Source organism: Homalodisca vitripennis, chromosome 1, assembly GCF_021130785.1.
Source record: "Homalodisca vitripennis isolate AUS2020 chromosome 1, UT_GWSS_2.1, whole genome shotgun sequence".
Lineage (NCBI taxonomy): Eukaryota > Metazoa > Arthropoda > Insecta > Hemiptera > Cicadellidae > Homalodisca > Homalodisca vitripennis.
In genome coordinates this window covers 117,020,963-117,080,839 of record NC_060207.1, presented here as the reverse complement: position 1 = coordinate 117,080,839, position 59,877 = coordinate 117,020,963, and the positions used below count along the sequence as shown (strand labels likewise).

The window sequence follows — 59,877 nt, the reverse complement described above, 5'->3', positions numbered from 1 at the left end:
ATTTCTTGTAGAAACCCTCATATTACAATCTAGACCCATTTATTAGGTGATATTAATGTAACATTTCGTTTTGTTTTCTAATGTATAAACTGCAGCTAACTACTATGTTTACAAGTATCAATTACTTCTAACTAGTTTTAGCTCTATTAAACTATTACGTTAAATACTACACTTCATTGATTTAATCGACTGTTACGTTTCCAGTTCTGCCGTCCATAATTAACTTTTACGTTTTATTCTATCAACTATACGACTATTAATTACTGTGTTATAGCAAACAACTGTGATATTTTAATTTATCTTCGACTGAACATCACTTTTTGTTTACTGTAACAGAAAATAAAAAAATAATACATTTGTAAATTACTAATTCTTTGAAGAACTTAAAGAGATTATATTATGTTTACAATGTACTACAATATCTTTTCCATATTGTTATCAAAACTTCATTGCACATTTAGGTGCTGTAAGATTGCTAAATTATTAATTTTCCAGGCCATTGTTTAGTTTGCACATATCAAACTCCTGGAATGCTCAACGCAAGTCTTGACCGTGTTTGACATTGGACATTTTGTATTGCGTTTGTAATGCTGATAAATAACTTACAATAATTAGTCTATAAACTAATGCTCTGTTGCCCAGCTTTATAATATTACTATGCCTCTGATTATAGTATGATAAAGTGAAGAGATTTAGCACCCTTGTATGTTATTGATGGGTAAGGCACAGCTGAAGTTAGGATTTTTCTACCCCCTTATACCCGAAATGGAATACAAGCGTTGGAAGTAGACGATTTTTGAGTACAGTAGGCTTTTCTGACGAACGTATTATGTGTATATACTGGAAAAAACTTGTCCCAAGATTGTATAGGCAAAAAAAAAAACTTTTTGAATAACAATAATTGGTTTGATGTTTACAAAAATGCTGAGTGATCATTCTTTGCACATGCAATTCAGTATGAGCAAATCATTTCGAAAATCATCCAGAAACAAACTCTAAACCTAATTTGAATCGTATCTAGAAAATATGAAATCACACATCAATCTATTTTAAAATCTAGCAACCAAACGGTCTAGATATAAGATGAATCTCGTTTCTCCCTTAACAATGTTTTATTTTTGCAAAACTTAGAAAGTTACTATTCTTCATACAATTGGATGACATGTTTGTTTATTTGCTGAGCGTTAGCAAAGCTTATCACTCGAGGGGCTGGACAAATTCTATTTCTGTCTGTCTGTCTATCTTTCAATCTGTCCGCGCGATATCTTGAAAATAAACTGACCTACTCGTACGACCTAAAATTGAAAAAAAATTCCAACCATGGAATTGGGCAAGGCACCATTGAAAACTACTGTTTCACTAATGAGGCTGGCACGATTTCTCTTTGTTTGCCGGAGAGTGTACAAATTTATTTACTGTATGAGCTATTGCATGCAAACTGAGCAAAGCCTGTTAAGCTACTGGTCGTGCTATGAGTACTCCTAACTAGTTATTATAATTTGTTTGTTAACCAATGTGTCAAGTTTGAGTTCTTTTTAATTTGTTATTCCTCATGAGATTGCGTACGAATCCGCGGATAAGTGTGTTATTATCCATCTAGCCCATATATTACTACATATATGTTAAATTACTTGATTGCTTTACAAGTTTAAAAGAGGCTATAAATATTATAAAATCATAAATAAAATACTTCAACAGTTTTCATAATATTGTGTATGATTTTCCTTAGGGCAGACATTTTGAGTATAATGTAATACATTTGATATGGAGTAATTTCACCGTGTCTTTCATTATGCATATCCCACAATCAATAAGCATTTAAAAAACAATAGTTTCTTAGTTCAACAGTTTTCAATTCACGCTTGGAGATAAAATCATTACGCTTCTGATTCACAATACTGGGATACGTTCAGGCACGGCAATAAACGCTGACTTAATACGCTTTGAATTATGTATAGCCGGGGCTATGCTTTGTCCAAAGGAGTATTCGCACTGTGTTGATGAAAGAGTTTTATTTAGTCAGAAGGAGAATAGTAGACATGCCGATCCCCCATAAAGATCCTTGAACTTTCTTCCTAATATTGAACCTATTGGTGTCGTACTCAATATGTTCAAGAGGTGGTTGTGGAAAGTTGTTCCTGTTTATGTGACATTTCACACGTTATGGGTACTCGTATATCTCGACAGGTATATAGTGACGAAAAACTTACCGTTCAAGTTGCTCAAACTTGTCGTTTTTAAGGCAGCTGTTCTTGGGATTGTGCGACGAGGTTAGGCTGGTTCGAGTTGTTCGATCTGTCAACTTCCACAAGGTTAGACAAGATTCATCATCTTTTTTTAAGAACAGACTTTTGGATTTTCTCCTGACCTTATTCGCCTGACGAAATCTTATCTCTTAAGAAAGACATCGAAAGTAAAGATTAGTATTGAGTACGGACAGCATAATCCAAACACGTTGAAGCTAATTAGAGTGAGCTAGAGAGACTCCATATCGATACATTTTGTTTATATTGTAGTTTATTACTTTCGGAACATCTACCTTGAATTGTGAGATATATCTTTTTGGTGCGATGTTAAGATATCTCTACCTATCACGGTATTGTTGATCTTTAATTATAGATGCAACTCTTTAATCAGCCTTTGATTCCACGAGAGGATGGGCTGAAGTAAACTCAAGTCCCCAAAACTCAGCAACAACTATAATAGCTTCTTATCCTAATCCTAATACTTATTTTGTAGACACAACAGTGACTGCACGATCAACATTCAATAAGCATCCGTATGTATATAATGGCAGCAATATCACGCATTAGGGAACTAAAGTCTGAAATTTTAAGGTTTTTCATAACTTTATGAAACTTAGTTAATGATTTTACTGTTCAGTAAATGTAACTTTACTTATTCTATAACGTCGCAAAATTCATAGCGTTAACATTTGATGTATCGGTTAGTCAGGTATTATAATCTTTATATACACTATATATATATATATATATATATATATATATATATATATTATATATATATATATATATAGTATAATAAATTTATAATTATATATATAATAAAAGTGAAGTTTTTAGTCACCGTTACAGCTTTGCCCGTTTTCCCAAAATGGGATTTGAGGGGGGGGGGGGGCTCAACATTTGTAGACCCATTGAATGTAAACCAAACAAGTTGAATGTGACCTATTAAGTGACATTTGAAAGGTCTTGATAAAAGAAGAAGAACAGTGAAAACTAGAGCTTTCTATCTCAACCCAGTACAAATCGCCAGCTCATCGACATTAGTAATGTTAAAAGCAAGGATGTATCCTGCTCAACCTTAAAAGGAAAAAGATAGAACAATAAAGATAAGAAAAAAAACTCTGGACACTCCTTTAGGAAACAAAAGGCAACTATTCCCAAGCATGGGCTTTTTGGGGGGCAGTTTATAATTTGTAAATGTAAAGTTACAGTAGCTATAGGTAATTAAATTACGTGAAGCAATAAAAGAGCTAAAACTTACTAACATGTGTTTTGTATATCAGATGTTCAAACTGCTGTTCCAGGACAGTTTGACAATGTCCAATCCTGTTGTAGAAACTTGAAATGACATGCTGTATGGATTCACGCAGGATTTTTTTGAATTGCCGCCACTATTCTGTGTTAAGGTCATTAATGCACTGGGGTTTTGTTTTATAGACGTTGTTTTAATGTGACCCCACACAAAGTAGTCACGTGGATATAGACCCGGCGATCTTGGTGGCCACTCAATACTTTATCTTCTGCCTATCCAGCGATTTGAAAAAATATTGTTTAGATCTCCGCGGACATGCAGACCTTAGTGTGAATATGCTCAATCCTACTGGAACCAAACTTTAAGTTGGTTGCTACTTGGATAGCTGGATAAACCTGATTTTGGTAACATTTCCTGGTATACCTCGGAATTAAGGTTTCCATCGATAAAAAAGGGCCCAAAAAACTCACCCATCACAATGTCAGGTCAAACGTTAAATTTTTCAGGGTGCTGGGTATGTTGCTCTCTCATCCAATGTGAGTTAACATCGTACGCTTTATAACCACTGCCATGTTAAACTTTACAAACTGGTATTTGAGATATACCTAATATTTGATAAACATTTCTTGTTAAGACATGAGGATCTTCTATAACAGAGTGTAAAAAGTCAAGTGACAATGCTTTGTTTGTTGCCGATTTTCGTCGTACAGATTTGTGGCGGTCTTTAATGCTGCCTGTTTCCTAGAAACATTGTATTGTTTTTTGAACTTCTGCTTTATATACAGGGTTTCGATTGGGATAAGTTTCATTAAATAAATTCCTTACTTCATCATAAGATCTCATCCGGTCTCCGAAGCCTCGCATCATCAGGATCATAATGCGCTCTTGTTTACTTAAACACTCCATTTCAACGTAAAATATCAGGAAACACGTATTAACTTTGTTAGTTCCAACCAGAAACTGTACATGATACTCGACTTCCTCAAACTGACAAGATAAGAGAGGCCTGCCCTGCAGCAGGTAATAACTATAAAACAGGTTTGAGTTTGTAAGGAAAGTGGCTGTCTATTGAATTTATTTACCTTCTGAATGTGGATGTTCATGTTTTGCCCCAATCAATTAGAATTATCTGCCATTTCGTACTTAAGGATTCCTCCACACTGACCTAAAATAGTAAAATTGTAACTGAAATTGTCGGAAAAATTTCAATAAATTGTCATGAAATGTTGGAGGGAAATTAGTTTCTTTATAAAAATGTGTTTCACTCTACGACTTCAGGGGTCCAAAACCCTGTTCTTTAAAATTAAATCTAAAATGGATCAGGAGATTGGAATAGCTTTGAGTGACTATCAACTATATCAGGAGTGTTTAGAATGTCATAGAAAAAGAATACGTGAATATAGTGTCCTGTTTTTCAACAGGAGATTGCGTGCGAAGGCGAGGGTAACTGCTAGTATACGAATAAATAAATTCATACAAACGAATCAGGAATTTAGTTGTTTGCTAATTCAGTTAAAATGGTATATATATATATATATATATATATATATATATATATATATATATATATATATATATATACTTCATGCCTTAGATAGATAAACTAAAGCATTTTCATAAAGAACAATGGGGTAGCAACCTCTAGAAGAAGTATATTTTTGTTTGACAACTTCTTGATGGCATAGAACAATTAAATTTGAAAAACCATGCCTTGTGCTCTTAGCAGATAAATAGAAATATTCATGAAAATCAACCACCAATAGCGATTGGGATTGGGTTGCATCCCATATAAGAACTATATTTTTGTTTTCACAACTTTCTAATGTCCTATACAGACAAAATATCACACATATTGTCGCATCCCTTACATAGTTACACATCAGCATTTTCAAGAAGATCAACCACTCCTAGGGATAGCTAGAATCAGTCGTTTTTGACTGAAATATAATTTTTACACCAACTTATATATATATAACGTATGTATATAGTTTCTTGATCAAGGCACCAAATCAAATGCTACTACGGCACTGAAAATACCTAAGACCATAAGTAAATGCCAATTGGAAAAAGTAGACCCCTTTTGACCGAAGAACACATTTCAGACCTACGTATTATATACGAGGGTCGTCCAGAAGTAAAGAACGTTTTGTTATAAGTCAATAAAAACGAAAGATAAGAGCATGAAAATTTATTTATAAATACTTATAAACTTACTCTATTTTTCTACAAAATCGCCGGAACTGTCAAGGCACTTGTTGTAGCGTGGCACCAGTTTTTCTATACCGACGTTATACTGTTCTGCCGCCAAGGAATGAAGCCACGTTTTTACTCCTTCTTTGAGGTCTTCGTCACCCAAAAAGTTTTTTCCGCCTAAAAACACTTTCAACCTTGGAAACAAGTGATAGTCACTCGGAGCCAGATCTGGACTAAACGGAGGGTGTCCGAAGATTTGCCATTTGAAAGAATTGAGTTCTGCTTTGGTTCGTGCACTGCAATGAGGCAGAGCATTGTCGTGGATCAGCACCACTTTCGACGACAGCATTCCGCGTCGTTTGTTCTGAATAGCGCGGCGAAGCCGATGCAAGGTCTCGATGTAGGCCTCTGAGTTGATTGTTTCGCCTCTCGGCATGAACTCCACATGGATTAGGCCTTTTCGGTCCCAAAAAACTGTTGCCATCAATTTCCTGGTGTTCAAATTTGGTTTTTTCTTTCCTGTTTTTTGTTGGTGAATTCGAGTGATGCCATTCCATTGACTGGAGCTTTGTCACCGTAAACTGCCTTAATTTGCCTATAAATTTCAATAGGTCGAACATTCTGTGCATTCAGAAACCGTATCACACTACGCAGTTCACACTTGGCGGGATTTTCAATTAACGCCGCCATTTTAAACTTTCACAGGAGACGCAAACGTGACCTCACGGTACCGCTACTCAGCTCACACTGAGGCAGATGGTGTGGCTAACGAACAAGCTATCTACCGCGGTGGTGGGTGAACTGCGCCGCCCGTGATGCGCAATCGTTCTTTACTTTCTGGACGACCCTCGTATTTTCTTGATGGCGGCTCATATGTGTTAACCAATCAACTATCAATTAGACTATCGGTATGATCCTATTATATAAATGTAATTTTTTCAAAATTAGAAATCTTTGACTTTGTTTTACTGTTTTATGATTTTAGTTGTTTGTTTGTTTTTTTTCTTGTTATAAGGACCCATTTCCCAAAGCTTGTTTAATTTGATATGTTTTAAAATCCTGAAACTAATTCACTGCGATGTACAGCATGAGTACACCTGTATAAAGATGTGCGATGTACATGAGTATAAATACAAATAAAAACATTGTCCAATAAAAACAAATTGGACTGCTATGAGACCTTCTGTTCTAATCAAATACACGTGCGTGCGTCAGTGAAATGACAAAGCTACATGACGGTAGGTCGGCGATATTCATTTGTTTAGACGTCAGAAATTGTCATACATCATTGTTGGTAGGTGTGAGTCACGAAGACGGTAATGATATGGGGAATAATTTACCATACTCGAACATACTCCCGGATTTAATTTGAGTTGAAAGTAATAGTTGTAGTTTTAACTGTGAATATATTTTTTTTAAATATAAATGAATATTTCTAATAGACTATTTACAAGGATACATTTATTTATTTTAATCCTTTAGAGGGCAGAGCTTTAAGTATTACAACCGAATTAAAATACAAATATTCTGCAATCGTTAACAAGTAAACAGAGATTAAACCAACGTCCATTATGTAAAGTGTTCAGTCATTCATACAGAACGAACTCGGACAGAAATTAACGTTTCACACCGTTGCTACAGCGCTTGTAAAAAGCTCCCTAGCTGGTTAATTTTCTCCATTAAGTTTAATTTTTTCATTAGTTTACATTTCAAATATGATCAGGCAGTTTGGATATGTTGCAATGATATCAAAAATGAACAAAATGACCTAAAATGTTTACATTAGACGTATGCGAGCTATTCACGAAATTAGAAATTAATATCTATCAGGAATTCAGATTCAACGATTCAATTTGTGTTAAATTTACGCCGCGTCCTTGTTGCAAAAGTCAGAACCACATTAAATGGCTAATATCACAACAGATAGGCAGGGGCGGCGTCTGTCGGTGGCCGACTCGCGATGTGCACATCGGCTTGCTGATATCACAACAGGTAGGCAGGAGTGACGTCTGTCGGTGGCAGACTCGCGATGTGCACATCGGCTTGCTGATATCACAACAGGTAGGCAGGAGTGACGTCTGTCGGTGGCCGACTCGCGATGTGCACATCGGTTTGCTGATATCACAACAGGTAGGCAGGAGTGGTGTCTGTCGGTGGCCGACTAGCGATGTGCACATCGGCTTGCTGATATCACAACAGGAAGGCCGGTGTGACGTCTGTCGGTGGCAGACTCGCGATGTGCACATCGGCTTGCTGATATCACAACAGGTAGGCAGGAGTGGTGTCTGTCGGTGGCCGACTTGCGATGTGCACATCGGCTTGCTGATATCACAACAGGTAGGCAGGAGTGGTGTCTGTCGGTGGCCGACTCGCGATGTGCACATCGGCTTGCTGATATCACAACAGGTAGGCAGGAGTGACGTCTGTCGGTGGCAGACTCGCGATGTGCACATCGGCTTGCTGATATCACAACAGGTAGGCAGGAGTGACGTCTGTCGGTGGCCGACTCGCGATGTGCACATCGGCTTGCTGATATCACAACAGGTAGGCAGGAGTGACGTCTGTCGGTGGCAGACTCGCGATGTTCACATCGGCTTGCTGATATCACAACAGGTAGGCAGGAGTGACGTCTGTCGGTGGCCGACTCGCGATTTGCATATCGGCTTGCTGATATCATACAGATAGGCAGGAGTGGCGTCTGTCGGTGGCCGACCAGAACCCAAACAGTTTTCAAATTCCCTGAGCACTATTTATTGATTACTGTAACATGGTTCTTATAGGCACGGAATACTTCCCAGCACAAAAGACGCCAAAAGATGCGCTGCGCCACCCAGGGGTAGTTCCAACAACATTTACAGTTTTTGAATCATTCGTTTTAATACGCTTATATTTAAATTATTAGGATAAAATAAATACAATTGATTAAATAAAATTCAGTTTTGTTTTGATTACAAATTAATCTCTCAATTTGTTACCAATCGTTAAAGGCACATGGCAGCTAGAAGAGCAATAACACGATTTAACGGCGCAGTAAACAGCATTGCAGCCAAACAACCCAAGCGTCTGTGAGGTTATGCTGTAGACAACATATTTGATCATAGGGATAATAAAATATATGCATTCTTGAAGTAGTTACTGCATGATAATGAATATTTTAAACTGGCCCGTTTCTTCAAAACACATTCAAACTGTAGATTTATTCTGAAAATAATTCCATAATTGTGTAATTAAATCAGAATAATGATATTTTTAAAATATAAATGTAGAAAGAATCACATTATCTTTTGCAGGATATGAAAATAGAATTCACACTTCTTTAACATCTAGGTTCATGTATGATTGTTTGAATTTTTATGAGTATCTGGTATTAAGGAAGAAAGCACTCCGAGCGTTGATACCCCTTTTTTATACCCAGTTTTTATCCTGAGTATGGATTTCTTAAGTTCTTATTTATATCATAAAGAGAGGGTTAGTTTATAATCACAAATTTCGATCTTTAATTTGTCTTGTTCTGAAAAATGTAGAAGAAATATTTTATCTAACAATAATTACAATAAACAAAATTAACATCTAGGTCTTCCTTTTCAATCTACCTCGAAGCATTAAATTCTTTTGACAATGTTCCGACGCGTTGTGCACCAGAAAACTTAAATGGCACTTGGCAAGGAGCTCTCCGTAGTAAGTGGTCCACAGAGAAAAATCCCCGTATAATTTTGGAAGATGGTTTGGATAAATGACTTGCTCGTGAAGAATCCGATGATGGGTATGTTTTACATGATACCTGGATGCTGGAAGATGATGTCTGGTGCTGGTCTTCTTTAGACTATACGTCTAAAACGTATAGCTTACGAGCTTAACTGTATCTACCTATAGATCAATTGTCTTTGGTGATATGGATCAGGAATGCGGTATTGAATTGAAGGATGTTTCGGATGACTCCCTGGTCTTCTATCTGAACACGACATCTTCTCCAGACTGTTAGACTATTGCCTATTGCTATTTGTGCGGCGGTATATAAAAACCATTTTGTATTGCTCACGTAATGATTATCCTGTCACGTTGTAACAAAAGCACTTTCAGTTACGTATCGCATGTCCATGCACTAAAATAGAAATTTTGAAAACAGAGCGATTTTAAATTTAATGTAAAAATATCTCTCAGCCAACACAGTTATCAAGCGCTAAGCGTCGTCTTATTTGTATAACAGAAACACTATACACAACCATTTTAAATGGAGCCCTGAAGATTTATAAAATTATTTATGACCATTAGAAGATTTGTCAAAATTACAAGAACATCTTCCTAATCAATGAACGTCCAAATTTTAAAAGACCGGAGGCGCGGATCCTGAGTTGGAGAGCAAACGATTTGTCAATGAGTTCGTACAATGAACTCGCTATAATAAGTTCTTAGTGATAACTAGAACTTTTAACATAATATCAGTACTTTCCTAAATGATAAGCAAATTAAATATCGATTTCGGTTATGAAATACTTTATAATATAAGATATGATGGCATAAAATCCAATTACTGTGATGATCATATTCGTTTAGCCTCTCGAAGTAATACAACTTTCAGGAAACCCGTTATTATTGCGAAAATTACAAATGTGGCCTAAGAACAGGTAAATAAAACTTTATTAGTGTGCTACAATTTTTAATTACAGTACAGCAATTCTGGATGTGAGGGTTATTATAGATACACAATTAATTAGCCCCTGAGTAATTTGTATTTAATAGCAGGTATTGTAACATCCACGAGGGCGCAATAAGCCATTGGGTTTATGGTAATCTTGAGGAAAACAACAAAACATGATCTCTCCACCAAGGTCAACAGGACCGATTATAATCAGCAGTTTATGCTTGTTAGTTTCAGTTTATTTATTGTGCCAACGGGCAATTCAGCGCTTCAGGTGATTGCAAAACGTACGTGTGGCGTCCACGTGAAGGCAGTCTCTGTTTACATGGAACAGACTCAAACTTTGGTAACTATATAGTATCCCACACCCGCTGTGTTACATTCAAATGTGTGTTGCGTAATTACCGCTAATAATTAATTAACTTATCTTTCCGATCAGCTGTATACCAGCAATGAAGCATGCCAAATTTGCTGACTCATGGCATAAATAACTTAGCACATTATGTTTTATGTCAACGATTCAATCTAAAATAATAATGTTTTGTATGCAGATGGTTTTTGGAACATTAGTTGCGCCGTACATGAAATAGTAGCATTATGTACCAAAATATGCTTTGGAACCTCGACCATAATATATTAAATATGCAGCAGTTGCGTAAAACATTTAATTTTCCATAATATTCTTAAAAATATGTCCTTAGGATAGCTATGTCGATATATTCTATCGCACATACTTTGTTGTGACGCAATAGAAATTGGCAACTTTAGACATGACCTAGCGTTGTAGAGATATCTCTAGTGTTTGCTACTTTCCTAGATTGGCAAGAGAGATCGGATGAAGTTTTTTGTACTTTGGCCTTGCAATGTACAACTTCCTCCTTGCATGTCTCAAACAGGACATATATTCTCAACTTATAAAAAAGGATTAAGTGTAGTTGCTGACGTTCAGCCCTAATAAGTAGAAATTAGGGGTTTAAACGTGTCTTCATATATTTCTATTTATTGTCATTTATTTATTTATTCTCTAGTATAGTTTTAGTTGAAAGTATTTTACAACAGTATTTTGGTTGTAGAATATATTTTAATATAGAATTTGTATTACTTATAAACGTTAATCCTACAAATCAGTTTTATAAGTTTATCAGTTTTTTTTCTATCAGTCTATTTGAGAAACGTTTGAATGAATGATGCACATTTTGTTTAAATGTTTTTTTATTGCAGAGAGAAAACATACCTACCCACGAGTCTACCTAAAACTATGAAGAGGGTTGGCATGAAGAATGCTACGGAACCAAATATAGACACGGCCATCACGTAACATGATGGTTTACACAGCTTTATAAACAGGTTCACCACCTACTAAGTTTTGAATAATTTTAGTTAAATTTAAAATAAATTTGGGTGAATTTTTTATGTTTATAAAAACTACATTTTTATATTTTCAAATGTTGAAGAGATGATTCTAAAGTCAAATTGCCCTAAACTCAAAATGTTAAAATCTAACCGTTATACACATTAAAAAGAGGAATAAATGATTTGTCACAAACTCTAGATTATTATGTAAGCGTTTCTAGATGTTGAAGGTCTTCATATAATTTGATGTACTGACAACTTTAACCCCTAGTACATTCGACGCTGTACGCATTTGATGCGGAAACAGGATAACCACATTTAAGAGTATATATTACCCATATAGAAACTTAATAAACCTGATAATTGGTTATATTCATGACAGTACAGTCGTAAAAAGCTTCCTTATTTTTTATTTGGCTGAACTAAACTACCCTCACTTCCGGTGTGAATGAGGATATCCGTTGGACATAAAATTTGCCTTCTTAGTCACACGTTTATTCCCACGAGATTGTCTGTAAGTATTTAGTTTTGCGTATTTGGCTGAGCTCCAGCAAAGAAAAGATTCCTATGCGTTTGTAAGAGAATTTTTTCTTAATTTTGATTCTCAAGATATTTCGAGAACAATTTAAGTTTTAGAAGAAGGCAAGATTGAGTTCGATGATTGCGTATGTCCATTAAAACGTCCATAATTCTATTCATAGTGTAACCTGACAGTCATTCGTGCTCTATACTCCTGGCTTTAACATTCTTAATGGTGGTTAATCCTTTTTTATTTTTATTTTCTTGTATGACTAAATTTAATTTCGTCCATGGATTTATGTTTCTAAAAGTTTTATATGAGAGTTTTGAAATACTGATGTCTAAAAATGACAGTTTTACCACAAACATATATAAAAAACTTATAGATTAACGGTAAAATCTTTAGGCCAGGCCAAAAATTTTTGGTTTTTTTTTTCGTATATTCAATGATGTACAACAAGGAGTAGATATAACTTATTGGATTGCTAACCATTTTGAGGGGGGCGCATTACATAGACTAGAAGCCTTCCATAGAAGCTAGAGGAAGAAAGCACTATAAAGTCTGGGAAACCAGATAGGGTTATACCTTGCCAAATTTCCTAGAGGTTGGTTTCAATATTAGTTCGAACTAATTCAGAAATAAGCTATACAGTAGAACCCCTCATATCCGGCCACCACGGGACCGAGCCCCTGGCCGGATAACGATTCGTCCGGATAAACCATCCTACAGTACACAGCACTTGACGAAACAAAACAATTGTACTGTACTGTACTAACCGCACTGGAAATAATCAACGAACTGTTTACAGGTTAAACCTATTAGCTCAACTGAGGACAGCACAAGAAAATGTAAACAAATAGATACACAAAAATAACGCAAGAGTCGTGGGAGACTAGTGCGTGCAACTGCGCGTCTGCAAGCCGTGGTAAATAAATTTCGATATTGGCTTCCGGGAAGTGGCCGGATAAACCGAGGTGCGGTAAAACCGAGGCCGGATATGAGGGGTTCTACTGTACTGAGACTTCTTTAAATTCTAGTCCTATCAACACCATTCTGAGCCTTATAATAAATTTCGTATATTCGTATAGTAGTTCGTCTAAGATGTACGATTAAAGCGGTTGGTTAGCTGAAGTGGTGTGCTGTACATTCGCAAACTATATTTCAGTGATTTAGTGCCCGGAAGTTTAATAGTATCAAGTTTGAACTATCTTAACGTTTAAAAACAGATCCTAATATTGGTAAGAAAAATTGACTTGGTTTTTACATGCAATGGTTTAAATATAGAGTTGCAGTTAACCTTTACGAGCACTCACTTGATCTGAGCTTGAATTTAGGTACTATATGGAGGGATGTTTTTCTTTATTTATCATAAGTTCGGGGTGGCACCCGAAGCGCCACCGAAGCCCCCACTGATGGCGGACCAGATCGTTAAACTGGCGAAAAAGAAGAATTTATTTACCTACCTATCGAGTAATAACAAGTAATAGATAGAGAAAGAGTATAATAGTGGCCTCTGTACAGTACGAAAGTAGCGATAAAATTCATCTTCAATGACGTATCAAGAAGTCACATCTCAGACACTCCTATTGCAGAGTTTATGTGTTACGCACGTAACAATCAAAATGTTCGAGAACCATCGATATAATGTTCTTCCTAGTCTTGACTTGATTAAAAACTTATCTTTCTTCATGTAATAAATAAAATATAAATAGTCATCCTTTCCTTGATCATCAAGGACTTTTTCCAACAGATTTTGCTGGTTCATCATCAGACGTCATAGCATTACATAAACATAAAATTGATGATTTCATTGTTGTAGTCTGTCATCTGTCTGGTTACTTTCATACATCAATTCCTATTTTGGCCGATTTCTTTAGATTAATGTGAACACAACTCATTGGCCCTTCTTGGTCTACTATATTACATTAGATAATAAATAGAGCGTAAAACTACGAACCTATAGACATCAATAAGTCGTAAGCCAATACCATATTAAAGCATTTTTTCAAAGAGGGAAACAATAGAGATCCTTTAAATTATTGAAAATGCCGAACCACGATTCTGAAGCTTGCTGAAGTCTGGCAGGTGCGTCTGCGTATTGGGTGCTTTAGCATTCCTTTGATCAATATTTATACTGCTTACTTACTACTACTGCACTACTTATTAGACTATTCAGAGGTATTAATACTTTGAAAAAGTCTGTATGTCTTGGGAAATAACCGAAAGACAGATTGCAACAAGATGTAACACATTTCGTGACCTGCATAATGTCAAAGGATCGTTATCGTATCGCGGTAGCACCGAATCATTAAAAACTACAAATAAAAAAATAAAATATTTTACTATGAGCGTGACCCTATTTCCTGAATTTCTCGGTTAATGCCGAGTTAAATGAATTGATGAAGATAAAATGTAATTATTTTACACTCATAATGAATTAACGATGTTGTAATAAATTTGCGCATATTGTATTTCTTTCAGGATAAGGTCGCAGATTACTGCCACTATAATTTGTTTATTTTTTATAATCTGCCAAAATCTAATTGTAATTTGTAAATGTAGCTTGTATTTATTGAGGTAATCAATCTTGTTAAGGATTATAATCATTTGACGTAATCTTAATTGAGAGCCTATTGAAGCTGTCGTAAGTTATCCAATTTACAAACTATCAAAACGTTTTTGACATAATCATAAAATATTAGTTCTCATTGTTGATAAAAAACATCTTAAAACTGTTGAGACATTTTCATAAGATGAAACTGGTTTTATGGAACTAGCAAAACATACGACTTTAGAATGCACTATTTATCGGTGAACTTCTTTCATCTTTTCTTAGTATCAACTTTCTGAAAGAAAGAAAAACATTTGTTAATCAATTGACTCAATTCACGCTTCTACAATTCAATTTGGTTATAATTCTGACTGCTTTCATTTGCTGTCTGGTTAATCTGAAGGTTATTAATCTCCCTATTAATAATCTTTGTTTAGTGAAGCTTATCCATTGTCATATTTCGTGGTAAATTAACAAGAAATATGCTATTTTTTAGAATCTTTACAGAGCAAACTTGATTATTAACCCTTTGCACTCCTCAGTCCCTAAGAGGTGGACATGGTGCTTTACCTGTTGCACTCTGTGAATTCTCGGCGCAGCTGTGTCCGTACACTCCTCAGTCCACTTCTTATGGCCCAAGGCCAAGGTCATGTTCTCTACTACACTGAATATAGATGGTGCCAGATGTCTGTTCCACTCTGACATGTTATTCACAATCACAACAACAGGTGATTTTAAAGGGGCATTTTAAAAGGACAATTTTAAATGATCGTTTTATGCTAAAGCGTTGGTTTCATTTTTCTCTTATTGATTATTTAATATATTTTGCATGGATTTAAAAATCAAAGTCTTAGATATATTTCTTTAAAGGTAAAAAGCAAAATTACTACAAGCAAATCCACAGATATAAGTAGTTAATTCTAAGGCAAATTTTAATATATATATATATATATATATATATATATATATATATATATATATATATAGGTTTTTGAAAAGTCTGGGTACGGCTTAATATTTTACAAACCATAGCAGATAACATCTATAAGCTTTGCACAGTGTCATATGACTATGTAAACTATTTTTCCTTGCTATTACCATGACATGCCAACCATGGGGGGACGACCCACAGAAGAAAACATGGAAACCTTAAATTATTTAGAACTACGTCATCAAATTGTGACAAAATATCTGAACGAAAATAACATACAAGCAAAAACAAGAATCTCATTGGTTGTCACAACAACGATAGCTCACTGGAAGGTAATTGTTTGGGTTTGTTTAAATAGTCATGAGTCACCCAGCTGATAATTGCCAGCTGAGTTTCAGCGGGCAATCATCTTACAAAACAGACTTCAAAAATATTATTTCATATTTATTACTGCTGTTTTACATTAAATAAGTGGCATAAAAATTAATAAAACTATTTTAAAAAATATTTTATTCATTTATAGTCTAGTCATCAATAGAAAGGGTTATTTTATTTTGTATTTTAAGAAACAGATAAATAACATTTCCCCCAAAAAATTGTACAATCTTGTTGATTATATAGTTTAGAATCAGTCAAGATATGGCAGAACATTATATATATATATAACAGAATTATTTACAAAAAATGTAATATAGTTAAATGTCACTGTCCATAAGAGGTGGCCAGAGGAGTTTAGGAGCATTTTAGCATCGGCCACTACATATGGACAGAGGAGTGCAACGACACGGCTCACAACAAAATATTCAGAGTTGTAGAGGATATGACCTTGGGCCATAAGAGGTGGCCAGAGGAGTGCAAATCACAAGTACTGTCATGCGGACGGGGAGTGCAAAGGGTTAATGGTAATTGGCAATAAGAAAAATCATTCCACAAGAGTCATCATTCATCATCATACCAAAAACCAAACGACAGCTTAGACTAGAATGTCAGTCAGCTGTGGCAGTGCATTGTCTCGGTCTGTCCCTGTAGGGCCTTGATATCTAGACGGCTTGGACGACGTGATTGACCTGGCGATCAGCTGTTTTGTATGAGGCAGGCAGGTATTGTTTTACATGCAAACATCCACCCACCCTTGAGCAGAAGACGTCGACTTACTACGTGGCGGTCATCGACGCTTTGATTTGCAGCTCTCTTTTAGGGTACATTGGTTAATTCAATTAAGGGGAAGATTTATCTAAAATAATTCCGTCTGTGCAATCCAATCTTACTAGTAATAATCTCTTGCTTACAAACTCTAACCTGTTATAAAACCGTTTCTGGTGTAAGCCATTCATTCGACTTGCATATGAACCCAGACCATTTTAATAGACCAGTTCCTTCATCTATTTGCTCTAACTTAGTCTAACTACTCTCTAGCTGTTGATAACCTAATTTCAGGCATTCTACTGTAATCCAGTTTTAGAACATTCGTCCGTCTCTTTACCCTCACTTCGTTCAAAATTTTTTTATTGTTCTTGATTTAATGAAGTCCAGTCTTCTCTGACTATTAATGAAAAATTGTAAACACGGAAAAGTTATTTACTCATGCTTTGGATGGGTTCGTAGTCAGCATCAACAAATAACATGCTTGAAAAAGGTGGCCATTCTTAATAACTATATAATATTCATTGTTATTAGTATGTGTATTATCGGTTACTGAACGAAGTGGTGGATTCAGACGGGAGCGGCTCTCACCTCTAGACTTCGGGGAATTAACAATGGTAAGTTAATATTAGACTGAATTGGAAACATAATGTCAGCTAATAACATACTAAAGTAATTTCCAACAATGCAAATAAACTTATACAACAGTTGACGAACTTAAATTAAAGGGGAGGGGCACATTTTTTCGAAAGGCGTTATTTTCGGTTTAGCGTGTGCCATTCTCCTCCTGTAGAACGAAGAGGGGGGAGTGAGCGACGGACGGTTCCAATACTTGTATTCGAATACTGTATCTACGTTGAGTATTTCTAACAGATAAGTCTAGACTTGTCTTACTTCCTTCCCTTAATCCATTTTCCTTGGTTATTTGGAATTACCCTGCTAAAAATGTGGGAAAATCCTTTGCATTTTAGTGCCTCCTATAAACATATTGTACCTACGATTTATGAACTTCAGAAAAATTGGTTCACTTTCTACTTCAGTTCCGTCTGAAAGATTCTTTTCTACTGCAGGTTTTGTCTCCAATTATCGTAGAAATAGATTGAAGCCGAAAACCTGAATCATATTTTGTTTGTACACATTAACATGAAATACAAATTCATTCTTGTCTATATTGTTTACAAATGTATTTATTAATAATTATTGAGTAATTGTACAATTATACATATTCTCAAGTTGGAAAACTTTGTTCTGATCTGTGCGAGAGCACATGTTGCACAGCCCTGCAGCTGGCCTTTTCGGGCAGATCGATTGTTCTTTATAAATGTTTACTTATATTTACTAAATTAAGTGTACATCTAATACGATCAGGACCATCACGTAATTTGCCCAGAACAATTTTTTTCTTATTTTTTACGTTTCTTCAACTACTCCTTTCCAGGAGTACATAACTACCCCCAGTTTTAATCAAACTTTGGTGAATTATGACACGTAGGACAATCGCTGGCAAGGTTATTTGAACAAACCGTTATACATTGCTGAGGGTTGACAAACCTGGTGTCTAGGGATAGTTTAGGCTTTTAGTTTGCATCATCTACGGTTTAAACCTTTTTATTGGAATAAATGATATCTTGTTCAATAGAATATTTGAAAACATGCTATTCATGGGTGGGCTAAAATATCTATTAATTTTCTTTAAAAAGCTCTCTTCACGAATTTTATTAGCTTCTACTTACTTAATGTGATTATTCTTAGACTAGTAATTAATGCTGAGCAACCTTAAAATTTTCAATAACCCATTGTGTCTTGTCTTCGTGTTCTTTAGCTTTCAACTCTAGTGGGTTGTTGTATTTCCTATCACAAGAACACGTTATACTAAAAATGTATTCTTATTAGTTCTGAATGACATTTTTTTGGAAAGTTTTTGTGTTCCTAACGCGGTTTCTGCTCTCTTAATCTTCTCTTATGATTCCGGTCCATATGGGCATAGATTTTAACTGTTTTCATTTCCTGGCTCAGGATATTTCCTATTATTTATTTCATACTTATTTATAATAGTCTAGTATATATATAATTAGCACAAGATCCGATTTAATATTTTTGATTTCGTCTTTGGTTATAGTCTTGGTATAAATAAGCGATTATTATGAAACTTTCTGGCACTCATAATTAAAGATACAAATCATGTTCATTCAAAAAATATGCGGTCCCTTTATTGACACCTCTCTTAAGATTTTATTGGAAACTGTGTCCTATGTGATCTTTTCGATAAGCTGTTGTTTTAAGGACGTTCGTTATTGCAGAGACATTCAAAATATATTCTGTTATCTGTGAATAGTGTTTGTGTAAAAACATTTTAAATTAGAAAAAACAATAACAAAATAATTATTGTATCAAGCTTTTGTTTTATAACTCTGTGTGTGTGTGTGTGTGTGTGTGTGTGTGAAAATTTAAAAGAAATATACTTAGCTCTATTTTAAAATATTAAATCATGATTTTTGAAGAGTATTCTGTGCTTATACGCCACGTTTCAAGGTGGGATAACTAATAAAAATAATCAAAATCTGTTATTGATACAGCAAAGGCACAAATAAATGCCTTGTTCTGTCAAGTTTGTTTCCAGATAACAGACCAAAAGTTTTGTTCGGTCAAGCTAGTTCTGTTCTCTAAAACATAGATAAACTAAATGTTTTGACCCTTTTAAATCTTATTGTAATTGCCTCATTTTTAGGAATTAAATTAAGAATGTTGAGTATTTTTTTATTATTGTCAGCGTTTACTCAGTATAACATGTCCTTAATAATTTTCGACAATAAATTTATAATCACTGTTTTCTCCTTTACTAGTTAGAATACAACCACAAAATTTCAAATGGCAACCTATTTTAGCATGGGATGCATATATATTCTATCTCCTCATAGACCAATACTTTTGAACAGTCAGCACTAATACATAATCTAAGATTTGTGGCACCATACTGAAAGAGTCCTAGTGGGTGAGCATCAGGGCTTCATGGATAATTCAATGCCTAAGGGAATAGGGATATAAACATATGTTACTGACAACGTGAAACGTCTATCCAATTCGTCACTAGCAATTTCTTCATTGTTCTAGGTCTGATAATCTCGGGATTTTATATCATTTTATGTCGGTTTTTTATGGTGTATGGTGAGGCCATATTGTCATTTTCTTGGTGTTCCGAACAATTTTAACATTTAAATATAACCTATTAATATATATATTATCTAGTGTTCAATTTAATACAATAATGTCCCAATTCATGTCGCCAATGCCTTCAAGAGAATTCCTTTGGGATATTTTTCAGAGGTTAGTTTTATTTTTTAAGTTATTTGCTATGTAAGTTAACATTTATCTGGGTATTTATTCAGTTGAGAACCGTCCATTTTTTCGGTTCTAAACATTGTTCAAAATTTACCCTGTATAGTGTGTACTAATGTAGGAAGGGGATACTTGGGGTGACGCACAAAATAAGGAAGTTTTGGCAGAAAATTAGGATTATGGCGGTTTGTTTTGGTATCCAGGCTGGATCTTGGGTAGGCTGGTCAACCCTTGAGTAGAATGTCTTCATGGGATAGCCTAGGGCGGTTGGACTTCCGGTATGTCCAACATTCGGGGGGTAGGGTAAGATAAGCGGACCCGGTTTTTTATATCGAAGAATGTAATCATCGATACCTAATATTCGCATCTCAAATCCTAGACTATCAATCGATATAAAAGTATTTATAGTCCTCAATATCAATCATATGTTTTAAATTATAATATGAATTTAATATTTACAGTGATCAAACAAATTATTATAACCAAGATTAGGAAAACTGTAGACGACCATATTTTCTCCTCTCACAGTTACAGTTGTTTCTTTCCCACAAATTTCACAAAATGGGTTTTTCGGTATGAGTCCAACATGTTGAAGCCACGAAAAAACACGTCCTATCATCTTTCAAAGCAATGTCGTGTAGTTTTTTAAAATTTACTGCCATTTTTAATCCTTTTAACCCCGGCCATTAAATCAAGTGATGTGCCAGAAATCCCAAGCCATTTTCAGACAAAATGTAAGGGTTTTGTAAAAAATTCATAACTCAGTTATTTTTTAAGATATTTTGGTAATTCTTTTTTTGTTTTACTTCTTTATACATGTAGCTTACAGAAATATACAAATAAAATTATTATTTTGAAAGTAATTTTTTTTACATACATATACATTTATAAAAAATAAATAAAAATGAAAAGATTTCAAGTTTGATCATGGAAAACAAATATATAAAAACATATTTGACACAAAAATACCCATTTACTTTATGATATATTTAATCTTTAATAAAAGGAAACAAAAATTATAGGCCTAGGGCCTACCTTATTTACAAGTGGAGTAACATCAATTTTTGTAAAGCCGTGTAAATTTTTCTTTTTGCCATTTCTGGGCAAGGCAATGTAACAAGACCTTTGAAATTCACAGTACTTAAAATAAACATAAAACCAAAGTTATTTCTGACAAAATAACTAAAACTGTTCATAATCTAAATTTAAAAAAAGTTTTAAAACAATATTTACATCACTCAAATTGTCGTCACTAATCACATCCACACCATTTGCAACTAGGTTACTAATTAGTGTATTTTCACTTACGGGAGACTTTGAACGATGTCTTTTACTCATTTTGAAATCAAACAAATAATAAACTAAACTTTAACTGCCGTACTTTACACTGCTTTAACCTAAAACTGTGAAAAAAAAACTGAATATTCACAACCATGTGATATACAGCTGTCTGCAACAAGCGTGAGCAGTCAGTCGAGACGAACTGCAATTGCTCAGTCACAGACTGACAAAATACGAAGTCAAACCACTACAAACTAATATATTTCGATGCAAAATATCTTTGTGCACAAGTCTGTGAAATTTCAAAGCATTTGGTGAAATAGGTGGCCAGTAAAGTAATGAAAAGTGCACGTCCGCACTATACGGACGTCGGGAGTTGACGCCAATTTTACGACGTCCGTACTATACGGACGTCGGGGTTAAAAGGGTTAATAATCAAATGTTACTTATGTAAAATTGAAATATTTTCTTACATGTATTATTTGAAAGTGTTTACAGCTGTTGATATAGATTATTTAAGTTAATTGTTCAAAATAATTAATTAGTATAGATTTATTATATCGATGGTTATGATTAATTAATATCGTTTACCAATTTCGATATAAAAAACCGGGTCCGCTTATCGTACCCTACCCCATTCAGGTAGTTAGGTTAGGTGAATTTCATTGTTTTACCTCAAATAACATTAAAAATTACAGCATAGTTCAGCTATTTTTATATCTTAACAATAATAATTAAGTGATGAATAAAAAACCATGGAGGCTGTGTATATTTATAAAATATAGCAAACAAAACAGTGTAACATTTAGCTACTATGTACTATTTTGAAGGATAAACATGTCCGACACCTTGTTTCACAAATAATATGTACAAATAACTTGTACATGCAGCCATTACCCAAATAACATGCTCATAATATTTCTTTGCATGAATTAATTTGAAACAATAATGTTGTATCGAATTACATTATAGAGTTTTAAGATTGTATTAGGGCCTATAGTGAAGCTATATTTTTACATGCACAAGAAATATATATATTTAAGATTATAGAAAATAGTAATACTTAATTGTATTTTTATTACCATACAAAAATAATAGGCTGCAGTAAAATTTATAAGCGACCTCCAACACAATTGGATGATTCGGATGAATTAGGTACTGTTTTGCAGTGTACCTAGGTAATCAAACCATCTACAGTATATATGGTAGCAAATGTAGTAAATCCATTCACATTACCAATCAGTCCTTTATTGAGGTGTAATACTATACGCCGGGTAAACTAATTTTATTTTTCCAGAGTGGATAAAGATCGTAGTGGTTACATTTCTGCAGATGAGCTACAAATTGCCTTGTCAAATGGCACTTGGACTCCTTTCAATCCAGAAACAGTTCGTCTCATGATTGGTAAGTAACAATATTGTGTTAGTGAGGAAGTTTGTTGAATTGGTGCAAAGTATATTGTTTTTATTGGAACAAGTACAATGACTTTATAAGTGCAAGATACCATAATGCTTTTGTTAACTAGTGTAATGTATTATTACTGTTTTTGTTTAATGAACTTAGTGTACCATATCATTTTTACTGAATAAATATGTAAGTTACTATACTATGTTTGTTTCAAACCCCTAAATAGTTTGTTTGATCTAAAATGAATTGTTTGCTGATCTTGTTTTGCTGTTATTTACAGATACAGGTTTGTTGAGTTTAGATGTACATATTTTTTTATGCAAAGAGCTATTTTTACGGTTTTATTTTAAATTTTTGTTATTTTTAGCTATTGTAGCCAAAAAAATTTTCTTTTTTAAATTGGCTTTGTTTAAATTCAAATGAAGGTAATTAATTGTCTATTTGTGTATAAACTATTTTCATGGTAAAATAAACGCTAGAAGTAATATTATAAATACTGCAGGACGGGTGGCACGCAACAACATAACAAAGTAGCTGTATGCAATGTGTGACTACAGCAAACACCAAAGGTGCTAACACTCATGATGACAGAGGATCAAGAAAGTACTGTCGTCTAGTAGAAAACCCCAGAACAACTTGTGTGATATGCGGTTGTCATATAAATACTTTTTGCGCAATATTACAACATACAACAGAATAAAACATTAACAATATAACAATGCATAATATTACATCAGTAGCACATTTTTAAATAATCGCTCTGAATATAATATTATGTTAAAAACCATGAAGGGAACAATCCATTGTGATTGGAAAGCCACTAATGCGGCCTAAACTTATCATTCACTCAGTTCAAATGAAGTCTCAGGTCACCGGGTATCTTGTACGTCACTTTGATTCTGATTTGAATGGCAGTATTTGAGCTTCTGTCAGTATTAAAATGACTGAGATTTAAATGAAATTCTCAAGTAATTTACAAAGTTTATTAGTTTCAAGGTTGAAACTTTATCAATTGGTTATTTATTATTTGATTTTAAATGAACCAAGTAATATATAATTTAAGTTATAGGTTGGTCTGTTTTAAAAGTATTTTTATTTACAGAATATAAATACAACTAGTCTCAATTAGGCCTTTAGTATTAACAGAATATAAACTTGTTTCCTATTTTGACACCAAATGTACTAGTATTTTAATAAATTGATAGGATACACTACAGCAGCTACAGTGACACTGACACTCAGATTGAAAACAATTCTGGTTGATGTTTACTTAAGCATGTGGTGCAAATAGAGAAATATTAATTTAGTTACTTATTTGGCTGAGAGATTGCAGCACTTTCCAGCCACAACTGGGATAAGGATTGAATGTTTTAACTGCAATACATTGAGCTACACATTTGGTCCAACAATCTAAACTGCAAAACAGCAAGGGGCGCTATGTGTGGCTCACCTAGCTCAGTTACAGGACCTGGTCATAAAGTAAAGAAAACGTCCTAATGTAAAGAACAATCATGGCCACCCTTAGTGGCCCGGCGATCTGAGAAGACAATCATGTAAATTTAATGCTAATGGCAAAGGGTTATTAAGTCAAGGTATAGTAGTGTTTTTGAACAAGAATTGTTTTCTTATTGTTAGAAGTTCTGTCCTAATATTCAGTCTGTTACAGATAAAAAAAAAATCTTTTTCACTTTTTAATATGTAAGTGAAACAAAATTTGTTTAAACATCAATTTGATATATTTTTTTTAAATCTTTAAAACAATTCTTTATGACCCTTATAAATTCTTATTTTTTGGAAAGGGATGACATTATAACAATTACTAGGAGCCTATTGCGTTACAAGAATATGTTATAAAGCCTTTAAAATGTACTTCTTGCATTACGGTTCATATGAATGTTTAATTATAGATTAGTTTATGTGTTCATTCAGGTATGTTTGACAAGGAGAGTCGTGGTACTGTGTCATTTGAAGATTTTGGGGCCTTATGGAAATATGTGACGGATTGGCAAAACTGTTTCCGTTCGTTTGACAATGACAACTCCGGTAACATTGACAAGAACGAGCTGAACCAAGCTTTGACAACTTTCGGCTACAGACTGAGCCCCAACACTGTGGACACACTGCTGCGCAAGTTCGACAGGTTCGGGCGAGGCACTATCCTCTTCGACGACTTCATTCAGTGCTGCATTATATTATATGTGAGTGTAAATTTGGTACCATCTTGTTTCCAATTCATAAAACCCATACCGGGGTTGCCTGCTGTCACAGATACAACTGACTATTGATCAGAGTCATTAATACTTGATATTAGTAATAGGGACTTATGCCTTGTTAAAACTCGTGAAAAGTGTTTGCAGCATTACAAAAAGTTACAGTCTTCAATAATTATAATATGGTACTCTTTTAAGGATTTCAAAAGTGTAAAAAGTTCATCACAACCCTTTTCATATATTAAAAAAAAACACAGATTTTTGTGCATTTGATTTTCACTGGTTTTGACATGCTGCCTGATACTTACACTTATTTCTGTTTGAACTAAGCAAACGCATTAAGATATAGTTTCCAGTTACTTTGCAAATCCTCTGACCTTGTGTATGGAGTTGTAGTATTCACCATTTAATTTTATTGTGAGTCACTGTCAGAATAGTTTGTATTAATACCTGCATATTTTAAGTGATTTTGTGTTGCAGTTTTGGAGTACAATGTCTAGTAGACATCAGTTCCACTGATTGGTTCTGCTACCTAGACTATTTTTATGGATCTATATCAGTACTAACCAACATTTCAGTTAATCTCATCATTGTTGTTAATTTAATCCTTGGCTTTTACATTCCTCAGAAATATGTTTTGATCCCATTTTTGTCTTCAGAAATATTTCTCCTAACTTAAAGGCGCAATGTTTTGATATTTAAACATTTTTAGAAAAGGTTGCTTCCTTGATGATGTCTTGGGCAATATATGTTTCACTGTTTTATAGCTTTTCAAGGAATTCAACAAAGGCTACAGTATAATAAGCGGCCACCAATGCAATTACGAGGGCCATCCGGAAAGTAGTACCCGTTTGTGAAATAAAGACACAGAAGTAAATATTAACAAATATAAACATTTTTATTGAAAAGAGCATACCTTAAACTACTTCTCCACATAATCTCCAAGGAAATTTAAGCATTTGTCATAACGTGTGACGAGTTTTTGTATTCCAGCGTCATATTCCTCCGCCGCCAGCCGAATGAAATACGTAGTCACGCCTTCTTTAAGTTCTTCATCGCTGTCAAATCTTTTTCCCGCCAAAAACTCTTTAAGTTTTGTAAAGAGATGAAAATCTGAAGGGGCCAAGTGTGGGCTATACGGTGGATGGTCGAAAATTTCCCAATTGAATTGCTGCAGAAGTTGTTGTGTTATCCCCGCTGCATGAGGCCTGGCATTGTCATGGAGGAGAATGACGCCATCAGACAATAGACCTCTCCGTCGATTTTGTATTGCCCGCCGTAATTTCTTTAATGTTTCACAATACGCATTAGCGTTAATAGTGTCTCCACGGACCATAAAATCAATAAGCAGTACACCACGTCGATCCCAGAAAATGGTTGCCATAAGTTTCCTGGTGGACAGAACAGTCTTGAATTTTTTTGGTTTCTTTGGTGAATGAGTATGATGCCACTCCATTGACTGTCGTTTACTCTCAGGTGAAGCATAACAAACCCACGTTTCATCACCAGTAACTATGCGATTCAAGAACGTGTCTGCTTCATCAGAATAACGTTCCAAAAATGTGAATGCAGCAGCCATACGCTTGGTTTTGTGCTCATCTGTAAGCATGCGAGGGACCCACCTTGCACAAATTTTTGAATAATGCAGATGGTCTTTGACAATTACATGAACAATTGTTCGAGAAACATTAGGGAAATGTTCACAGATGTCATCAATTGTGACGCGCTGATCGTTCCTCACGAATTCGTCTACTGACCTCAGCAGTTGATCTGTAATGACAGATGGTCTCCCTGAACGCTCATCGTCGTGTGTGTTCTCCCTCCCCAAGTTGAAATTACGACACCAGCGCCGAACAGATGACTCTTCCATCACATTGTCTCCATACACTTCCTTTAATTGGCGATGAATATCACAAGGTCAAACGTTTCTTGCGTTGAGAAATTTTATTACAGCCCTCACTTCACAACTGGCGGCGTTTTCAATTTTTTTAAACATTATGAACTGCCACAGAAATAACACAGGCAATGCTAGCGTCACGGAACTTGTATCAGAGAAGGCAGACAAGCCACTGAAGCGATCTGACCTTGACCGGCGGCTACTCGCGTCATCAGCGCCTCACGCGGCGGAAACAGGTACTACTTTCCGGATGGCCCTCGTAGATGATGATTATTGAATGATATGGAATCATCGATATTCATAACCATCCAATGAATAAAGCAAAATGACGGACCAAAAAACGTAATAGATATTTCAAAGAACAATATGGTTTGGCTAGTTTTCAGTCTTAGAAATTAATTTATAAATATTAATGTAATTTACAAATTAAAATATAGTATATAATGACAACAAAACAATAACACTTCCTTACCTTATTTATTTTTAAGAATAAACGTGACTGCTTGTGAAACAAAGAAGAAACATTCGCCACTGTTCTTGCAGCCATTAGTCAATAACAAAATACATGATTTTAATTTTGAATATATTTGCAAACACGTTTATAAATAATAAATTTTGAACGATGATGTCAAATTGAATTAAGTTTAGGCTATAAAAAGCTGATGATAGCATTTAAAAAAATGCTCAAATGGATCACCACCAATAATCATAATTTCTTGTTGATACATATATTCTGCAAGATGATCTGTAATGCACTCACTTCTGAGACCGGTTTAAAAATGTCTTTGCTTATAAAAACATTTTAGCCAATATTTGGATATTCATCACCATTGTTCTTGTCGTCACTAACATAAACGAAATAACAACAGCTGGTAGCTCGTAATGACGTCTAAATAAAGAAAGCTGGCAATGATGAATATAGGAATATCTGCAGGTCAAATGTGGTATTCGATAGTATAAATATTTAAAATCGATAATCATCATCTGTTTGTGTTGATGTCTGCTTATCATACTGTAGCCAATAAAACTTTTGTATGACCAAAATCAGATTGAAAATCTCTGGATTTAAGACACCAGTTTTCTTTTGTAGTATATACAGCCAATGTCTTTCCTTCTATTTTATTAGAAGAGCTTGTATTTTATTATCTCTGCTGACCCTCCTGCATAATCAGTCCTCAAGATATGAAGGCCAATTTCCTTCTACCTTTTTCTTGTGGTAGTACTCAGTAATAAGGTTAAAGCAATAAATAATGTTAAATGTACATGAGAGAGAGAGAGAGAGAGAGAGAGAGAGAGCTTTATTTCAAAATCACAAAGACCTGAAATGGTGTTACAAATTAATACAATTAATTACAACAATTTTCTTGCTTCACAAATCAATTTCGGTTTTGAATCCATGATTAGTGATGAAAGTGTTGCCAGTTCAAAAACTCATTCACACTGTAGAAAGGGTTTTCAAGAAGCCACCTGGTGAGATGAAGCTTTAGCGTTCTGGGGTTCTCACTCTTGATGACTTGAGGCAGGATGTTGTAGAATTTTGCCCCTCCATATGATGGTTTTTTTTCAAAAAGTGTCCGATGATGAGCAGGAAGGCTAAAGTTTTGGGCATTTCTGGTATTATACCCATGCAGGTCTTGATGTCGAGTCTGCTGATTTGAGGTCGCCAGGACGATGACTTCGTAGATGTAGAAACCCACAACTGTCATCAACTTCAGCTCCCTGAAATGTCCTCTGCAGCTGTCTCTCCATCCCAGCCCAGATAACAGCCTCACTGCTTTCTTCTGAAGAACGAGCACACGTTCTAAGTTGTGTTGGGAAGACGCACCCCACGCCATTATACCATACCTCATATTGCTCTCAAAAAGGGCATGGTAGGCAGTTAAAACTGCTTCAGGCGTGCTAACTGCTTGCGTTCTTCTGAGGGCGAATAGGGCACTGCTGAGTTTCTTGCAGAGAGAATCTATGTGGTCCTGCCAGTTCAGCGAGTCATCAATGATTACTCCAAGATGTTTTGTCGCTCTTACCGCCTGGAAGTCAGGCAAAGCTGAGACTTCTTGTTTCTTGCTTCCAAAGATGATTTGGGTAGTCTTTGATTCATTGAAGACTAAGTCATTGCTCTGGCAGTATTCAATGGCAAGGTTTACAGCTATAAAAGAATTTACTTCAAGGGTTTCTAAAGATTTGTGCGCTGTTAACAAAACCGAATCGTCAGCATACATAACTGTGTGGCTTAAAGGCTCAACGTACTGAGGCAGGTCATTCGTATATAAAATGAAAAGAATCGGGCCAAGGACCGACCCTTGTGGAACACCTCTTTTCACTGGTAGGAGGCTAGACCTAGTCTTAGTCTCAAGACCATTCACCATCTGTCTGATCTCCACAAGCTGCTCACGATCACTGAGAGGTAACTCTTAAACCACTTCATTGGATCATCCCGAAATCCAAGAAATATCAGTTTATCAAGTATTAGGTCATGGCCGAGACAATCAAAGGCCTTACTCAAGTCCATAAACATACCAATGACATTTTTGCCTTCATCCATGCTATCCACTATGTGTTCTACCATGTCAACAAGAGCTGTCTGAGTTGATTTCTTGTGAAGGAAGCCATGTTGACTCGTTGTCAAGATATTGTTGTTGTTAAGGTGCTCAAAGATTCTTATCAGGACAATTTTTTCTATAATCTTTGAAAATGTTGAAATGAGCGATATCGGCCTATAATTTTCAACACTGTGTTTGCTTCCGTTCTTATGCAGTGGAATGACTTTGGCGAATTTCATTTTCTTGGGAAACTCTCCACTTTGTAGGGACAGATTGGTAACATGTACTAGTGGGAGAAGCAACTCACTTTTACAGACCTTTACAATGCTTGATGATAACTCATCTAAACCAGCAGATGGTTTTACTTTCAGGCCATTTAGGACATCGCTTAGTTCTTTTGGAGAAGTCGGCTTGAGTACTAAAAGTGGAGATTGGATGTAAAGAGGTGTGTTTTGAGTTGCGGGTGATGGACCTCCAGAGGATCTCGAAGGACCTTTATTTAGTGTTTTTTCTGCTATGGTGGCAAAATGCTCATTAAAATAGTTAGATATTAAAGTCGGGTCTTCTACAATATTTCCAGAAATTTTGAGATGATCCAGATTTCCTGCTGATTTTGTCTTTTTCAGGTGTCTCTCATTGTTGATAGTGTTCCAAATGGCTTTGGATTTGTTTGTGGAGTTATTAATATGCTGAGCACTGAAGTTGCGTCTGATAGATTTCAGTTTGTTATCGTAGGTTCTTTTGTGCTGGGCAGCAGTTTGTTTGTCTTCTTCTTTTCCACTCATGATAAATTTTTCTTCAGCCTCAAGAAACTGTTGTTTGAGTGCTCTTGCTTCTGCATCACAGAGTGGTATAGTCTTAAAGTTGTTATTAATTCTCGATTTTTTTAGGGGACAAACCTTATCTAGAGCTGCTGTAATAATCGAAAGAAAATTATTGTAAGCTTCATTGGCATCTTCTGTTTTGAATACAGTGTCCCAATTTTCTTCCGCCAGGCAGTGTTTTAGGTTGTTGAGGCTACGATTATTGAGATGTCGTCTGACTGACGATGATGAAGTTTTCTTTCTAACTGGAAGGTTTAGTTTGCATAATTGGCCAGTATGGTCAGAAATGCCAGTGTTGAGAATCTCCACTTCCATGTTCTGAATATTTCCACTGTCAACACATACAGCGTCAATTGAAGAGCGTGTATTCTGCGTGACTCTTGTTGGTGGTAGGGGTAACCTTTCCATGTTGTATGAAAGTAAAAGCTCATTCAGCAGACTGCCTTCAGGAGTTTGCTTCAACAAGTCGATGTTAATATCACCAATCATCACCTTTATGCAGTTTTGAGATGGGAGTGTATCTAGCACATTCGTGATGACTTGAAGGGCTTGCGTGATAGCTTGGTTGCTGTTGGTGGGGGGTCTATATATTCCCAGTATGAATACACTGAATTTTTTAGTAAGTTGGACTGTAACTGCAGACATTTCACATACCAAAGGGATGCTGTGATGTTCAATGTTTATTCCATGTATTTCGCTATCCAATGTTTTGTGCTTAAAGATGGCTACTCCACCCTTTATATTGTCCTCCCTGCAAAAAGAAGAAACCAACTCATAGTTGATTAAACGAGTGTTACACATTTTGTCAAAGTTTTGGCCGTGCTCTGTAATTACAACTACATGGGGATTCAGAGAATAGAGAAGGTGATTGAAGCGGTCTATTTTGTTACTTATTCGGTCAGCATTTTGGTGGAAGATGACCAAGGATTTTGTGGTTTGGGAGTCTGATCTGATCCCAACCTCACAGTTGTTATGATGATCCATTGTCACTTGTCTGCCCATTTCCGGAGTAGAAGACTTTGGTTGTGGAATATCCTGGAAGGATATGTCACTTTCTTCCGCCCCTTCTTCTTGTAACTCATTTCTAAAAAAGAAGTTTGTCTGAACACCTGACTGCCTCCTCCTGTTGTTCTCGGCTGCAATTCAATTGTCCTTTGGCTAGTTTCCCCTGTCGATGGTGGTTGAGGCAGTTTTTCTGTTGGGGTTTGGCTGATTCCCCCTGTCACTTTTGAATGCAGCTCAATTGTCATTTGGCTGGTTTCCCCTGTCAACGGTGGTTGAGAGAGTTTTTCTGTTGGGGTTTGACTGATTCCCCCTGTCACTTTTGAATGCAGCTCAATTGTCGTTTGGCTGGTTTCCCCTGTCAATGGTGGTTGAGACAGTTCTTCTGTTGGGGTTTGGGTGATTCCCACTGAAAGTTCTGATTGGAGCTTAGTTGTCAAGTGGCCGTTTTTTTCTGTCCTCAGTTTACTCTTAGCCATTTGAAGGGAGACACTGAAAAAATTATTCTTTTTCTGGTGGCTAAAATTATTGTTTGGTTGAGGAATAAGTTTGTATGATTTTATGTTAGCTGTCTTTTTTACTGGGGTATTTTGTTTGGCTTTACATTCACCAGCCTGGAATTGCTGCAGAATTGAATTAAGAGTACGTTCCATATCATTTTGTTTATTTTTAATGTTTCCTAGTTCAATCAGAAGTGATGGGGATGTTAAAAGGGAGTCTGGTTGCTCCAGGGAGTTAGTACATGGGGTTAATATGTTTAAGACTGGTGTGTTATTGAATGTTTGGGTTTCCTTTTCACAAAAAGTTTGTGAGTTTGTCAACTGATTTGATACATTTTTTAAATCACTTAACTGTTTAGTCAATGCCCGATTTGTTTTTTCCAGACTATTTATTTTATCTAAATGTTGATTCAGCAGTTGGTTTTGGTTTTGTTTGTACTCTTCATATAACTGCTGCAGTTCAAACTTGGCATGTTTACTTTTATCCAGTTGGTTAGAAGCATCTACTAACTGTTCATAGAGTCTCTCTATTTGGTTTAAATGTTTTTCTTCATTTGTTGACATTGCCTCGATTTTAGTTTCCAAACTAGTTAAATTGGCACTTAAGACAATTTTATCCTGATTTAACTTATAAATCTCTTCTTTGAGCTTCTGATTTTCCTGCAGTAAAGCATTTCCAGCTTCTGCTACTAGTGTTAGTGAAGTTTCTAAATCAGCTTCTTCTAGCTTGTCATGATTTTGAATTCTGGTTTTTACTTCATCCAGATTAGTTTCAGGCTCTGAAAATTGGTGGTATGGAGATTGAAATGTTGCCAGCTGCCTATTTGGTGAGAGCTGGTGGGGATTATGTCTACTTTGATTATTTAGTTCTACTTCCTTTAAACCCTCATTCCCAGCTGGTTTACATTTAGGACATTTCCAATCATCTATTTCAACTTTTGTAATTTTTTTGAATTGTTTGTCTGACCAATTCAGACATTTGGAGTGAAACCATAATTTACAGGTACCTGTGCAGAAAATTCCTTGGTATTTTACACCTATACCACATACTCCGCATGGAAATTTAGACATCTTTGATTTATTTTTAGACAATAACAATTTAAAATTCAAATTATTCTTGTCCAAGAGTCAGAATGTCAAATAATGTATAGAAAGAAATACACTTCAATAATTGGCAGTTGGCAAGTGCTGTACATGCAGTGATAGCTGGGTGTCGCAGTGTGCTGACAGTGCTGACACGGCTAGGTCAGTGCCCCACATCTGTATTTAATTAACATATTACATCTATAACACAAATATCTAAGGAAAATATACTTTTTCCACATTGTTTATCACAAATTATTTAAAATCCATTTTATGTTCTTTCTCTAGTAAAATTTCAAATTAAAAAAATAATTTATACAACTTTCATTAAAACAATTTTTTTTTATACGGCCACAAGACTGAAAGGTTTTTCTTTAAGTTGCTTAAAACCTCCTTAAGTTTTCACTCTTACCTATTTGAGTTCAAAATTTATATGCTGATGCAGATATATTCAAACCTTGAACATAAATTCAATTTACTTGAAGGGAAACCAATAGTTTTCAAAATCACCTGTAAAAACAAACAAATGCTTGCTTAGCCACAACCAATGATGAGTATTCAACTGTAAACTTAAAAATACTATATACCTTAAATTAGTTTATTTTGGTAATTTTTGACGTTTTATGTAGTTTTTATTAAAGAAAATATTGTATTTTTGAAAAGAATGACTGATAATATCAATTTGCTTTGTCGTATAGCATCCTAATCCTAATAACGTTACAAATGCAACAATGCCTTTGTTAGTTTGTTTTACTTTCACACGTAAACTATCCAAGTAATTGTACAGAAGTTTTACATAGACATTCTTAGGGTATCTGGTATGAATATAGGTGTACTAATATTTCAAAAATCCCTTTGGGCTATACACCACTGGTCTCTTAATTAGTAAAAAATCCCATCTTAGTCTCTAAAGTTGTGGAATATTAATTGAAAGATCCTGTTTTATGTAATCAAATGTTTTGCATACACTTATATACTTTGTTTTATGATAACATAACCATTTGTTTAATTAATTTAACCACTACCTTAATGATAGTATTTATGTTTCATAATCCAAATTGCACTGACACTAAACAGCTGTTGACACTAACGTACATTTATCAGACTAAACATTTGTTTACATTTTAATTTTATAATATAAGTGTTTGATTAGTAGAGTAATGCAGATAACAAAGACATAGATACCCTATAACTTTTATTCCAGATTGAACCAGTGATTAATTAAAAACATATAATGGGTTGGAAATACTTGCTTTAAAGTTTTGCTCTTGTAAATACTATTAAAACACTGTTATAAGACCCACTTTAATGAAGAAAACTGTGAAAGTCTATGTGGAAGAATTTCTAAATACTCAAGACTGGTTGGTTTCCTTAACATTGTGAAGTGGCATTTTCATATTAACTATCTTGAACGATCCATTCTAAACCAGACTACAGTCCAGAAAAAAAACTTCTACAACTCAAAACCTGACTGAAATAAATGACAGTACAACATAAATGATACTGAAATGTTGCATAATCTTCCTGAAGATTTCCTCCTTATAACAGTAATAGATGTGTTTTGGTAGACTTTTCAGCCCTAAGTATGGATGTATATTTTCTTTACTCAAATATGGCACTAGAAATATCTTAGACTGAAAGAAGTTTGCAAGAGACGTAAGTAGATCCTTTTTGACATAAGTAGGGTTCTGAGACCTATATATGTATATATTTTCTTGGCTAGGACAATAAAGCAAACTCAAATTTGACTCTATAATTACATTAGATGGGAATTAATACATTGAAGTTAATTCAAACGTCCTAAAGCAGACCTTTTAGTCCTATGTGTTTACATATATTCTATTGATCAGTACAACGTGGAAAATTCTTCTATGCCACTTGAAATACAACTCTTTTGGCAGTAGGTTTCTTAGATATATATATATATATATATATATATATATATATTCTAATCGAGTCAATAAGGCAAACTCAACTGTGATACTGGAAATAGATTAGACCAGGAGTGAATTAAAACGTTCGGAAATAGATACTTTGTGACCGTAGTAGGCTTCTTAGTCCTAAGTAAGGTAAATGTATTTCCTTCGTCGGAACAACAAGGCAAACTCAACTATGGCACTGAAAATATGTTAGACCGGAAGTATATCATAAGATCTGCAAATTAGCGTTATTTTAAACCAAAGAAGTTTATGGTACCTATATACAGGGTGTCGCATATGTCAGTTTCTCTATAAATTGGGAGATTTTGTTTCGATAGGTTGGTAATAATGTTAAGTTGACAGCAATACGGAATAAATTCATTGTTGTCTGTTCCAGTGGCTAGTATAAAGTGATGCTCTTTGCATCTGTCATTTGTTTGTCCGTGTTTTTAAAATCTTTACAACCCAATAACGAGTTTACATCCTTCACTTGTGGTGGAAGCATAATAAAAATATTGCTATAATAATTGTAGAATTTAGTGGTAAATATCCATGTGTCGCGATACCCACTCGACAGTATATGCGCAAGTTAAATAAGAAATTTGAAACACAGGAAGCGTTTTAAATGCCCCGAAGTGTGATAGTCCATGATCAATCTGCAACGAAGAAAACATGCAGATAGTTGCTCAAGCTTTTGTAGCCAGTCCCGGTAAATCGACTCGTAAGGCATCTGCTGAACTAGAAAGATCAAGAAGAAGTGTGCATAGAATGTTAAAGCAATTAAAATTTAAGCCATACTGTCCATTTTTACAAGCGCTTCACGAGGATGATTCTGTTAGGCGGTTGGAATTTTGTGAGACAATAATTATCTGCTCAGAGACTGATCCAAATTTCTTGCCATCAATTTTGTGGTATGATGAGGCGTGTTTAAAACTAAATAGACTCGTTAATTGGCATAACTGCGTGTACTAGTCGGATGTAACTCCTCATAACGTAATCCAAGCAGAACTCAATGTGCCTGTGTTATAGTATGGGGAGGTATTTCGAGTACTGCACTGATTGGTTCTTATTTTCTTCAAGGAAATGTTAACTCAGAAAGTTACTTAAGGTTGCTGCAAGAAGTAGTAGTTCCCGAGCTCAGAAACAATTCTATTTTCAATATTAATTCGCTCATCTAGCAACAAGATGGTGTCCCAGCACATTTCAGTATCCAAGTTCAAGATTTTTTAAATAACACATTTAATGAATGGATTGGTCGCTGTGGTCTGGCCTGCGCGCTCGCCAGACCTGACCCCATGTGATTTTTCACTGTGGGATATTATAAAGGAGACTGTGTATGCTTCATAACAGCAAAATCTTGACAAACTCAGAAACCTAATGCATTTTTAGCATTTGAACTTGTTAATAACTTACAATAAATTCTTTAATCCCTGTTCATATATAATTTGTACATGAGTACTAAATGGAGTTCACAGTATAATCTAAATTGTAGTTTGAAATGTTATTGTGATGTAATTTTGTACATAGTCAAATTTAAAGTATATGTATACAAACACCAATCAAAAATAGATAATTAATCAGTAACTGAACTTTCAATTACTATTATTAAGATTAGAAGATAAAACAGTATATATTAGATTAGCTGACAGATTATCTCTAAGATGATTTTAACCACATCATTGCCGTTAAATATTTATTAGTAGATATTGTTTTCCCTAATGTATGAAATCTCTCACTTAACCCTTTGAACCCCAGACCAAAATATTGATGGTGGAAAAAACGTACCAAAATCATTTGACCTAAGAACTACCGAGAATCCCCGGAGCAGAAACAGCTGTTTTGCATACTGTTTGTAAAAAATTAATACTTTTGCTATTTTTTATGCTATTGTCTTGTATTACACACCAAAATGTCCAGAATGAAATTGTATACACAGAAAAAGATTAGTCTGAAGTATAAAAAAATGTTTAACAGCATTAAAATAATTTTAAAATATATGTATATAAATTTTTAGGCAAAAATATTGATTTTAAAATTTTTTAATTAAAAAATAAGAAATATTTTTATTATGAGCACCCACATTTTATTTTTCTAAATTTAGTTTTGTGTATGTACAAAAAAAATTATATTGATATCTCTAAAAATAAACTTTTTTTGAATTTTTATATAAAAGTATGCGACTTGTAAAAACCTCTAGGCGTACAACACAAAAATCACTGATATTACCTAAATAAATAAATTAGTAAATAAATAAATAAAAAAATTCGTATTTTAATAAAATACATATAAATATGTATTAATACTCATAAAATAAGTATTTTACGATTTCAAATAAATATGTATTAAACGCATATACCATGGCGACGATATTACGTCGCCCGGGGATTCTCGCAACTTCATTGGCGACGATACATCGTCGCCGCGGGGATCTTCGCATATCTTCTCGGCGACGATATTTCGTCGCCTGGGGTTCAAAGGGTTAACTTAACTCTCTGTGCACTAGTTTTAGCATGGTCTGATATTGTTATGATTGAAAATGTTTTCTAACTCTAATAGCTATTATTATGGTTGATTTAATAATAAATGCGTTGCAAAACATAAAATCACACAAATCAAGTTTTCTTTAATATTAAAGGCAAAAAACAAGATGTGATGTTTTAGGTCATTGTATTCTTTTATACGCTGATTCTGACAACTTACGTCCAAGCCAACCATTTGTTTGAATTTAATACAACTAGTAATGCCCAAGACCTTTTGATTGAATCTTGAAGTAATTCCATAAATGGATATTGACATGTTTCACTATTGTTCCTTGTTGAATATTCAACAAATTTTACTCAAATTATAATGCTTTTATTTTCAACACATTCTCAAACTAATCTGTGTGATTACTTTCATTACCTCTCTGGTTTTACATAGGTATCATGAACTATAGTAGTTAAACTGCGAAGTGCAGCAATCACATTGCCGAATGTAATAAGCATTAATCTGAGTACCATCTGTAGTGTCTGTGATTGTTGACAGAATGTGACGAATGATGGATAAAAGAAAATGTAGGTGTGCATATCTGTGAAAGCACAAAGAAATGTATATGATGATAAAAGCAGTGTTTCTGCTATCAAGACATGTAAAGAGTTGTTAGATCAATTTGGTTACATTGTTATTTTTCAGCTTCTTATGTTTATTGTCCTTTTGAATTATCAAATATTCCTGTACATAAAGAAAAAGGCCTTAGGTGAAAACATTGACATACTGCAAATTCTTTTATTATTTAGTAGATAACCGTATTGACAGCAGATTCCATATAAAAAGAGTTTATAAAAGCTGGTTGATTATCTGCTATTAATATTTGCCTCTACAATGGTAGGGGCTGGTAAAAAGTACTATGAGGAATATTTAAATTCAAATTAAAGTTTCATGGATTGTCCAGAGAGTTTCAAAATGTTTTGTTTTCTCTACAGAAAACTAGTGTTTGATGTTAGAGTAATTATGTTGCTATAGTAATTAAGGCACTTATCATAACGAGATACAAGTTATCATCAAATACTGTTATTATACTTATCTGCTATCAATAACTGAAACCTTGACGACACTGCATCCTTCAACGTTTTGCGTATTGGAACGCTTTGCTAACTCTTATTTTGTCATGAAATCATCAGCCTCTTGGCAAAATTCTATATCTTCAGTTTGCCTAAAAGATAAACCAAAATGAATGAACATTTTGTGCATTCTAAAATTAATTCCCAACACAAAAATTAAATTTCAACTTTGCAAAATTTGCATTATATTTAAACAGATCTACTAAAGGTGCTATTTTCAAATATTCTCATTTTGATCACAAAGGAACAAAACTTTACTCAGACTTAGACTGAAGGTGGGGTAACTGATCAGTAAAAGTTTACTTTTGTGTGTTTATGCGCAAATGTGCCTCGCTTGTATACTTTTACAACTGTATTTTATACGTAGTGTTAGTTTACACACAACCATTTCCTTTAAATAATGCCTTGTACTTTTGCAGACCTTGACTTCAGCATTCCGGCAACACGATACAGACCAAGATGGTGTCATCCAGATCCACTATGAGCAGTTCCTCAACATGGTGTTCAGTCTCAAGATATAATCTTCTCAACTGTACGGTTAAAGGATCTGCTCATCAAGATATTAAACTATTAAATAGAAACCATTTATGTACGCATTTGTGATCTTCTAAATTTCATCATAAATTAACTAAATACTTTTAAAACGTTCAGTTTCAACTACATTTTTTATGTTATCACATATGCATACAAGTTACAGAAATCTTCATGTAGGCTACTCTAAAAGAGCACAATTTTTTTTATATGCCTTATTCCAGTTTATAAACATAGTCTTTAATCAAGCGTTCTAATTTTAAGTCAATTAAGACCTGCACCCAGACTATCCCTGTATGATATTTTATTCGGTTTTATTTTCTTTTTTGTTATAAATAATTATGCATAAATGGTTTATTAAGAACTCTTTTTATAAATCAAATAGTTTTTTTTTAATATTGCTATTTAATCCTGAAATTTGAATAGAGATAAATATTGTAATTCAATTATTATTTACTAATGTTTTTGAAGTTTGAATATTTTAATTGTGGAAATATGTTCTATGAAATATGAATATTTTGTTTTCTTGGAAAACAATGACAGGCTCAATATTTTTGTTGTTTTTAAATGTTACAAAAATAGGTAGCAAGATACAATTCTGAGATCACTTACAGTTGATAATTTAACAAAGAGCTTTCAAAGGGATTTATTGTATGCTTTATATTACATTTACTTTAATTTAAATGTGAGTAATATATTAACCACTTAGTAAGTTTTTGCTACAGTTCATTGTATTATAATGTTGAATATGATGTAGTTAAAAATTGAATATTTAGTAAAACAATTATATAAGATACAATGTTGCATTTGTGGAATTAAAAGTGTTTTTGCGATTGCTTCCAAAGTAACAGCTAATATTAATAATATACATATACTTAACACTATTTAAATATCCATATTTGTATCAATTTTATATACACATTTAAAACATTTTTTAACTGCTTTAATTCCTAAAACAAACATGGTTTATATCCTTTCATACTTAACACATGTTAAAAAACATTTTTAAGCATAAACAATTACAACTACTGATTAATGAAACTTAAATATGTAAACTATCCTGAAATGAATTTATAATCATAAAACACAATTTTAACTGTATATAGCACAGTCCAAATATCACTTCATACGTGTTATTCTGTAGCAAAAAGGCACATTATTTAAGTATTGAACAATGTTTGTAAATGGGAAGTGTGTATTGTGTAAACCACGAAACAAGACTGTATTTTATTGTGCTTTTTAGTTTGGAATCTCTACTACTGAATAATACTACTGTTAGATGATATTATTTCTTGTTGAGTTGAATAGTTGTTACTATGTTAGTGTTGTACGGTGGTGGTTGTATGTATTTGTTATTGGAATCAGTTTTACTGTTATATCTATATTTGCCTCTTTTGGTGTGAAATAATTCTGTCTTGTCACAGTTCAGATGACAATAAATAGAAGTAAATATTAAGGAATGATTGTTATTATGTACAAGAGTTTATGAAAATGCTGTTCTTTATATTAATATGAATGAGCTCATTTTTTTATACTCTAAGTGCATCTTTAATAATTTTAAATTATTTAAATTGCAATCTAAGTTTGATTAATGCCATAGCAGGTTTTGAATGTGTTCTCAAAACTTGTATATTTCTGTTATTTAGAATCAATTGGTAATTATGTTTTATAAAGTATTATGAAATTTTATATGTGATATAGTATTACAATGTTTATTTACATTGAATAATTTGTCTACTAAATTGATTTATGAACAATATAAAGCATTTATTATATTTTCTCTCAGGGAATCAAAAACTTACATTAGAGGTATAAATATTGTGTTACCAAAACTGTTTTAAGTTCCTTTGCTGTCTAGAATACAAGGCCAACACATGTACCATAGCATTAAGAAACATGGAAACTGTTTAATATGACTTAAAATTGATTAACATGTAAAAATATAATATTGGAATCGCACATTAATGTTGGACCTAAAACACTATCCCAAGTGATCGGTTGGCAAAGTTAGGAAATCCTGAATGTAATCATGGGTAATTTACTTAGAACTTTGAATGTATTGGTGAGACAAGACCAGTGATATGGAAGAAATAAGATTAGTTGCGATGATCCCAATAAATATTTTAATTTACAGTTTATTCCTTGATTAGATTTTTATGTCCTACGGTGATGTGATGTGCCTCTCACATAATGTAACAATATAAAAGTCAAGGCACTTTCATAAGTCAATAACTGTTCTTGAATCCTCATTGATTATTTAATTTTTAGGAGAGTAAATTATTGAAGAATGTATGAGTAATAATCTGTATTGTTATTATTAGTTAATATGTTAGGTACACAAAATAATATATTTTGTCAAATAAAAGTCTTCATTATTCTTTCCCTGTCCCTTATCCCTAGTCTTTTTCCCCCAAATATACCAAATCTAATTATTAGTGTGTTTGTGTGTCTTACTTTCACAAAAATGTAAAATATTCAATTAAAAAGAGATAAGAGAACTCCATTTCATTTACTTACGCTAACTTCAAGCTTTGACGTTTACACCACATGACATGTTTTCCTCCTGGAATTATTTCCTGAAGAACAAATGGCTGTAGCCCATAACACTGATACTGTTCCAAATTAATTCCCATTAAGTTACGACTGAAGCAAACTTCCACTAATTTTCTAGAGTTAGTTTTTCTAATCCACTTGAACAGAGATGGCTATGAATACCCCAAGCCAGATATGTGTCACTGAAAATTCTTGGTAAAATAAAACGTCAGGGAGAGAATATTTACACTGTGCAGATTTCTTTTTAATGTATTTAAATCTGCCTGTTCAAAAACTAATTTAGAGTTAATAGGGTAAAATATTAAGCTTAAGAGTTAATCACGAGACTCTGCGTTTGGCTTTAAAATTAATTTCTTTAACAGAAAACTGATATTATACCTTAATTAATTGTTACAATAAACTGTCAACCCCCAACAAAACTCAGGTAGTAGTCAAAGTAATGTTAAAAGGTTCCATAACCACCACAAAAAGTATTCTGTGCTTTTTAGCTTCTTTTCAGGTGTGAGCATCAGCCTTCAGAACAGAAGTAAGAGGCCGGTAGATGAGTAATTGATGAGGTCAAGTTTGCAAATCCACTACAGTATTAAAAGAATTCATTCAGTAGCCCCAAAATTATCATGGCTTCCTCCTCTGTGATTAGTCATAAACTTCATGAGAGAGATCCATGTCATCCATTACTCTGTGAAGACAGTGTTAAGTACCTTTCACTATACATGCTCATACATACACCACTGTTATAAAATGAGTTGTAAGAGGGTTGAAATGATGGCAAACCTAGAATTGAGTCTAACAACAAAAGTTTCACAATTGGAATGTCGACACAAATGTAACAATAAGACTAAATGATAAAGATGAATAAAGATAACATCTCACACACTCAGTAGAGGATCTGGAACGTTCTATGGTCAAAAATAAAGCAAAGTTCAGGGCATAGGAGATAACTCACTTATTGTAAGGTTTGCCTAAATGAAGTGATATATTATAGTATAAATAAATAAATGATGTCTAGATAGGGACAGACAGGTTTGATGGACAAAATACAGATTTGTCTATAAAACGATTGAGATTGAGTTAGCTGTAGATCTGCATAGAATTAACTGATAATCGTTAAAAATATACCAAACTGGATGCTTCTTGGGAGGGATGTATGATTGTTGACAAGGTTAAGATAATTTAATCTTTCTCTCTCCCAAAATAGGATATCTTGGCTGAGGGTTAGTACGCTGAATTCTAACAGAATATACCAGTCTCTTTGTAGCACCTTGTGACACCACTGCTGAAACACATTTACTGTATAGAAAAAGAGGGAATAAAATTTTTCTGTTCACAGTAGATGTTTTGTTTACTGCCAACCTAACCTCACTTTCTGGTTTTCAGTACATATGATCAATAAAATGTCTAATCGCGGTTGTAAGAACTCTGCTGACAGCTTTTGTTATATTTGTGGTAAGTTTGTTATTAAAAAACACCAAAGAAACATTACAGACTTTGTGAAAAAGGTTTATTTCTCAAATTTTGGATTTAAACTCGGTGATCAGGATAAATCTTGGGCCTCGCATAAGGTATGTTATGTTTGTGTTGAAGATCTTAGAAAATGGTCAAAAAAGAGAAAAAGGCGTTTTCCTATGGTATGGAGGGAACCTAGAAATCACACTGTTGATAGCTACTTTTGCAGTATTGATATTACTGGTCACCTGATAATGGAGGAAAATGGCTCTTAGCCATTAGCTTATTAACAAGAAGGTATAATAAGCTAATGTCCGCCATCTGACCAGTAGTGCACAGTGTAGATTTGCCGGTCCCAGAACCTCCAGATGATATGAATTCTGTTTAAACTGAAATGTTTTGTGATGTACAGTCAGAGCTAGATGAACAAGATGAAGAGTTCCATTGTACTACAGGAAATATAGAGCCTAAACTGTTTACGCAGATCGCGAGCTTAACGACTTGGTTAAGGATCTTGGGTTAACAAAAGAGAAAGCCGAATTGCTTGGTTCTGGACTAAAACAAAAGAACTTGTTGGCAGTTGGAACCAGCATATAAAATGTGTATAGGAAGAGAGAATCAGTTTTCAACATTTTTTAAGAAGAAGGTGATTTAGTGTACTGCTCAGACATTTTAGATCTGGTGAACGAGTTCGGTTTTGAATACTAAAAAGATGACTGGAAGCTGTTTATTAATTCATCCAAAACTAGTTTAAAAGCTGTTTTGCTACACAATGGTAATACTTATGCATCTATACGTGTTGGCCATTCTGTACGTATGAAAGAGAGCTATGAGAAACCAGAAATAGTGTTCTGCTCATGGTTGGATGATATGTGGCGATTTAAAAGTAACATGCATGCTTCTTGGTCAGCAAGGTGGTTTTACTAAATCCACATGTTTCTTGTGTGAATGGGACAGTAGAGCTAGGGATCAACATTGTTGCAAAAAGAACTGGCCTGTGAGGAAGTCTTTCAAACCTGGCGAGAAGAACATTCTCCACAAAAATCTTGTAGATCCTAAAAACATTCTCGTACCACCTCTACATATAAAGTTAGGCCTCATGAAACAGTTTGTAAAAGCATTGCCTAAAGATGGACCTTGTTTAAAGTATCTCTGCCAAAAGTGTCCAAACCTTTCAGAATCTAAACTTAAAAAAGGCGTCTTTGTAGGACCCGACACTCGAAAAATGATTTTCGACGTTACCTTTGAAACCACAATGACGATGAATGAGAAAGAAGCATGGGTATCATTTAAGTAAGTCTTTACAAAATTCTTAGGAAATGTAAAAGACCCAGAATATGGTACTATTGTAGCTACCATGTTAAAAAAGTTTAAAAAATTTGGATGTTTGATGAGCCTGAAAGTTCACTTTTTGAACAGTCATCTTGATTACTTTCCGGAAAATTTTTGGGAGGTGTTAGTGAGGAGCAGGGAGAGCGTTTTCACCAAGTTGTTAAATTGATGGAAAAACACCACCAGTGCCCCATCAACATGATGGGGGACTACGGTACTGTTGGTCACTTCACCGAGACGCTCAACATGTGACTCATCGTAGAAAAAGCTATTCAAGAAGCTTCAAAGAAAAAAGAGTAAGGAAGTATAAACCAATTCCATTTGACTACTGAAACATACATTACTACATTGTATCATTATTTGAAGTAACCTACTGTAAATAAAAACTATGAATGTGATTTAACATAGAGTTTCATTAATTTTGCCATATACCATAATTATAGAGATTTTGAACTATATAACAAAAAGATTGCTCAAAAACTATGGGTGATACAAAAAACTAAGACCAGATTTGGATTCAGCACATAAAAAGCTATAAAAATCAGCTAATAAAGTCAAAAAAGTTTCAAAAGATTTTTTTGTTGGCCTGTGTAATAATATAAATTACTATATGACTCCAAAGATAATCTCTCTTGAACTCTAAATTGTGCATAGAATATCGCAGACCACGCGAATCAGGTGTTCGCAAGGTCGGTAATCACCGGGCGGTAGCGGGTTGATCCTCCACTCCCACTTTACTTCTCTAATAAAGCATCCCAACCCCACTGTTCGTTGCCGGGCTCAAGATCGTAGCCAGGAAAATTTTTTTTGGGGGGGAGAGTCCATACAATTGATATTTTCCCGTAGTGGACAGAGAGTAAGGCCCCATTTTGTTCCTTAAAAAGTTCTTGACTCGTTTCTTTGTCGAGAACGGTCTTTTGGCAGTACATGCCAGTAATACTGAATTACATATATAATAATCGTTTACTAAAAAAGTCATTTTAAAAAATTGAAAATTTGGGGCGGGGGTCCAACTCCTTGGACCTTCTCGCTGCTACGTCCTTAAGCGATAAATCTTTAATTGTTTATTTCAAATGTGAAACCAGCAAAGATCTTCAACCACATGTCTATTCTTGGACCTGATTGAATTGCTTAATAAAACTCCTGATTCTACTTTTGATGCTCTTTTAAGTTGTTTCAAAATATATGGCTTTGGTTACGTGTACTTAAAAGAGAATTTAGTTGCGTTTGCCTGTGATGATGCTAGTTTCATGGTAGGAAGACATCTGGTGTCGTAGAAAAGCTACTACAGCATTTTCCAAACTTATTCCTTGGCATTGCATGAATCATATAATATAGTTAGCTGTAAATGATTCAATAAGCGATGTAGAAGCTGTTAACCACTTTCAGATTTGTATGTATAAGCTTACACCTTTTATAGCAAGTCGCTTAAAAACCAAAGAGAACTAGCCGAGTGTGCTAGTGAAATTGATTTGTAGAAAAACAAAATTGGTCGTATTTTGGGCACAAGATGTGTATCCAGTTCCTTCAAAACAGTAACGGCCATTTAGTATTATATCAAGCATTGTACTCCCAATGAAGAAGGCCCAAGGTGACAAGAACAAAACAACTACTGAACGAGTGATGCATAGAGAATTAATAAAACACCTGATATCAACTCAATTTCTGTCACATTTTGCAATTATGTGCGGCATATTAACAGAGTGTCGATGGTTTCAGAATGTATTAAAAACGGGAAAATAACTATATTCTATGCTGACAAAATCATATGAAGGAATATTGCTTTTTTTGAATGCCTTAAAGAGAAACCTAGTACTAAATAAATACCTTGAGGCCGAAACAGCTGCAATCGAAGGTAACTTTGATGGTGTCCCCTTAACAAGTAATAGAAGAATATCTGCTATTAATGACCAGCAGTTATTATCACGTACAATTGACAACCCTGATATAAGGCTTTTCACCACTAGAAGCTGCAACGAACCATCTACAGGGGCAGGCAATAACGAAACAAAATATAATTCACTTCTTTCAGAACTGCAAGTTCTTGAAAGTAAGAACTGGCTTCCTGTAAATTCCGTTAGATTTGGTGAAAAAGAAATAGAAAATATCTGTGCAAGATTCAACAAATATTACAGCTTCAGAGATTATTTAGAAAACAGCACGATTATTCCAAATGATCTAAACCCCCCTAATCAAAACCTGCAAACTCATTCCTTGTAATTCATCAGAGTGTGAGCGGGGTTTTAGTCACATGAACGTAGTCATATCACTATCTAGATCTAGATCGAGACTTACCATCAGACATGTTTCGGCTCTGTACAAGCTGAATGGACTAAACATCCGGTCATGGAAACCGGAGGACTACGTCAGGACATGGCTCGACAACTCCGCTCAGCCGATGACACCAGAAACTTGACGAGGTCAACCTGACAGAAAAGAAGTGGGAGAGGACGTATTTGCTGAATATTAAAAATTAATTATATTTCGTTTCTCTCCTTGTGATTTTTGGCATATAAGTTTAAATTAGAGAAAGAGGTTATAGCATTAAGTTAGTTGAACCTTCATAACAATTTCTTAATAAGATTACTATTTCTTTATTATATTTGTTCTATAAATTTCAAAATAAGTTAACGTAAACTTCCTGAAGCACCAGTGTTCATCCGTGGGCTTAGTTACATTATTCAGTTTTATACTCTGAGCTGTTGTAGGCAGATAAATTTAAATATAAATATAATAAATATAAATTTCCTTATAATTTGTCAAATGTACCTAGCATTCCCACACTGAAAAATGTGCTACTACACCACTAATTATGATGTCTACAATATGGCATAAAGTGCTTGTTGCAATTGATAACAAAAATAAAGTGTTACAAGCCTGACCAGTAACACTTAACATGGAGCCAAATAACATCAGTGACCTAATGGAGGAACTAAAAGCTATGCGAGACAAATGGAGTAATCTCTACACTGAGGCTAAGCTAGTGACTACAAACATGGCTGAAAGTGCAGAATGTGAAACGGATTTCAAGGAAAAAACACTGAAGAAAAGAAAACTTTTCCATGACAAAACCATAGATGCTTCATCAACAAGATGTATACCGGAACATCCAGTAAAACATGAAGAGGGAAATTTCAATCAATGTCTTCTATAAACTTCTTGACTTAATCTTAATCTAAAGTCAAAGATTTGGATTTTCTGGAAAAAATCAGTCGCCTCTTTCAATGTCTTTGGACGTGTATTGCGGAAGATGATATAATTGAAAAGCAATATTTGAGTTTGTGCCAGACGTACAAAGAAGACATAGACATCAAAATTTTCAACGAAATAAAACACAAAGTCGATCCAAACGACAAACTTAGGAGACAAGTCTCCAACCCTTACAACTTCTGAATACTCTAAGGAAGACTAAACTGGATAGTCTGTTCCCGAACATTACTGTAGCAATCATAATGTTCTGCTGCATCCCCGTATCTGTAAGTCAAGGAGAGAGAAGTTCAGTTTGATGAAAAGGATAAAAAGTGCTAATCGATTAACTATGAACCAAGAAATGATGAACGATCTCAGCATTCTGGCAATGGAATCTGATTTGGAAAGGAGTTTGAACTATGATGACTTTGCAAGGATGAGGGCTGAACGAGTTTTATTTTCATGATGTGCGATGTTAAAATGAGTAACATGGGCCTAATTTTTCACTATCCATTTTTATGCGAGGTTCAATATTGTTTTTTGTTTGATATAACCTATATTGTACTGTATTTGTTTAAGGTATACGCTGTAATAGAAAATGTAATGTTTTGAGTAACACGAGCCTGATGTTTCATTATTGATTTTTATACAAGGATCAATTCAGTTGATTGTTTTTGATAAAAACTATACTGCTTATATAATAAAAATGTAATGGCAAACCTCACATTTTTTACATTTATCATTTGTTTACTAATATTTATTCACACACATATATAAAAACACACAAACACTTAAAGAGCAATATACAGAAATAATATGTGCTATGGCATATTTATTCTGGAGGAAAGTAAATCAGTTAAGTAACAACGAAGTAAGTTAGATACAGTTTAGTAAGTTTGGGTTTAAAATATTGCTCGTAATTTTAACATATAGCCAAAAATGTGGTTTTGTTGTGTTACAGGGAATTGGATTGTCAAGGTAAGTAGGTTGTTGCCCAGGAATCTAGAGGACTTCTTAATTGCATAGGGGCCCCGATAATCCTGTCGCCGGATCTGGTTATAAAGGTTCGAAAACATCAAAATTGTTTTGGCTTGAAAAGTACTCGATGTATTAATACAATATTTAGAAATTGAGAATGGTTTGACGATTTCTAACAAAACTCGAAAACAATTGATTGGTGAGTTTGTACAATCACTTTGAGTTTCTAAAACACTTTATAGATTCAAAAGAGAATATTTTGATGTTGAGTCAAATTTATCCATTAAAGAATATTCTAAAGAATTTATTTTCTCCAATTTAGATGAACAAATTGTTGATATTTCTCCATATTTAGAATATCAAAGAGAAAAAATTACAAAAAAAGATTGAAAACATGTTAATGGGACAAATTTGAACCTTGGAACACAGGGGATATAAGTCATATTTTTATAAAAACTGAGGTTAGTGCGAAATATGGTACATAAAATACTAATCTTTGAAATGGTAAAGGAATCTATATCCATTTCTCGACATGTGCTGCTACCTAACGTGAAAGTCCCTACACCAACTAGAAAATGTAGTTGATTCCTTGAAGCGCAAGGGGTATGCCACTTGGATCCCTTTACTTCTAACTGGTTTCGTGTTGAGATTTAAAACCGCAACAAACCACGTGTTATATCAGTCCCCCTTTTATGAGCAGCTTTATAGGATTTAACATGATTCCTTCAGTTTAGTAGAAAATATATTTTTATAGTTGATAGTTTTCTTTGCGGGCAAAGTAATTATTCTAATGCAAGATCTGGATGGACTTTAAAGAGATGTAATGAAACTATTTCAGATTGAGTAAACATAATTAACTGAATGCTGGATCATATTTTGATTTACCACGAGAAATACTGTAACAGTTTTTTATTGTGGACATTTCATATTGTGTAACGGGAGAGGAACGGTTAGATTTTAGTCATGTTGCCATACAGCCCTGATTGATCTGGAAACTCTTCATCAGTTGGTTATCACACAAGCCTTAGCTCTAGCTTGCCAAACAAATATTAACTCCGACTTTCCTGTTAATCTGAATTAATATGCGATTAACTAATGTCTTTACCTACCCATATAACATCTTCCTGGTCCACATTTGGGATTTTACTAGGTGAAATATTCTAATATTTTTTATAGCATTATAATGTTTTTATCGTGGATTTATAAATACTTTGAAATATGCGATTAACATAATTTCCGCAAATCTGAAACTACTGTTGAATACAAGGTGGCGCCCTATAATAACCCTGTTTACAGATAACTATGATTTGTGTGACAACAGGCTGTCCTTCTCCCTTAGGCCTCGCTGTATTGTAATAACAGTTTACAATAATTACATGTTATATGGACGGGTCCATGAGTTTTTCTTTTGATTTTGATGAGACTATGTTGATTGTATACTACACGGACATGCTTAACCGGATGAAAATTCGTAGAAATATGCGGCAAAACGTCTATAGATATAAGGGCATTTTTTGGTACACATGTCCTTGGTCCCTCCTCCCGCTTAGACCAGAATGCAGCCGGTATTACATAACCAGCGGCATTCTTACATATCGCCAGCGCAGTAGGGAGCTTTTGGTGTGCCGTGATCTTGGTCACGATTATTTTTATCAATCTGCGACTAAAATTCCTTTATTGATACACATTTAGTTTCGTATATTCACCAGTTGTAATGTGCTCGTAATATTGACTATGTGAGGTCAAAATTTTCTATCATTACGATCTTATCCCACGTTGTAGTGATGTAGCAGTGATTACGAGTGGTATTACAATCGGACCTCAAGTATTTCAGTGTATTCTATCAAAGAGAATATCAAATTAAGTTATAAGGTAAGTTTATGAAGTCAATATGTTTACACAGTAATAATATACAAAAAACATCAACATGTTTTAATATAAACACACATACAATAGACATAACACAGCAGTACATTTTAAAGTTAGGCAATCCTAAATTTAAAACTTGTGTATAGAATTTACATTAGTAATGATAATAATAATATAATACATATAAATCAAATTGACTATCCATTTAAGTATATTTAAACAAATTAAATATACAATTCCTATTTAGTTACATTTCCTATTACAATCACACTTTCATACTGCTAGGATTTCCAAGAAGTGAGTGGATTCTGCAATGTCAAAACAGAATTCCTTGGCATTTTTAGAATTTATATACTTTATATTTCATTGGATGAGTGGTCATTCTAACTAAAGGCTAAAGTTATATAATTTTTTGACATTTCCAAACGTTTAAAATTATAAAACTAATTGTTTATGAGAACAAAACTAAAAAATTCTCACATCACTAACTAAAATGTTCTGCTTATATAAATCTATACACATAATGTGATACAATTTGAAACTAACATGATATTGTGCTAATCAGTCACAAAAATGCCAGTAATAGGAATTTTGAGACTGACCTTGTCATAATATAATTTTTATGTTTCATTAAAGAGCTGACTCCAACACTATGCAGCAGTGAAATATCAGTCAGGTTACCAACCATTTGAATAGTATAATAAAAATTCCCTATGACTTATTTGATGAAACCCAGAAGGAAAGTGTAACATACATATGGTATTTTTGAAATCAGTAAAAAACCTTTTGATTAAGTAAACAGTGGATCATTAAATTAAAATAATACTTTAACACTAAACCATCTGCTTGCTGGTCTTAAAACATTTTTCATTATAATATTTAAAATCTAGAAAAAACCTAATGCATATTTCTCGTAAAAAACTTTCTATTAAAGGTAATAAGAAAGCTGTGACAGTTAGAACATTATTCCCAGAACAGTTTTATGAGCGCAGCGCAACCAATAATTGATTTGTTGGTCTTGTTATTTAGCACAACTTTGTTAATTTTATCTTTGCTGTACTCTTATAGTTAAAAAGATTCATTCCGTGTGCAAACATTTTTTTTTGAAAGAGACTATTACCCCCAAACGTAGTCCTAAAAAGACATTTGCACCTTGTGCATTTGGAACACACTGTACAATAAAATAATAGCTTTAGAAGTAAACACAGCAGTTACCGGAATTTATAACTGATTCAGAATAAACTTGGTATGTTAATAGGACAAATGCCCTGAATAAGTTTGTTAGCTAGCACCATGTTCCCTTCCAAGATTTTGAAAGACATTTTTGTTAAAAAAAACTGAATCATTCTTGAATTTTAACCATGAAAAATAAAATTAACTTTATGAACTCAGCCTTATAATCACTTTCTGTTTAAGGTATTTCCAGTAGCATAGTTGAGTTTGCTTTGTACCCTGATTAAGAAAATATATGAAAAACCAACTTTGATAAAAAGCATCTACTTTCAGGTCTTTTAATTTACTTGTTGTCTAAGATATTTTTAGTGCCATGATGCCTTTGTTAATCTTCAAAAATATTGTATCTAATAAAATGTGCAAGTCAGAGAAAATAAATGTAATGTTTTAAAGTAAAAATACATACTGTAAAAACTTTTACATCAAATAATTAATTTAGAGTAGTTTAAGGTTTCAAGGTACTTTATAACATGAAAGAAGTGCCATTTTAGTCTACAAAATAATAAAAGATTAAGGTAGTTTATTATATACAATACAGTTTTATTGTGGAACATATTAACTAGAATCCTCAGAATCAGTTGAATCTTCTGCTTCTGTCAATTATACAAGAGTTACATCTTCATTTTCCGTACAAAGTTGAAAAATTTCCACATTTCCTTGGAAAACGGTTTAATTTTAAATCTTATCTTGAGCAGCTTATTACAGGGTCACTGCTGAGCAAAAGTGTATTTATTATATCTCAGTTACATCTACAGTATATGTATGGAAATGTATGATAAATGGAAGAATACCTCTAGTTTAGTAGATGAGACATATTTTAAGAGTTTTCAAAAGCATTAACAACCAGGATATTACAAAGGCAAACATTGCAGCCAATAGCAAACTAATTTCAAATCTAAAAAATCGCTGTGAAGCGGCTTGGAACTTTGCAAAGCTGAGTGTAATCTAGATTCGATAACACAGCCACTAATACCAATTGGGCCTGACATTTTGAATAACTTTTTTTGTGAATGTGGCAGTAGATACGAATAATAAGCCAGTCTTGATATTTTGGCCAACTTTCCTTAGCCACATCCTACAATTAATTTTAATTGGAAACTGATTGATGAAACTATGGTTAAATCTGTTGTATGGTAAAAAAAATGAGTAATTCCCATAGTGAAGACGTGTATGGTCTTTCAAATTATGTTCAAAAGAATATTATTGAGGTACTTGTAGTACCACTTACTTATTTATTCAATTTAATTTAAACCCAAGGATTTTACCCCTGTTGTCATAAGGTTTCTAAAATTACACCCATTCATAAAAAAGGAGACATAAAAAAACCAGAAAACTATCGGCCTATTACAATTGTACCTATTTTAAGTAACATTTTTTGAATCTTGCCTAGTACCACAATTTTATGTATATTTCGTCAATAAAAATTTGCTCTACACTTATCAATTTGATTTTAGATCTAAACATTCAACAACTGGAGCAATAGAAGCAATAGTATATTTTGTTCTTAATGGTTTTGAAAATAAATTGCTACTAGGATCAAGTATGATTTAATTAAGTAAGGCGTTTAACATGGTCTCTCATGTCTTGTTGTCAAAAAAGCTAAAATATTATGGAATTTCAAACAAAGGGTTACAACTGTTGAAAAGTTATCTTTCAGGTAGAAGACAAATGGTTTGTATAAAAAACAAATATTCTCAATTTTTAAATGTTACAGCAGGGGTACTACAAAGTTCGGTACTGGGAGCCATTCTTTTTTTTATTTTTGTGAATAATTTTGGTTATAATTTTTCATCTTTCTCTGTTCTCTATGCAGATGATACAACCATTAGTAACTCTGATTTAGATATCTTAGATGTAAAATGTAAATTTGTAAGGTCATTTGAACAAGAAAAACATAGGTTTTCTGTTAATGACATGTTAATAAATGATACCAAGACTGAACAAATAATATGCACATTAAAAAACCAATTATCAGGTGTAGACAATGGCCTATTTAATATTTAAACCTGTAAAACTGCTTGGTATCAATTCAGATAGCAAACTGTTGGGACAAACATGTCAATCATCTTTGTAAAAAACTGTCCAGAATTACTTATCTTTTAAGGAAGTTGAAGGATTTTGTGAATATGGAGGTTCTAGTCATGATATACTTTGGTCTTTTTCATACTCATTTGAACAATGGTATATGCCCTTGAGGTGACTCAAGTTCAGCTAAAAGAGTCTTTATTTGGCGATAGAAAGCTGTTAGAATAATAAGTGGATTATCCAAGTTAGACTCATGCAGAACAACTTTTCAACAGTTTAATATTATAACTCTTGTCTGTATCTATATTAACTGGAACTTTAAGTATGTCGAAGCAAATATTGGAAATTTTAATGATGCCAATTTAATTCATGACCACAATACTAGGAAAAAAAAAACTAAATCTTATTAAACCCAGTACTACAATGAATAAGTGTTTTAATAGTTTTAAGTATCAATAAGTTTTACTCTATAATAAACTGCCAATTTCCATTAGGTCACTTCCTGGCAATATATTTAATTATAATATAGCTAAGTGGTGTAAGAATAGAGCATTTTATACTATTGAAGAGTATGTGAACTGTGATATGTTGGATTTGACAACTTAATATTGTTTGTTACTTCTGAAAATAAAGTCCTTGAGTCTTATGTACCGTAGGTGTCATGGAATACCATGCATCCAGATCTGCATACATCTTTGCTGTTTTATAATCATATTTCTTAAATAAGGTGCAATTTACCTCATGTCCACTGCAACTGTTTTTCAAAATTTCATTGAAGCTTGTGATTAGACTCAGTTTAATACATGTTATTTCTGAGCTAATTTTAGGGTTTGCAAAAAAACTGCCTTAAGGTATTGCCGTCATTCGTATACCGAAGCCTTGTTTGTGTGTATCTTTAAGTAGGCCTATTTTTGATAATATTTAAACGTATCTTAAATAATTTTCTTTGTTTCAAAAATGTTTTGTTTCTTCTTCACTATTTACTTGCCGTTTTTAAATTTTCACAAAAAACCTGATGTATATGACATCAACTTCACGTTATAACTGTCGTATGAACTCTGACTTATTTTAAGTATAAACGAGAAAATATCATTTTCAATAAACAATTTTGTTATAAAGTCTCATTTTACATTTAAAACATTTCAACACAATGGCCATTTTCATTTATGCAAAATTTTTACTTTGATATTTTTCATCACATATAAATATAAAACTATTTTAAAAACTATAATAAATGAAAAATTACATTTCTGTACAATTCTGGGTATCTCCTAGAGTTTCAATGAAGTGTATTTTCTGTTTCGGAAGGGATTTTTATAGCTCAGCTAATCAAGCTTCAAACCTAAAACATTTTTAGAATTTTCAGTTCATTAACAATAATTTATTTTTACATTTCGGAAAGTTTTAGTATGATGATTGTGATATTTGATAAATCTATACTATTATATCAAAATCTAATCGTGTCCGTCACACAAATACGTAAAAACCACTGGACCGATTGTACTGAAATATTACATATATATTCTTAGTGTCCCTGGTTAACATAATTTTCAATGAGGTCAGCATGATCGTATGAGAAACTACAAAAACATATTACCATAAGCTTTAGAAATGCCTAGTTAGCTTTAATATTAGCTCAGTTATGCTTATTAAGTGTTTTACATTTTGGAGGAATGGGACTAATCACATTGCTACAAATTACAAAAAGGTAGCAAAGTGATCCGTGACAGAAGTCTGCAATATCACTGATTGAACTTCCAATGCTGTTGGTAAATTAACAAAATAACAATCAAGACAAGAGTCACTTGCAGACTATGTACTGAATATATACAAGAAATAAACCATGACTTGTATAAAATGTCGAATTACTTCTCTGTTTGCGAATTAGGCACTGGATTCACAATTCATATAAACAAATAAAAAATATTCAAATATTCAAAAAATTCAAATAAAAAATGTCACAATTCATATCACCTGCTAATATTCTTAGGTAAAAGCCAGTGGAGATTCCTGAATACCATTTATACAAAAAGAAAGATTACAGTTAGGACTGTGGTATGTAGGGAACAACTCGCATAATAAGCCGGCCAGTGAATGAAGGTCAGCGACAAACTGGTGGCCACACATTTTCATTTTTTCTTTTCTTTATTGTACATATTCTTAGAGAACAGAACAAAGGTCAAGAAGAAGTGTTAATGTTATAAATGAGTGTAATAGTCAGTGTTTGTAAATTCATTATGTGGTCTTCATTTAGTCAAGGGCTCTCTCCAGGAATTCTTTCACTGAGTAGAAGGGTCTGTCTTCCAGCCACGCTGTTAGTTGTCTACTCAGTCGTTGTCCAGATACTTTCTTGAGGTGTCCAGGCATATTGTTGTAGAACAAGGCTCCTCTGTAGCTTGGCTTTCTTTCATAAAGACTCAAGTGGTGAGTTGGGAGTGAGAAATCTATTGCGTTTCTGGTGTTATGTTGATGTAGGTCTCTGTGTCTGTCTTGGTTGGTTTTTACTGCATACAGGATGATTTCTCTTATGTACAGTGCTATTACAGTTAATATTTTAAGTTCTTTGAAAGATTCTCGACAGCTATCTTGGTAGTTAACCCTGCAAGGCTCCTAATCGCTCGTTTCTGTTGTATAAGCACTCTTTCCAGATTTGAGCTTGTTGTTCCACCCCATATTACCAGGCCATACCTTAGATGTGATTCAAAAAGTGCAAAATATGCAATTTTTGATGTTTTTATCCCACTTGTTTGTTTGGTTCGTCTGATTACATATGTTCCTGAGCTGAGTTTTTTACAGAGTTGGTCTATATGAGTTCGCCAGGTCAGATTCTCATCTATCACTATTCCGAGATACCTTGTGTTTTCTTCTCTCTTCAGTTCAGGTAGTCCAGCCTCGATTTCCTTTTTCCGAATGTTATAGATCATCTGCAGAGTCTTTTTCTCGTTCAACACAAGGTCATTTGAGTAGCAATATTGTTTTGTCATATTAAAGGCTATGTAGGCGTTGATGTCAAGTTGTTCATTTGATTTTTCTGCTACTGTAATGACAGTGTCGTCTGCAAACATAACAGTCTGGCAAGCATCTTTAAGTTGGTCTGGTAGGTCATTTGTTAGTAGCAGGAATAGGACCGGGCCCAACACTGATCCCTGAGGCACACCTCTCTGCATTGGAGTTAGAGTTGATTGAGCTTTCTTCAGAGTATTATTAGAGAGGCATTCAACTTCCACCATTTGTTGTCTGCTCCTTAAATAGCTGTCAAACCAGGCTAGTGCTGTTCCCGTGACTCCAAGAGTATTTAACTTATCAAGTAAGCAGTTATGATTTAAGCAGTCAAAAGCCTTGCTGAAGTCCAAATATAGACTTGTCACCTTAGAGCCCTCTTCCAGTTTGTCAATTATATTTTCAATCAGCTGTATTAGCGCTGTAGTAGTTGATCTGCCTTTCAAATAGCCATGTTGGTAATTAGTTAGTAGATTGTTTTGTTCCAGGTGTAGTAGTAATCTGGTTAAGGCGATTTTTTCAATAATTTTTGAGAAAGTCGGTAGTAGAGAAATGGGGCGGTAGCTGTTAATCTCTGTAGTTGGCCCATTTTTGAATTTCGGGTAGACTTTTGCAATTTTTAATTTTGATGGAAAGATGCCTTGTTGAAATGATTTGTTTATTATGGTTGTCAATGGAATGGCTATCTCTTCTTTACAGCTCTTGGCCAGTTTGGCTGAAATTTCATCAATTCCAGTTGATGTTTTTGGTTTGAGGGAATCTATAGTTTTCTTGACTTCTTCAGGAGTAGCAGGATACAATGAGAGTGTTTCAAGGATGTTTGGTTGTAAAATTTGGAAATTTGAGGCAGGGTTGTTTTTTTGGTTATTTTCATTCAATGTTCTTTCTGCAGTGTTTGAAAAAAACTGATTGAAGTTATTTGCAATATCTTTTGGTTCTCTCACATCCCTACCATTCACCTGTAGTACCATTTCGGTTAGTTTTCCATTTTTTTCCTTTCTTTCTTGGTTTATGACCTGCCATAATGCTTTTGATTTGTTGTCCGCTTGGTCAATGAAAGCTGCATTTTGGTCTTTACGAAGTTTTTTGAGCTTTAGGTCATAGTCCTTTTTCCTTCTTGCTACTTCTGCTTTGTCTTCTGGTAGCCCAGAGCGCAGGTACTGTTCATTTGCTTCTATATATATTTTCCTTAACAGCTTGCTTTCCTCATCCCAGACTTTCCTTGTTGGTTTACGTTTTTTGTTTGAAGTGACATGTGGACAGGCAATATCTAGAGAATATTGAAGTATATTGCAAAAAGAGTCATAGGCTGCGTCAACATTGTGTATTGTTTGAATTTCTGTCCAGTCTTCATTGCTTAAGAGTAACTTGAGTTGATGTACAGATTGTTCACTAAAAACTCTTTTTTTTTCTTTGGGTGTTGGCTTAGAGATGTTTTGGGAAATTAGAGTTATTATTTGAGCGGTATGGTCTGAGAGGCCTGTTTGAACTACCTTAGTAATAATTTCATTTTGCTGCAGATTAGTACATACCCAGTCAATTGATGTTGATGAGGTTGGTGTTGTTCTTGTTGCCGGAAGTTTATGTCTGGTAATGTTATAGCATGCTAACAGCTCTGTGATCTTTTTACTATCATTATTTTCTTTCAGGATGTCTACATTTATGTCTCCCACTATCACTATTGGTTTCTCTGAGGTTAGGCCATCATTTATCATACTTGAGAGTTGGTTCAGTGCTGCATCAAGAGCCAAGACTCAACTGATTGCAGGACACTGGCAAGGGTTTGTCTAAGTAAACAACTATACCATCACTATTGTTCGAATTATAGTAAGATCTGAAACTATAATAACATTCAATATGTATGGCATCACTATCATCATGTAACCAGAATTGAGTTAATACAAATATTTACATTTTTTTTAATACATTTTCAAGAACGACTAAGAACTCACTAAAGTTCCTCCTGTAGCTTCAAATGTTTGATCTATACAAGTAAAACACTGACAGTAACTTTTTTGAAGAAAACATCACAGTTCTGAATATCCTCACAAGGACTAGTGTTAAACATAGTATGTTTTTATTCTTCATTCATCATTGGTTGATTTAAATTATAGCTTATCTTATAGCGGAGCATTTCAGGAAACAATTGATCTTTATAAAAAATAATGATAAATAATAATAATAATAAAATAAATGAAAGTAATCTCCTTAATTAAATTATTTTAGTTTACCAAAGGATATATAATGTCTTAAAGAATATCTTGAAATTTCTACAAAGATTTGAAATTGTAGTTACGAAAACCATGGACTTTGAAAACGTTCAAGGAGATCTACTTGGCTGTGCAGGAAGGCAACTGTCTCTCTAAAATAATGGTTAGTTTTAATTAAATGTTTCACTAAATAGATAATGCTAGTGCACTGAAATTCAAGATAATTTCTTGGTTTTATTTTGTTGCAAATGTTTTAACTATAGGAAAACAACAATTTACACAACAGTACATTCCATATTTGATAAAGAAATCTAATCTAAGAGGGCCATGTCCTGCAACATACCTACTATCATTCTTATATCCTATTTACTTTGATATAGGAGAGATGCCTACCCTTTAGCATAGGGAGAGGTAATCATTTTTTATTGTCTCAATCCTGAGGCCCTACTCCAGTTAAAGGATCTAATCCTCTTTCCCAAGAGCTTTGCTGTAGGAGAAAGCTACTCCACAGCCTGGCTCAGACCCTACCATTAGGGATTCTGAACCTATTTTTATGAGGGTATTTGCTTTTTCGTTTCCATGATGTCTTATGGCTCAGCACCCAACTGAGTGTAACTGTTCTTCTTTGCCAGTCCCACTAGAACATTCCTGCATTGCCAAACTGCTTTCGAGTTAAACAAGCAGGCGTCAAGTGCCTTTAGTGTAGCTTGGCTATCAAAGAGGATTAAGTATTCTGCTCCTTTTGGCCTCATTTGTATGAGTTTTCTGGTGCATGATTATATTGCCATGACTTGAAAGACCATAACTTGTTTTCCCAGGGGCACACTTAAATTTATTAAATCCTGATCTGTAAATACTAAATCAAGGGTTGAACCAACTGTATAGAACTTCTGGACTCCTTTAGTAGGGTAAGCCTCCTTTTTACTCCATTTTAACTATGTTCCCTATATAATAGACTATATATGGTTTTTCAAAGAAGTATTTCTTAAACATAGTTAGGTCTTATATGTAATGATGAAGTACGCTTGTATTATATCTTAAAAAGTACATATAGATGTTTAACACAAATATTATTCTAGTGTTCA

At 34.0% G+C, this 59,877-nt stretch overlaps 1 protein-coding gene across 1 annotated transcript; it reads left to right on the top strand.

Moving 5' to 3' along the window:
• Nucleotides 1–19,884: 19,884 nt before the first annotated feature.
• Nucleotides 19,885–41,322, top strand: LOC124370124 (programmed cell death protein 6-like). The gene is made up of 4 exons (XM_046828418.1): nucleotides 19,885–20,152; nucleotides 22,743–22,849; nucleotides 24,782–25,050; nucleotides 38,846–41,322. The coding sequence occupies exons 1-4, from the start codon at nucleotides 20,094–20,096 to the stop codon at nucleotides 38,945–38,947; spliced, it is 537 nt and encodes a 178-aa protein (XP_046684374.1). The 5' UTR covers nucleotides 19,885–20,093; the 3' UTR covers nucleotides 38,948–41,322.
• Nucleotides 41,323–59,877: the final 18,555 nt, after the last annotated feature.

Coding starts and splice junctions, on each gene's coding strand:
- LOC124370124 (XM_046828418.1), top strand. CDS start 20,094: ATGTCCCAATTCATGTCGCCAATGCCTTCAAGAGAATTCCTTTGGGAT. Junction 22,850..24,781: donor AACAGTTCGTCTCATGATTG/GTAAGTAACAAT, acceptor GTGTTCATTCAG/GTATGTTTGACAAGGAGAGT. Junction 25,051..38,845: donor AGTGCTGCATTATATTATAT/GTGAGTGTAAAT, acceptor GTACTTTTGCAG/ACCTTGACTTCAGCATTCCG.